Below are 72,089 nucleotides of genomic sequence, written 5' to 3' on the forward strand. Positions count from 1 at the left end.
GCCTGTTCTGTAGGCGAGGCAAAGGGTCAAGCAGTTTAGCGGCCCTGACAGCCAGGGAACAAAGTAAGCTGGTTCTTTTGATGGGGCAGCTGCGATTTCTTCGGGTAGCTTTCCAAAGGAACAGAATTGGGAATTTAGGTTGGCCTGGGTGAACTTGGATTGAAGCGGCTGCGTGATTGCCTCTTCATAAGCAAAACTCTCCAATTCTACTCTCTTCCTTTCGGTTATTTACTTATATTCCACTGCAATAGAATATAAAGCCAATACACCACAACAATACTGTCATTTTTTTAAATTTTATTTTATTTTTGGCTTTGTTTGAAGCTCTCTAGCTTGAAGATCTTCCCTCCCCCTTTCTATGTGGCTCAGCTACTCTGCAGCTTGTCATTGCCGCATTAGTAAGGCTCATATATAGCATCCCATTATTAATTGTCCAAGAAAAAAAGGGATAAGAGACGACTTGAGTTTGGGATGCAATTAAGTCATCACAAAGCTCGGGACACAGCTTCACCCACCTTCTCGTCAAGCCTGTTTGGCAGCATAGATTGTTTCTTATTGATGAAAAGGCAGCCGCGTTCCTTCAGCTGGGTCTGGGGAAGAGTAACCGGAAGTGCTGTCCCCGTGGAGCAGGTACTCCAGTATGTCTGCTTCAAGTTGTGATTGCTATCCTTGTGCTGATGCCTCTCTTGCTGCCTAGCTGAGTTGACTGTAGGACTCTGGGGGCAGCCATTGCACCCCACGTGGTATGTTCCTAACTCTCTCTGTGTCTCATGTAGCACATAAGGTGCCCTCTAGTTCAGTGCCTAGGAGGTGGTATAGTACCTCATGCCAATAAAATCTGGAATTTCACCCCCCCTGACATCCTGTCTCATTCAGTATCGGGTTATATCCTCATTCAATGTTGGATTAGACATTAGCACTAGTGTCTAATACTGTATTACAAGCTCTCTATTTTTATCATTATTAAATGCTCAACTGCATTCTCTAGACCGGAAGGGGACAATTTATGACCTTGAGACGGTGGATTGTAGCTCCATAACTGTTCAGATTGGCCTGCATTTTTGATTCATGCTCACCTTTATCCAAAAACCAGCCTATTCTCATCAAAAGATGAAACAATTTGTTAAAAATCTTAAGTGTTCAGATGAACATATGGATGTGATTGTAACGCTCTGGTCACAAACACAGGTTCGTGATCATCCACATTGTATAGCCATGCCTGTTTGGCAACATAGATTGTTTGGCAGCTGGAAAGCTGACAAGCTCAGTGTCTTTAAGTTGTATCTTGTATCTTTTATGTATACTGAGAGCATTTGCACCAAGACAAATTCCTTGTGTGTCCAATCACACTTGGCCAATAAAGAATTCTATTCTATTCTAAAAATTTCACCACTGAGCCATCCTGCCGATGGGGTATGCTCCCGTTACTTCCCTCAGTTCCTGCCCACCTACCAGTTCGAAAGCATGCAACCTGCGAGTAGATAAATAGGTACTACTTTGGAGGGAGGGTAACAGCGTTCCATGTGTCTCTGCATATAGTCATGGAAGCGTCTTCCGATAACGCTGCCTCTCTTGGCTAAGAAAGGGAGGTAAGCACGGCCCCTTGGAGTTGGGCATGACTGGACAAGGGAAACCTTTACCTTTTATGTACTTGTAAAGAACTAGAGAGAGAACACACTGAGAAGGGATCTGTGTACGTCTTCCATGTACACAGATCCCTTCTCAGTATGTTCTTTCTCTAATTCTGACTTTCGAGAGTTCAAGAAAGGTCAGAGGTGGGCCACAGTTACTGGAGGAGGATGTTCAAATGAAGTGATCTCCCATTCTAAAACCTCATATTTCCAAAAAAAAATGCAGAGAGGCTTCTAAACATATTGAAGTCATGGTACTCCCTAAAACTGAGATGGCCAGTCTTGAGTAAGCAGAAAACTACGGTTGTGAAATTTGCTATCCCTATTGCCAATACTAATCTTGCTTCTATTCCCAGCTGCTATATAACAGCGCCAAGTTAATTGCACTCTGTTGGCATTAAGCTGAGGTAATTTTGAGGCTGCCCTTAGAGGATGTAAGAATAAGACAACCTAAAGCTTTTTTTCATATAGAGGCTGGGAGTAAAATACAGTATCGCAGACACACAGTAGAAAAGAAATGTCATTGAGATATGTTTGTATTGTATCTAGGTCCAAGATGACAAAGGCCCTTAAAATCATACTGAAAGAGCTAAGATGCGCAGATATATAACAGCTTACTAGAACTGCATTTTAGGAAACCTATGATTGAGAATGAAAATGTGGCCAACCAGGAAGCTTTAGAGTCACTGCAACACTGAGATCGGTGTCTATGAAGAATCTCAGTCCTCTAGATCACGGTGAAATGATCTAGATCATCTAGATCAGCGGTCGCCAACAGGTGGGCCGTGGCCCACTGGTGGGCCGTGAGGAAATTTTGGTGGCCTGCAGAGAAATCTCACCCCCAGAGCAACCCCCCAAAGCAATTAATCCAGGCTACGCAGAAACACAAGGCTGCGCCATCCACATGGCCCGCAGGAACGTTCCCCGCCCACCCACTCCTTACCCGGCAAACTTGCCTGCTAAAATTGCTATTTTTCCTTTTTCCAACCATCATCTGTTCTGCTGCGCTGGGAGATTTAGATTAGCTAGGAATCAGGAAACGGTTGGATTTCTTGCTTTCTAGCTAGTCTTTAGATTTTTGGCTCTGCTTTTAAGCACAGACGAACTTCCCTTAGGACTGAAGGCTCTGTTATTCAGTGCAGACTCACGGCAAGCAAATTTGAGAGACTGAGCTACCCGATGGCAGATAGATAGATCACTGAATGATTCTGTGAGCAACTCAATGCCTGCCTGCTTTGCCTGATTTGGGGTAAAAGTTGCTCTTTTTTTAATAAAAAAATTCAATATTTACATACATGGTGTGTTGTGAGTTAATTTTGTGAGTTTGCTTGCTACAGGCATGATATTCTGCTCTGAAAAAAAAATCGGGGCCGGCCAAAAGAGACCCCCCGCCGCGCGCCCGGGGAGCGCCCGCTGCTTTCCCTCGCCAGGGCCGGGCGGCGGCGTGTTGCACGGAGGCTGGTCTGTGGCTGGCCCAGCTCCCTTTTCCTGCCGCTCAGCGGCCTCCGCTCGCACCGCCCGGGCTCCGCTCAGGTATCTGATTGGGGCTGTCAGGAGTTGCTACCGCCGGCGCAGCTCCACGCGGCTTCAGTCCCGCGTTGCCTCGGGAAGGGAAAGGCAAAACCAGGAGCCGCTGCTGCCGTTGCAAAGCGCCGCCGCGGCTCTTCCTTTTTGCCTTTCCCTTCCTGAGGCAACGTGGGACTGGAGCCGCGCGGAGCCGCGCCAGCAACTCCTGACTCGGGGCCTCCGAGGGGAGGGGAAGGAGAAGAAGAAGGGGTGGGGGGAAAGGGGGGGGTTCCCAAAAAAATCGGAATTCCGATTTTAATCGGAAGAATATCATGCCTGTTGCTAGCAAATTTTATGTGACAGACTGAGCTAGCCAATGGCAGATAGGTAGATTTCTGAATGAATCTGTGATTCTGTGAGCAACTCAATCTGCCTGCCTGCTTTACCTGATTTTGGGTAAAAGTTGCTCTTTTTTAATAAAAAATTCAATATTTATATAAATATTTATAATATTTACATACAAGCCATGCCCAGCCAGTCACATGACCACCAAGCCACACCCACAAATTAGGCCACATCCACAGAACCGGTTAGTGGTCCCTGGGATTTAAAATTATGAGTTTGGTGGTCCCTGAAGTCCAAAAGGTTGGCAACCCCTGATCTAGATCATCAGAAGCTAAATGTCTTCAAAGAAAAACCAGAAAGTTCAGCTACCTCTTTGAAAAAGCACCTTTGGGACTGAGATGGGGGCATATAATTTAACAAATAAATGAATTAGAAAGCAGGCTACCAAGGTCCATCTTAAGCTTGAAGCCAACCTTGAAACTAATGGCTACTCGTTTTGGTTTTCACTTCTTTAAGGATTTGGACCCCAAACACTACATTCAAAATACAGCACAATTTCGGCTATACACAATTCATACCCAATAGCATATGAACTTATTACCAGCAATCATTAGACCTTAAATATAATAATCGAACAGATTAGATCATATTGTATCACCTTAATAATACCTCATAATTGTGGGTCTTGGGATTGGGTATATTTCTGTCACGGCACAAGCATGGATTACAAGATTTTGCTATTAATATCTCCTTAATTTCCAATTTAAAATTATAATGTTAAGGAGAGAAAAATCCAATACCTCAAAATAATGGTGGCCTACAAAAGTGTAATGCATTCCAAAGGTTATGAATACGGGACATTTTCCAACCAAGAGTCGGCTGAGTTAAAATGCAGTTTAAAAAGTGTGATTATTATCCATCTATTCAGTTGTCATACGAAAAGTTAAAAGTCATTAATTATAGATCTAGAAGAAAGTCATTTTTGAAGTCACTAATGATAGTTATTAGAAGAAGTTTCTCTTTCCCAAACTTTGATTATCATGCTTCTTGACTGCTACCTTTCCTGAATGCTTTCCTTACCCAGTTCCCCTGCCCTAACATCTCTATTTCAATTGCTTGTTTAGAAATACAAGATGATGACATTATATGCTACAAATAAACTTCAACAAGCTGAACAAGCTTAATGGAAAGATTTTTTTTCAAAAAAACAGCAACAAAGCACACTTCCTTTGTTAGATAAATTATCCAAGGAAGTGTGCTTGAAAACATAATGCATAACACATAAAACTGACAGGACCCTTTCTGTTGACATTCATAGCAAATATTTTACCTTGGCAGAACTTGACCGTGAGCTACAAAATATTCTCCACTGTGGCAAAAACTCTGCAGTCCAGCAAGCTTGTATTTATTTTTCTCTCCCTTTTAGCATTTACAAAAGAGCATTTCATTTTCCTCAGTCAAATGAACAGAACCTATTGGATGTGCAATCAACAATTGTGCCAGTACAAACAGTCGGAAACTGTCAGTCGGGGTGGAAGAAGAAACGCAGAACGCTTAGAAACAGGTGCTGGAGTGACATCTTCTGCAGCCGTTGTGTTGTCTGTTGCCGTGACCTCGCTGGAGGCAGGAGCTGGAGGATCACTGGAGGCAGGAACAGTGGGCTCGGGATCTTTTGGTTTGGGATCCTTGGCCAATTGCTGCTCTTGGAGTATGCTTGGGTTAGGTTGAGGCAAACAGTAGCTGTGGTAGGTATGTTGGTAGGTGGTGCTGGGTGTGCGTTGTACAGGTTGCTTCTGAAAGTATTGTTCGGTTAAGAGCTGGGGAATCTTCCCTTTGGAGTGGAAATCGCACTGATAACTCGAGAGAAGGGGCCTGTCACGTTCTAATTCCTCTTTCAAGGGGACCCAGTCAATCAAGGACCGGGTATTGGGAAGACTCCCTTCTATTTTTCTTCTCCCTAAGCCCTGCCATAAAACAAGGAGAATCTGTTCAGACTTGCGTTGGTGAAACAAGTTGACCAATCCAAAAATAAAAAAGAAAGGATACCAGTTACCAAAGATGAAGATGGGTCAAGTTGTGGAGACCATGGAAAAGAGCCTCTACAACAGGGGTGGGCAACTACAGACTTCATAAGAGTTCATATAGTGACCAAAGTTACAAAGGCACCGAAAAAAATGGCTTCACACTTACAACAGCTGCAGCATGCTCATGGTCACGTGATCAGAATGGCAACTGTGTCAGTGTCCCCGGGGGTGTGTGTGTGTGTCACGTGATCACCTTTTGCGTCCTTCTCCCAGTGTCTGTGGAGATTCTCCGTCATCCAGGTCATGGTTGTCCCAAAGGCGCTTTTTCATGAGGCAAATGGACTTTCTGGTTTTCCATTGAAGATGTTTCACTTCCCATCCGAGAAGCTTCTCAGAGCAGCTCATCCTTGTGAGACGAAGACGTTTCTTGGATGAGAAGCGAAACGTCTTCAAAGAAAAACCAGAAAGTCTTGTGAAAAAGCACTTTTGGGGCAACCTGTCAAGCAAAGTCAAGGGAGAAGCCAGATTCACTTAACAACTGTGGCAAGAAAAGACGTAAAATGGGCAAAAACTGCTGCTTTTACAAGGACATCCAACTGGTGATAGCAGTTCCTGAGAGAATCCAAGAAGCTGCTGAAGAAAGGTTAGTGATGCAAGGATTTTTCAAGAAATAACCAAGCACTAAATTTACTGCTTTCTGTTTGCTACATAAGAAACATGAGATTTCCCCTTCTCCCTCCTTGTAAATATACTCACCTGCTCAAAACAGGTAGCTGATCCTGAGAAGGCATGTCGGTTGTCATGCTTGGAGAATATGTGCTTTGAAGGGGTTTCCTTAAAAAAAAAGAAAAGACATGATATTAGTCCCCTGCCAAATACACAGCCGACAATATTTGGTCGGGGATAGAATTCTACTGCAACCTGCAAAAATTAGACATTCAGGTTAGCAACCAAGATGTTGCCATGTATTCGCTTGGGCTGTGTGAGATACAGGTAGCCTTCTACGTTTCATGTCTCTGTTCGCTTCTCCATCTGTATAATACAGGTGGCCTTCGACTTTGAACAGTTCGTTTAGTGACCATTCAAAATGACAATGGCACTGAAAAGGGTGACATACAACTATTTTTCACAATTACGCCTTTGCAGCACTCCCATGATCATGTGATCAAAATCCAGACACTTGGCAACTGACTCCTTGTAAGGCATCCAGAAAGTATCCATGATATCAATCACTCCGAGATATTTTCTCTCCAATTGATTTATTTAGAAATAGATCTGGCATGTCAAAGGCAATTTCCCACAGTGAAATTATTTCCGCGCGTTACACAGAATCCACCTTCTCTCCTCCCACTTCTACACTTCATAAATCACGAGAACCAATTAACTGCAACTGGAATTTCTTAATACAACATACAGAATAACCTTGAACTTTTCAACTCCTCCACCCCCCCCTTCCATGAAATGTGACAGCTGAATTTTTTTAAAGCTGACAGGCGTCCCCCTTTGAAAACTCCTCCTCCTAAAAGGAAAAAAAAAACAGATACAGGGGTTAATAAATTGTCCTTAACCCCCTCTCCCCCCTCCACTAGGACCCTTCGGTTTGTGGGGAAAATCCTCATGGAATTGGTTAACCAATTGATCAGCATGAACATCCCAACTCTTTACCCAACTAGCATCTGAGAGAGGGTATTCTTTCCATAAGACCAAATATTGCAATCGGCCACGGTGTAATCTAGAATCGAGAATTTTTTGAATTTCATAATGTGTTTCCCCCTGTACCATTAACAGTTTAGGGGGAGCGATTGTCGGTGGTCTTATCATTGATGTAGTAGCTGGTTTTAGTAAACTACAATGGAATACTAGATGAATTTTCCCCAATAGTTGAGGAAGACGTAATTGGACAGTGACCGGATTGATTATCCTTGAAATTGGGAACGGACCCAAGAATTTTGGACCCAGCTTCTTACTGGGCAGTTTCAACCTAAGATACTTGGTCAACAAATATACTTTGTCCCCTACTTTAAAAGGCGGTTGAAGGGATCTATGTTTATCCGCCTGTTTTTTATAACTTTTTGCAGCTTCGGTCAAAGCATTTTTTGTATTTTCCCATCCTTTCTTTAATGAGTTCATCCATTCTCTCAGGGACATGGATGAGGGAGGTTGTCTAGGTAACTCTGGCATCAAGACAAAATCTATTCCAGTGTTGATTTGGAATGGAGTCAATCCCGTGCTGCTATGTACTGCATTATTGTAAGCAACCTCTGCAAAAGGTAATAACTCAGCCCAATTTTCTTGTTGATAATTTACATAGCATCTAATGTATTGTTCAATCATGGCATTAGCCCTCTCCGCTGCTCCGTTACAAGCAGGATGGAAAGCTGAGGATAACCCTTGAGAGGAACCAATGGATTTCAGAAATTCCCTCCAAAATTTTGCGGTAAATTGTACCCCTCTGTCTGATATTATTCTACGAGGTACTCCATGTAGTCTATAGATATGTTTCACGAACAGCTTTGCAAGTTTTTTCACAGATGGAAGTCCTTTGCAGGCTATAAAATGGGCCTGTTTAGAGAATAAGTCCATTATAGTCCAAATGATCGTATTCCCTTCAGTCTTAGGTAATTCAATAATAAAGTCCATTGCGATCTCTTCCCAAAGTTGGGTTAGTTCAGCAACTTGTTGCAGGAGGCCAGGGGTTTTTCCAGTTCTGTGTTTCATTGTGGCACAAATTGAGCAACTTTTTACATAGTCCTCGACATCAGGTTTCATTTTTGGCCACCAGAACTGTCTTCTGAGTAAATGTAGGGTTTTTAGGAATCCAAAGTGGCCTCCCAGCCGGGAGTCGTGGCTACACTTTAGTACCAGTAGTCTTAGGGTTGTGGGTACATAAAGCTTAGTCCCTTTCGAAGCAATTCAAAGGAGATAAAGTGAGGGAGTTCAATAACCAGTCATTTCAGTGTGCAAAGATGTCTGACTGCCTGGGCAGCATTTATTGCATTTTATAGGGTTTTTACAAGTAGACAAAGGCAACATAGATACAGCATTTGGATTGGTGAATCCCCTCAACCAATCCTTAAGAATAGTGGTGATGTTAATAGATCATTGTATAAGTCCGGGACTTACCAGCCTGAGTCAGGGAGTGAGATCATACAAAGAAGCCCATGTATATTAGGCACAGCAGTATGCTTCATGCGCCCTCTACAGGCTCTCTATTGCTACTACAATAAAGGTGAGTGCTTATCCTGAGGAACAGTTTGGGACGCATTACAGGCTGGGAATGAACGTAATTCCCAGCGTTGAAATAAAACAAGAGTTGTTTCAACTAAGCGTGTGCTTAATTACGGTCTCGGAAGCCTTGGTCAGAACACCTGGGGTCATGTGATTGCCTTTTGCAACCTTCTGGCACCAAGCAAAGTCAATGGGGGAAGCCAGATTCACTTAACAACCGAGTTACTGATTTATCAACTGCAGTGATTCAGTTAACAACTGTGGGAAGAAAGGTGGTAAAATGGGTCAAAACTCACTTAACAAATTTTTCACTTAGCAACATCAATTTTGGGCTCAATTGTGGTCGTAAGTTGAGGGCTACATGTACTGTGCAAGATTAAAACTTTCCTCAGAGTATAGTTCCTTTTGGAAAAACTACTAGATATTTACAATACTTTTATCCTATTTATTTTATAAGTGCTTAAGAGAAGCAGAAAACAAAAATGAGTTGACAAGTGCCACATGTGTTATTCCCTAAGCAACTGCAACACATTGGAATGCTTTAAACCAGCACCTTGCCTATTATACATGATACATATCTGTTGGTAACAAGGTCACACAAACACACTGAAATGAAATTCTGCTTAACAAGACAGCACATAGACACCATCAATGATTAATATTTGACCAATTCCTACACTTACATCAGACTGCAGGCACGACAGGCTAATAGAATTGAATTGATGGTCAAACTTTTGATTATCTAACTGTAAATCCATAGTGGTTTATTTTTTTCCCCCAAGTCCATTAACTTTTATGCTCCAAAATGTAAAAAAAAAGATGAAATTGTTTCCTTTTGGAGTATTTAAATAATTTAAGGAGAAGCTTTCAAGAATCAAATCAAATCATTTTTGCTCTGTCTGCAACCTTCCCTTTTTAAGAAGTTTGTTGAGAAGGCTGCTGGGCTACAATTTGAGAAAGCTCTGCAGGAAACAGATTATTTGAGCACTTTCAGTTGTACTTCACCCAATTAATAGTGCAGGTGGTCCTTGACTTATGACCACAATGGAGCCCACCATTTTTGTTGCTAAGCAAGACAGTTCTTAAATGAATTTTGCCCCATTTTACAACTTTTCTTGTCACAGTTCTTAAATGAATCACTGCAATTATTAAGTTAGTAACAGAGTTGTTAAGTGAACCTATCATCCATCCATCTATCATGGATGGATCTATCACCTACCTCTATTTATCTATCAGTCTATCATCTATCTCTAACAATCTCATCTATCTATGTCTATCTATCTCTATCATCTATCAGTAACAATCTCTCTCTCTCATCTATCTATCTATCTATCTATCTATCTATCTATCTATCTATCTATCTATCTATCTATCATCTCTAACTCACATTTTCTTTCTCTCCCCTGAGTGTTGTGTAATGTGATGCTGGCTGCTTATAGTAGTATGAATTGATTGGCTATATAAATTAAATATATAAACAAACATACTGGTGCACAAGATGTACAGTAGCTATGCAAAGGCCCTCTTGGCCCCAGCTGCCACCTGCTCTCCAAGCAGTAGCGGGGAGTCCAGGAGGACCCACAGGTTGCACAAAACACTGGAAATATCCCTGATCTGTGGGGCCAAACAGCCACAGCTACTCAATTGTGTCAGGGTTGAGCACAACCCATTCTTTCCCATCCAGACCTAAATAGCCTCCAGATACTACATCAGCAACTTGACAGCTTCATTTGTGCAGCCTGGATAGAGAGGTAAAGCTGGTATCATCAGCATAACTGATGCTATCAAATCCTGAACTGGGGGAGACCCCACCCTGCTGTTTCTGTAGATAAACAGGAAAGGGGAAAATATCAGACTTTGATATCCCAGTTATCTTTGAAAGATGATTGGCCCATCTAAAATTAGTTAAATCCAATTTGACACAAACATTTCCAAGTGCTTGGTTTGAAGACAGATACTGTATGGATACAAATTTTGGTTTCTTTCCTAACAATCATTACCACACAATGAAATGTTACAGTATTTTCTATTGAGTGACAGGCAGTATTAAACGATACAAACCAGATTATGGAGATTTAGATTTAGATCTAAAATCATTAGCAAGGTTGCTAGTTTTCAAACAACTATTAAATATCTTCCAGATTGGATTTGCACATTATGCTGCAAAATATTACAATATTTTTAAACCATGGTTTGCTGACTATTTCACAGTTGCCTAGGTTCACACATAACACTAATTCAAACTACATTATAGCTAAAGAGGATGTGTGAGTCAAAAATTGTGAATCTATGCTCTTCTGTAACCTCTGACAGGAGGGAAGTTCAGAAGTAATGTTAGAAAGTATTACTTCACAGAAAGAGTAGTGGAAGTTTGAAACTAACTTCTACGTGGGTCCTAATGAGTAGTAAGTTTGAGGTAAAAAAATTTTTTATCATCCAACAAAAAATAAAAAAAAAAAAAAAAAAAAAAACTAACTTAATTAGCTAAAGAGAAAAACAAACAAACAAACTCAATGCGCCACTAGATCTTTTTCAGCTCTCAATTTTCTATGTTTCTATCTTGGAGGGAGAGTAGGTAAATATATATGAAATAAAAGAAGCATTACAGTCTTGTGCCCTGAAATTGCTAATATTGTGACAAGACTGTAGAGTTACTTGTGACATGCGTTTTGTTTCAAATTTTGTTTTAAAATAATTTTTTAAAAATGCGGAATATATTGTGAATCATAATTCTGCAAAGGAACCAAATGTGCAGGTCTTTTCCCATGATTTCCTAGCACGTATCAAGAAAGGAACGTGGTTTAATTCATTACGATATGGATAAGTTATATTATAAATTGACTTATAAATCCAAATTCTCTTAAAAGTGTCAAGTGAACATATTTCATTCTAATTATGCACATAAATCTCATCGTGACATACAAAAAGCCTTTACTAATGGCTTTCCATTTCCCCCTTTTTAACATTAGTAATTTACTTGCAACGTTTGAGATAGCCTTAAAATAAAATTAATATAAAGAGGGAGAAATGAGAAAGTAAAAAAATAAATCTATCCTCAGTTAACATTGTCAGTGCATCCTGCTAATGCAGGGGTCCGCAACCTCTGGTCCATGGACCAGTATTGGGCTGTGGCATGCTAGAAACTGGACAAATAAGCGAAGCCCCATCCGTGAGATGCAGGCAGCATGCGAAAAATGCCCACTCCAGTCCACGGAAAAATCTCTCTCCATGGAACTGGTTCCTGGTGCCCAAATTGGTCCCTGGGGCCCAAGTGGTCCTTGGGGCCACTGTTCTAATGAATACTAGTTAGTCCTTGCTTAATGACCGATTCAAAGTTATGATGGACTCCCTCCCCCGAAGCTGCTTACAATCTGGTTCCCACCCTCACATGACCATACTTGGCAACTTGGTTCACCTTTATGATCTGTTATATAGCCTTCAACCACATGACTGCAATATTTACAATTTTTTTTGACAGTTTCCATCCTTTCCACCTGGTTCCCAGCAAAAAGTGCCATAGGAATAATAGATTCACTAAATGATCACCATTTGTTTATTAATGGACACTGCAAAAAAAAAGTCATAAACTTGGGTCGTTATGATGGAAATTCTATTATGGTCATAAATTGAGAACTACCTGTATTCTGCCAAGTACTAAGCTGAGACGCTTTCCTCTTCCAGTAATTGATCAGAGTTAATCAGCCCCTGTCACTTTCATGGGATGCTCTGTTAGCAGATGAATTTAATCAACCTGCTCCAGGAATGACTATTCAATGGCAGCATTTTTTTATGCCAGTGATTGATGCTGGAAAGCACTTGCCAACTGACAACTAAAAGTCAGATTTATATTCTACTGGAGTTGCTTTTTCTGTTACAAGGTGTACTCCCACATTAGGCAAAGGCTGCTGTCTGCAAACTTCAGTTTCTTCAGCACATCAGTCAGAGCTGAGGAGGCAGTAGATTCAACAAGGTGGAACATAAGTCGTAGCTTCTGTGTTGGTTTCAATTATGTAAATGGTTCGGTAGGGAGGTTTAGTTGTTAAAAGTGTCTGGGTAATGTCTTAAATTCTTCATGAATACTGTATACAAAATAATACTGTACACTAAAACTACTACTGTACTAAAATTAATAAAGAATGAAAGAAAAAGAGGGAAAGAAAAAAGATAGAACAACAAGAAATAGCTTCTGATTTCCCTTGCAGAAAATATAAGTGTAGAATACAGAATTGGAAGGGACCTTGGAGGTCTTCTAGTCCAGTGGTTGCCAACCAGTGGGCCGGGGACCACTGGTGGTCCGTGAGAAAATTTGGGTAGTCTGCAGAGAAATATCACCCCAAAGCACCCCCCAAAGAAATTAATCCAGGCTATGCGGGAACACAAGGCTGCGCCGCCCACATGAACTGCGGGAACACAAAGCTTGTATCGCTTGCATTGTGAACAACATGAGGTAGTGAGGGGAGGGAGAAAGGGTTGGGGGTAAACTTTTTTTTTTTTTTAAAACAAGTTTTATTAATTTTTAAAACACACAAATTATCATTATTCATTACATGTTTAAACCTTTTTCCATTGTAAATTTAACAAGTCAGATAAATTATGATTCTGTTTTAAACCATTTCCATATAATATACCAAAACCTCTTATTCAATTTCTCTTTACTTCTCTTTACTCTTATTCAATATCATTATTATTATTTCATCTGATTCTTTCTGACTTAGTTACCATTATTCTCATTCTATATTTCTACAAGTTTTTACCAATTCTCCCCCCAAAAAAGACATATACACACAACACACAAAACATAAAAAAAAATCTTTTTGGAAAGTAACTTGGGCCCAGGTATCTCTCTCTTCATGGACTTCAATTATATTCATGCTCATCTTACATATCATTACTTATTTTATTTACCATTCTAAACCTTCTATATTAACTTCTCCACATATTTCACACTTCTTAATTCTACCTTAATTAATCATCTTAGTTTAAATCATTATACTTGTATCTTTTGTCCATTTTTTATCATCCCTTTGTCTCATCCCTTATGAAAAAAAAGAAAATCAGTTTCTCCTGAAATCATTAATCAGAGTATGATGCCTTTCTATCTCCCCCCTAAGTTAATCAAATTAATCTTTAAAATAATATCTAATACCCAATCAGATTTTGCTTGGTACATTCTATCTAACTAATACATCCAACACAATTAAGTGCATAATTAGACAATAAATCCAAATATTAAAAAGAAATACTATAATAAAAATTTTATAATAACATCAATACCATAATTTTATTAAACTCTTTAATTAAAACAATATTCTAAACCTCTCCTATTATTAAGTTTTAAAGCCAATCATTTTTAAACATTTTAACATTTTAATCTCTTATCAACTCTTAAACCATTGCAATACTACCATCTCATCTTATGTACCTTGCAAAATCTTTTTTTTTTAAAAAAAATTATACTTTATCCATTATCCATAAAAAATTCCTTTTTCCATTTAATTTCAAAACATTGTAGCTTTTCTCCACCTTTTCCCTTTCTTTCTTTTCCCAACAAACCTTTCTACCCCCTTCTTCTAGCCTCTGCCTTACCGGCTTCCCTTCTCTGTCGTATTTCTTTTCCCCTTTGTTTACAATCATCATATTGGTTTTGCACTTTATTTTTCCCTTTCTTAAATGTTTTTTTGGATCTTAAGTCCTTAAATCCTTTAGTTTTCTTCTTTTCTCTTCTCTTCTTTTCTTTCTCTCTTCCTTTTTTCTGGATCAAATTCTGAGATTCATTAAAGATGGCTCCTTCCTTTCTTTCTTGTTCCTCTGCTGTCTTCATCTGTTGTAATTTTTGTTGATAATTAGTAAGCGCCATTTCTAAGAAAAGGAAAGCTTCTTCCACACCATCTTTACCATTTTTTTTTTGCTTGTTCATATTCTTTTCTTAGTTCCTCAACAGAAAGAGCCATTATAAATCTTTTCTTTTCTTTTCTCCTTCTTTCTTCTTACAACAACCAGAATATTCAAAAGAAAATAAAAAAGATAAAACAGTCCCAAAGTTATCAATCAGTCCAAACCAAGGCAGAGTTCTCACTTTCTCCTTCTGGGGTAATATCAATCAAAGAGAAAGAAAGTCCAAATCTGTTTAAAATCTTATTACAATATATTCTAGTCTTCAAATCCTTAAGGCATCTGCTCCAACAAATCTTAGCATACAAATATTTTCTTCTTAATCCTCTCTCTTCCCACTCATCGCTTAAAACCAATTTCCACCTAAAAAATAGGTTTCTTAATATCCAGTTATTTATTCCGTAGGAAAAGAGGGAAAGCTATCCTTTCAGCACCTTCAAGCAGCCGCTTTTTTTCCTCTTCTGGCAGGTATTATTCAGAGAATCATACTTTTCAGGAATTTTATTAAATATGTCTTAGAGTCCTAGGAGCCAAGAAAAACTTTCTCCTCTCAATCACTTTCTCCACTTCCTCCTGCGCATTCTTACCCGGCTGCCAGCTTCTTTGTGGCGGCCATTACAGACCGCCGCTGCACCGTCCTGGGAAAAGGGAGTTCTGCCGGCCAGGGAGGGAGTCTGCAGCACCCCCAAACCCTTCTCCGGATCCCCCCTACTTCAGCTGCCCCTGCAGGGCAGCCTAGCTCCGTACCCGGCTGGGTTGGAGCCCCAAAAACGGCTAGCGCGGCAGGGATCGCGCAGCTTCGCAAATCCCTGCCGCTCGCGAAGCCGACAAACCGGAAGTTCCAGGGTTGGGGGTAAACTTGCTGCATGCGCCTCACTTGGCCACTGGGCTGCTTCTTTCCTCTTCTTTCTTCATATGCTTTTGGCTGCACACAAGGAAAGTAGCAAAAGTCTTTCTTTCTCTCCCCCAAACTCCGCCAGAAATGAGTCTTTGGGACCCTGCAAGGCATCCTGCTCCAAGAGGCTGCGCCGGCACAACAAGTCTCACAAAGACTCAATTCTGGCAGAGTTTGCGGGAGAGAAAGAAAGACTTCTGCTGCTTCTGCTGCTTTCTTTGCATGAAGCCAAAAGTGTCTCTCTCTCCCCCTGAGAATGGATCTGGAGATGATATCCTGTGATCCCAAATAAAGAATGATCGATCGGTAGGAAAACGGGGTGGGGAATTTTCCTGCAGCTTTTTTGGGGGAATTTCCCAGGGATTTAAAATTATGAGTTTGGTGGTCCCTGAGGTCCAAAAGGTTGGTGACCCCTGTTCTAGTCCAACCCTCTGTAGGAGGTCCTACAGAATTTAAGACAAATGGCTGTCCGGTCTCTTCTTGAAAGCCTCCAGTGATGAAGCACCCACAACTACTAAAGGTAGGCTGTGTTCCACTGGTTAGATTGTCCTCACCATTAAGACATTTTTCCTTAGTTCTAGGTTGCTTCTATCCTTGATTACTTTTATCCATTGCTTCTGGTTCTGCATTCAGGTACTTTGGAAAATAGCATGACTCCCTCTTTGTGGCAGCCCTTCCAATATCAGAATACTGCTGTCATGTCACCCCAGTCCTTCTTTTTGCTAGATTTGACATACTGAATTCTTGCAACTGTTCTTCATGTTTTAGCCTCCAGTCCCCTAAGTATCTGTAGCTCTTCTCTCCACGCTTTCCATGGTCTCAACGTCTTTTTTATATTGTGGTGACCAAACATTAAAGTTATCGCTTACTATGATTACAAAAACTAATTCATTTATATTATCCAGGGTTGTTTTTTCTTATCATAAATCATAAATGTATTTTGTTCTGTTTTATGCAAAAAAAATCAGTAAAGGGTGTCCAGTCAGCCATAAATATAGATATTGTTTTTTCTCTAATGGAAGAAGTTCTCTGCATGTTCCATCATATTCAGCAACCATTCCTCCATAGTGGGTACCGTCTATTTTTGAGCAAAACTGTTTTTTTATTATGTCATGTATAGACATAATTCCAGTTAAATATGAGTTGTGGAATGAGCCATAGAAAGCCCAGGTGTGCAACTTTTGGATGATTGCAGGATATTTACAATTTACAATTTTGGGAAAGCTCAAAAAATACTAAGCCAACTTTAGAGATTATATTACAACTGGAAAAAAAATACTTTAAATGCAAAGCTACATGAAGCCCCAAAGCCTTCAAGATCTTCACCCCTTCCATCAGTCAACATTTACCCCTGGCTGGATTCACACCTGACACAGTAACAAAAGCCAAGTAAGCTATATTATGATTCAGGGTAAGAATTAGCAAAATAATACTTTTAAAAGGCACTGACAATACTGTTAACTTTCCTCCACCAAAACCTCTCAAGAAATATCAGCCATTAAAATGTTTTAAAATGAATTTTAGTGCCTTTATAATTATAATTATAATTATAATTATGCAAGTTCCTGGGGCCTGTTTGCCATCTGAAAAGGAGACCAACCTTGACTTAGCAGAAAAGGTGGTGGTAGGGCCATTGGAAATGTTTTTCTTTGCAAGTTTAGACTAAATTCCTCTCTTGTATGGTTTTATCTGCGTTTTGTTTTTATCAATCTCACTATGGTTCCAGCAATTCATACAATCCTTCATGTGTGACAGGGGATCTATTTTCAACCAATATGAATCATTCTATATACCAGAGGAAGGACAGTCTCTTGCTCAGGCCTTCTTTCCAAATGTAAATTTCCCTGTTTTTTTGTATTAGACACACATTATTATAGCAATAGGTTTGAGAGATAGAGTCTTGCTTTCTTTTGAAAAAAAAAAGTATTTGCAAAATTGGTAAACGCTCAAAATCAATACAGGGAAAATCTACAAAGCTTCTAAGTTTTATAGTATTGCAAAATATAGGCCTTTCTCTCTGTTCTCTTAAGTGAGAATTCTGGTACTTCTGGCAGTATCAGATTTGAATGATGTAAACTTCTAGATATTTTAGATATTATGGACTTCAAAATCCAGAGAGTCATAGAATATTTTCTTAAAGAGTTTTGAAATAAGAATGCTCTGTATGTTAATAAGCACTTTACAGTATTAAACAGCATTAATGTCTAACAGGATTGCTACCAAGTAATGTAATGCTTTAGGGATTACAAGTTAACAGTACATCTGTTCTTAAACTGTCATGTTATTTTTGTACAGAATGTGATTTTTAGAAAAGTTCCTGTCAAAGCAAGAATTGTGGATTTGGTTGTTTGGTTTGAGTTGGTTTGCTTGCAGAGATGCTTCATTTCCCAACTAGGGAACTTCATCATGGCTAAGGACTGTGGCCCTGTTTATATATATTCCCAGTTTATATATAGAAGACATAAGGCAGACAATCATACTGAAGACCAGAAGAACACAGAATTAGAACCAATTCAAAACAGAGGACAGAGCAGCCCTCAAAAACCTAAAGACAGAAAAAACAATCACTATTTTACCAGGAAATAAAGAACCACAGTTATCATAGAACACAATGCATTAAAAAAAAAAGCCAAATTACTGGAGGACAAAAAAAAACCCTACATCCCAGTAAACACCAACCTGATACAAAAACTAGATAAGAACCTTCAATTCCATAACTAACGAAGGTCAAATCACAAAAAAGAACAACAGCAGATGAAAAGCAGTGATCCCAACCTCCTGTGTGTCTAAGGACATCCAAAATACACAAGCCCATCATATCTTTCTCCAACTGTATCCCTCTCAGGGATCCCATTATACAACATACAAAAGGACATGTAAAAAAGCTTGGGCCTCTCACAGAGGGGAGTGAATATTCTATCAATTCCTCGCTACAGTGCCTGCAGAAAATCTAAAAATAGAAGATGAAATTATTGTTTTATTTGATATGACTGCACTTCTTACATCCATAGATGCAGAATTAGTAAAAGAATCAGTGGCAGCAGTATTACACAACATCCAGCATAGCCAAATACAGTAAGATCGAAATACCCACAGTCATGGACCTCATCAACCTCTGTTTCATCACCAACTTTCAGTTTGATGGACAAATATACCAACAAATCAGAGGAACACCAGAGAATCATCATTCTTGGGACTCATAGCAGAGACCATGAGGCAGCATCTAGAAACTATAGTACTCCCACACATACAATTTAAATTATGCATTCGGTATGTAGATAACACTGTTGTCATAATAAAAGAGGAACAAGTAGAGAAGACACATGAAACTATTAACAACATCCTCAGCACACTATATTTTTAATTAATCTATATTGCTGCCCATCTCACTAGCGGGAGAATATTATTCAGCTAAGTATAAGTGCACTGAAGCAATCTAGAACACCAGAAGAAGGAAACAGTCCACCTATATGACATCTTCCAACAAAATTGATACCCACATTTTTTATAAAAAATAGTACCTGACCCCTGAACCCATTGTAACACAACCAACACAGACAATGAAAAGGACAACAGTGCCATACATCAAAGACAGAAACAACCAACAAATGATTACAACACCACCACAGCACACAAATCAACTAAAGCCCTCCAAAGCGTCTTAAGTAAACCAAAAGACCCAGTAGCCCAAGAAGCAAAACCAGGAGTCAACTGCAGCATATAATGTAAAAGACTATAATGCCCACTATGTAGGACAGACAAGCAGAAAACTAGAGAGTGCATTCGTGAACATCAACTAATAGAAGATGTGATGAAAATCTTAACCTCACAACACATGGACAGACTGAACCATAGTTGCAGCTGGGAAACTATGAACATCTCAGACCAAGCTAAATCCAAAAGCACTAAAGAATTCCTGGAAGCTTGGCATTCAGACAAATCAGCTTTCATCAGATACATAGAGATAAATCACATATACACACTCAAAAGAGACAATGTAAAAGTTAGGAAGGAAACAAAAACACACCAGAATACTGCCTCTCCAACAACCTATGCTCAGATAAGCAGGGATTAACACACACAAACAATCAAACAGAAAACAATTGTTTATGAATACAAAGCAAACCCCACACTCACTAACACTGATAATGTTACCTAGTCAGGTAATAAAATGTCTGCAAGTAAACAGACAACCTCATCACCAAGGGCTCCACAGTTCAATCCTGAACTACAAATATTCTCTTCTATTAAAAGCAGGAATTTTCAGCAGGTGCAAATTGTCATGCTGAATTGCTGTAGGAATAAGAACAGAATCATCTACTTTAAACAAACACAAATACCAAGTGTCTGGAATTCCTATCTGTAGCATTTGACCTCAGCTCCAGAAATTACATTAGAACCCCCACTGGTACCTATCAGGCTTTAACATTTTTTTTGTATGAAATAAATAAGAGCTAACATTTTGATTAGAAATCAGCAGTGTGAGATTTCTCTAGCAAACTGAAAGGATCAGAGATTATCTACCCAAGGCAGATAGAGAATCGCATAAGCTAAATCTGCTATCACAATATGATGTTCAATTAAACTTACCGGGTCTGAACCACAAAAATCCAGACAACAACTGGGCTGGTTGCAAAGAGATACAGAAAACATTAATTATTTGCTGCTACCTAAGTTTATGCTGCCTAGTTGTGGTATACTGATGCTTTATTTCTGATTTCTGCAACAAGATGACAGAAATCCAGGCACGGGGAGAGAGATGCACCCAACAGATTTTACCTGTTGTCAAAATTTCTGTGGTTCTAAAAAGAGAATTAGGAGGCAGCTGCCATTATCTGCTACATGTAGTCCTCGACTTACAACAGTTCATTTAGAGACCATTCAAAGTTACAACATCACTGAAAAAAGCGACTTATGACTGTTTTCATACTCACAACCTTGCATAATCCCTTGGGTCACGTGATCAAAATTCAGATGCTTGGGAACTGACTCATATTTAAGTCAGTTGCAGTGTCCTGGGGTCATGTGATCATCTTTTGCACAAAGATGATCACAAAGATGACAAGCAAAGTCAATGGGGATGCCAGAAATACTTAAGAACCGTGTTATTAATTTAACAAGGGCAGTGATTCACTTAACAATGGTGGCAAGAAAGATCTTAAAATGGACAAAAGTCACTTTTCCACCATCTCACTTAGCAACAGACATTTTTGGCTCTATTGTGGTTGTAAGTGAAGGGCTACCTGTACTGGGGACAAATGCTATCATTGCCCAAATATGGTGGCAAGAATCTAACCTACAATATCCAAGGTAAGGCTATAGCCCAGGCAATTAAATACAGGTTAACTGCTACCTCAAATCCCAGCAGGCAGAATTCATATAAGCAATAAGATATTTCTTTTTATCAGGTCTTTCCTGAAGTTGAAATGAGTTGAAATGAAGTTGCCTGCAATTGATTCAATATCTTTCTCATAAGCAGATAGCAGCAAGAAGGAGAATTCCCATCGATCTTCACTTAATGCCTTTAGAATTTGACTTGTATAAAAGAGAATATTTGATAGAGGAATATTTGGCATTTGATAGAGGAAAAAATAGCACTGATGATGTTACCTAGTTTGGGTAATGAAAGATCTTCAAGAGAACTTATTTACATAATACATTTAAGGATATACAGTATTTAAACTCTTCTTTTCAGTATAGAATCCCTTCAACCAGCAACAATAGGAAAATAATTTTTAAAATGTTACTTTCTAATAAACTTTTTCTCATCAGAAACTTGCTTTAAATTTTAACATACGCTGCAGTATAATTCTTTCCGTTTATAGCAGACCTGGGCATTTTATAGCCCCTGGGCCACATCTGGTCCTTTGGCTGTCCCTGTCCAGCCCACTTAGATTGCTTTTATTTTGAAGGTGACTGCTTTTTGTTTCACTTTACATATGTGCATGTGTGCATGCCTGCATATCTTCACAGCCCTATTGGTTCAGCCTTCCACAATAATTCCAGTTTCTGATGTGGCCCCTTGGGAAAATTAACTGCTGACCCCTGGTTTATAGATTAGATTTTGACAAGTAATGAATTAAGTCTTATCCTGGAATATACAAATATAATTCCTCTCCCCCACCTCCCTTGCACTCAGGTAATGCATTCAAAAGTTGCCTTGCAGCAAAATGGGCAACAAATAAGTTTAATAAACAAATAAGATAAAGAAATAAAGAATAAAAAATTAAGTGCTTTCTTGCCAAACTTTGCATCCTTTCTGGATTTCTAAGGAGTGGAGGTGGGGAATAACACTTTACAAGTGTTGACAACATTGTGCAAATGATATAGCTTATGTACTGCATCATTTGTATCATAAAACAACTGATGCAAATTATTTGTTTCAGTTGCATGATGATCTTGTGATGTATGTAATGTCATTGTGATTTCCACCAGATGCCTCTGCTGTGGCAATCATAGTGCTGGCAGGGATCCAATTCTTTTAGTCAGTTATGCTGTCATTTATGAGGGAAGAATAGAATTAGAATCACAATAGAACTTTATAAAAATATATATTCCAATTAGTTTACAAGTTCCAGCATTGATTGCAAAGGGCTAAGATTGGTAAGGGCATAGAACCCCCTGTTTTTTTCCAAACCATAGATGGCCTACATTTATATTTTTGAATGTCTTTTTACAGTCTTCAGCATCATGGAAAATTGTGTTGCTGAAATTGCAAGTCAAATTGCCAAATGGCAGAAGTGCAGTTTTCTCAGTTTATACACACACATTGTTTGGTAGGTAGGTAGGTAGGTGGATGGATGGATAGAAACAAGAGAGAGAGGGATGGAGGGAGGGACAGAATAGACAGAAAGATAGATAAACCTAATACAAAAAGTACAAGAATATATATAAAGCATATATATTTCCTTGAAATTCTTGCAGACTGTAAAAATCACCTGGTTCATCCTCATGTCTTGCTAACCATGGCATAAGGATCTGTTACTAACTCTTGTTATAGAAGGGCATAGTCTGATGACATCATCTTTATCTTATTCCCAGCTTCCCTCAAATGCAGTTTAAATCCTACCGTTTGTTGTTTTAAAGGAGCCTGCCTTCCTTCCCCTGACACCCTGGCATTGTCAGGGGCTGGTATTTGTCCATCTCCTACCTGCTATTTGTGGTGCTACAGGTATGTGGGCCACGGTGGCACAGTGGTTAGAGTGCGGTACTGCAGGCTACTTCCGATTGCCTGACTGCCAGCTGCCTGGAATTTGGCAGTTCAAATCTTCCCAGGCTCAAGAAGCCTGAAGACTAAAACATGAAGTATGTTTGCAGGATTTGGGTTTGGCTAGTCTAGAGAAAAGAAGGACTAGGGCAGACATGATAGCAGTATTCCAGTATTTGAGAGGCTGCCACAAAGAGGACCGGGGGGTCAGTTTATTTTCCAAAGCAACTGAGGGCAGAGCGCAGGACAAGAAACAATGGATGGAAACTAATCAAGGAGGGAAGCAATCTGGAACTGAGGAAAACCATCCTAACAGTGAGAACAATTAATCCGTGGAATAGTTTGCCATCAGAAGTTGTGGATGCTTCATCACTGGAGGTTTTTAAGAAGAGGCTGGACAGCCACTTGTCTGAAATGGTATAGGGTCTCCTGCTTGAGCAGGGGGTTGGACTAGAAGACCTCCAAGGTCCCTTCCAGCTCTATTCTGATTCTGATTCTCTTTGAACTCCTCTGCCACACCTGGGACCTATCAATTGGGCTACCTTTCAACCTATGTTTTCCGCTCTTCCTGAAAAGCACTAAACCTATATCTAACAAGGGGTGGGCGGGATAACCAGCTGCATGCTATGTGGCAACCTGTCAGTTAGGCTACTTTTAGATATAGTTTACCACTATTCATGATCACACCCATATTTGAATACACAACTCCAGCATATTCTATCAGGACATTTACCATTTTCTTTAGGCTTTGAACTTTAGCTAAGAGCAAAGAAGGGTTGGAAAGGGAAAGAAAAAAATAACCAGGAGAGAAAAAACAGTTTGTGCAGTACCACATTTAAAAAGTAGTTTTTTTTACAGCAGGAGTTGGAGACGGGTGTCAGATTTTAATAACTGCTCTAATCAAGTAAAGTTCTGAAGCCCAGAACTCTAGGTTTTTCTATCTGCTCAGAGTTTACAGAGGGGCAAACTACCAGTGTATGCATGTTTTGTCTCTGAGCAAAACCAAGCTGTTACCAGAGATCAGAAAATCCTTTATTCTATTACAGGGAGTCCTCAACTTAGGGCCACAATTGAGCCCAAATTTATGTTGTTAAGTGAGAATTTTTTTCAGTGAGTTTTGTTCCATTTTACGGCTTTTCTTGCCACATGTGTTAAGTGAATCACTGAAGTTGTTAAACGAATAGCACGGTCGTTAAGTGAATCTGGCTTCCCCATTACCTTGGCTTGTCAGAAGGTTGCAAAAGTGGATCACACGACCCCGGGAGACGGCAACCATCACAAATACGAACCAGTTGTCAGGGCATCTGAATGTAAATCACGTGATCATGGGGATGCTGCCATGGTCACAAAGTGTGAAAAATGGTAGTGCCGTGGTCACTTCGAACGGTCACTAAATGGACTGTTGTAGGTCGATGGGCTACCTGTACCTGTTAAATGACAGAAAGGCATGCTGGCAAGGGTGAAGCCTTTTGTGCCACCTTCCCTCACCTTCTCTGGCAGCTCTATGAGAGAGAGCAACAAGACAGACTGCCGCTCACTCACCTTCATCCTCTTCAAAAAGATGTCAGGAGGCTGCGGACGGGCTGCTTTTCGATACTCCTGGTTGAAGTCACTCCTGCATCTGCTTCTGTGGTTGCCATAGAAACCACTGGCGTGCTAAAGAAAGATAAGCAAGAGGGAGTCCCTAATTAGTAACTGGGCAATAGGATCGCACGGATGCTCCAAACTTTCTGGTTAGCTTGATACTATAAAACCAGGGGAAGTCATGTTTTTGTCTTTGACAATTGAGAGAAAGAATTTAAAAGGATTTGTTATGACTCTTAACGTTTGGTCAAAAGAGTTGCTCTTCAGAGAGGGACAAAGAATCAGGTGAAGAAATGTTACAGCTAGTCCTCAACTTACGACTGGTGACTTAGTGACTGTTTGATCCATCTGCGGGATACTTACTCAGATTCAAAGTTCCAATGATCTCTCTCACCCGCCCACCCCATGGTCATGTGACTGCATTTCAGGTGCTTGGCAGCCAGGTGCATTCATGGCTGTTTGCAAGCATCCCACGATCCTATTAAGCTATACTTAATGACCACAGTGTTCAATTAATGACCGTTACAAAAACAGTCGTAAAAGAGGGTCAATCACATGACTGATACATTTTTGCCACCATCGCGTGGTAATGGGCAGTTATGACATGACGGGCAGGCTTCATTATGATTATACCTCAAGGATTACCTGTATTTGGAGAAATCCAGGCAGCTTCCCAAGTCAACCATTAAACCATTAAAATTCAACCTGAATGTAATCTCCCTGTTTCAGGATTCTCTCATTAATATTAGCTATTCTCCACTGGTGGCTGCTTGGTTCACAATAATGTCTTGGTTGAAAGGTTTTAACAAAGGTTGGTTACAGCATATGCTACAAAGAGACATGGTACTGAATCTCTTAATACATTTTAACGCAGCTATTTCATAGTGGAGTTCATCTTTGTAATTTCTTTGCTCAAGGGTCAGCACTTTAATTGGGGATACCAAATTTGAAAGATTTACTACTTAGAATAACAGGCCATGTCCCTGTATTACAATGCAGGAACCAAGTTTGGCAGCAGACCCGAATACCTCTATATCTACCCTTCCTCTGTTATAAAAACTTAGTACCATGTCCCACAACACTGTGGAATCATGCAACTGCAAGCTTTTGAATGTGGCATGTCCAATCTTCTGTTAGCATTACACTAGATTGGACAAATTGGCTAATCCTTACATAAAAGAACAGAGACAAAATGCAATGCCACAAGATTATATATCCAAAAATCAGTTCCTAGGAAAATCCATCACAGACCTCAAGCAGGAAATTATTGAGCAAAGAATTTACAAAAATCAATTTCATAATGGGGCTACTGAGCCAGAACTTTTAATTTTTTAAATCACACTATAAATATTAATTGATCAAGGCAAGATATTACGCCTAACAATTCTTTTGTGAACAGCCATTGTCTAAACACAATATTCAGGGACTGCACTTCTTCCATTTAATTCTCCTACTTTCTCTCCACTCTAAACATGTCTGTACTTCTCTGTCTCAGAATAATACTCTGTGCATCTGATCAAGTGTCTCAGAGGTGCTTTTTCAAAAGGCAACTGGACTGTTTTTTTCCTTGAGGAGGTGTTTCTTCAGATGTAATTATCTATATTGTGGATAAGTGATATCCATCCACATAGAAGTTTAACTTGCCTCTACTCTAATAATAATAATAATAACAACAACAACAACAACAACTCTAATAACTCAAGCTCTTAGCAATACCATTCCCTGAACAAAAGCCAGGACAACAATTTACTGTTGATCAGAATTAGAAAATAGAAGCTATTTCTGGTAAAGAGGAGAGCTGAGATCCTTGTAATTATGGATGATAGGCCCAAAAAGGATCTTGGATTATCAGACATGACATTAAATCCCAAAGCAAAATTTAGATTCTTGCCCTTTGATTTTCCAACTTATTTTTATTGACCTTACTGGATAAAAAAAATGTTTTTAAAAAGTGAATGCCATGATATGTTGAGTTCTACACCTCTTTTGTGGGCAAGATTTTACAATAGTCACAAAGCAAAATCTGGTGATTCAGTATTTGTGCTGTTGGAAAAGAATGGAATGGAATGGAAGATGGAGACAAAGATTTAGTTTTCTCTGCACCATTTTCTCTGAGTCTCATTTTTGACATTTGTAGACAGCTCTCGGGGCTACAGCTAATACACAATTCCATATTTCATCTAATATGGCAGTATATATCATAGAAAATGCCACCCAGGGTATATTGTGATTAGAACACGTCCTTCAGCTTTTCTTAATTTATTAGTTTACCGAAGGAAGGGTTGAAAGAGAATAATCTGAACGCTTCCTTAAGCTGTATTTCTAAATCAGGCAGAAGAAATATTGTTTATAATATTTACAGTAGGACATTTTCAGAAAAACATTAGGAAAATTCTCTACAGATGAACAGAATTTGAAAATGAGTTGCTTTCATTGAAGGTTTGCTAGAAAAGACCAAACTATCACAGTACGGGTTTTTTTAAGCATGCTGCTTCACGGCAGAATCTGGGCCCAATGTAAAATATTAAAATATTAAAAAATATTTTCTGGAATTCAGAAATAACAATGACAACAACAATAACAATAACAATAACAACAATAATAATAATAATAATAATAATAATAATAATAATAATAATAATAATAATAATAATAATAATAATAATAATAATAGCACAGCATCTGTCTATCCCAGATCCCTAGGAAGGACTTGATAGATGGATAAAAATGTCAAATCCAGTCTAAGCATCTGGCTGAATATGCAATGAACCACAATAATAATACGTGGCAAAAGAAAACAAAGATAGTTCTAATTGTTTCAGGTGCCTTGGGTGCAATTCCAAAACATCTGGAGTACCACTTGAACACCGTCAGCCTTAACAAAATCACCATCAGCCAATTGCAAAAGGCAGCTTTATTTGAAACAGCTACATCCTGTGATGATACATCAACACCATCAAACAACAACATCTGTTTATACCAGCTCCTTAGAAAGGATCTAATATGTGGATATAAATGCTAAATCCAATCTAAACATCTGACTGATTGCAACTAATTAGTAAACTTACATGCTGCTCAACTCCCAACAACACAATGGAGGAAAAGTTAATACTTATTTGAGCACTATTGTATATTTGAGCCTAGATAGTTTTGCTGGCTGAGGAACTCTGGAAGTTGAAGTCTACAAGTCTTAAAGTTGCCAAGGTTGGAGACCCCTGATTTAAAATGCTATCAAATTCCAAATCTTAGCATTTTACTTTATGGTTCATTTTCTTTCTAGCAACTAGTCACCTTGTCGTATAGTTAAAAATGTACATTTGGAACACAAATATAATATAATCTATATACTACCAGAACTCTCGTGTCTGTAAACCTTAACTGGACAAATGGTGCATCGTTATGCAACACATTTTCAACCAAGACAGCTCAAATGGACTAAGGTACAGAATGCAGGACCTATGACTCTTGAGGGATTGAAATTTGGGAAAGTTGTGGCTGCTTTAGTCCTGTCAAGCTACTGCTGCTTCAGCAATAGTAAGCTGCAGTCTGGCAGGGCAGGGCAGGAAGGAGGGAGGGAGAGGAGGGAAGGGAAGGGGGACAGGTGATGGAGGGAAGGAAAAAGAAGGAAGAGGAAGGAAAAAGAAATATTTCTGATGCTCATTGGCAGCGTCCCACAAGGAAACTCAATGAGGAAGCTAACAAGAAGTCAAAAATTATTCCCATTAAATTTTTTGCCCACCGGCGATCATGCTATTTCTCTGTTTAGAAAAGAAAATAGCTCTGAAATTATGACCCAATGGGTCACTGGTTGTCCAGTTGTTTCTATGCAACCAGTTGTTGCATAGTCTGAAATATTACATCTTTCTTGCTCAAACTATGATTGGCATTGGTCACTAGGTTCACATACCTTTTTAATCACTTGAAAATTGCTTGTCAATTAGTGTTCAGTTTTAGAAACCTTTGAACTGACAAGTTTCACAATATTAGGTAAGTTTCTCTCAAACCTTAGCAAAATAATACAAGGTTAAGGACTACAAAACATTATTTTCAAAGAATAGAATAGAATAGAATAGAATAGAATAGAATAGAATAGAATAGAATAGAATAGAATAGAATAGAATAGAATAGAATAGAATAGAATTCTTTATTGGCCAAGTGTGATTGGACACACAAGGAATTTGTCTTGGTGTAAATACTCTCAGTGCACATAAAGAAAAGGTACATTCATTAAGAATCAAGAATCATAACGTACAACACTTAATGATAGTCATAGGGTACAATCAACAATCAAATCATATTAGGAAGCAGTCAATATAAATCGTACGGATACAAGCGACAAAGTTACAGTCCTACAATCACAAGTGGGGGGGCAAAAGGCAAAAGGGTGATTAGAACTTTGATTTTGGAGAGTTACAAACAGATTAAGAGTTCAGGTGGATTTGAAATAAGATTTTGGAATTAGTTATAAGAATCCTTCCCATGGGAAACCATTTTTTAAAATTCTCTTTTAAAAATATGATAGGATGAGACTTTGAAGATTGGACACTAGAGAGAACCAGAGGAACTAAAGATTACAATTAAAGGAGAAAGTTGACTTATAGGTACTTCTTTTTTAACAACTGGTTGTTTAGCATCTATTGAAGTTACAATGGACCCCCAAATGCCACTTAGAATCCAGGTCCTGAGTTCTAAGTGCAGCAACGCCCCCACACCCCAGTCACATGGATGCATTGTGGACACTTGGCAACTGGCTCACTGTTATAGCCGATTGCATGTTGCACAGTAATGTGACCCAATTTATTACGTTTTTGGCAAGTTTCTAGTCTTTTAGTAAGTTTCTGACAATAAAGACCATAGGAATTAATGGCTTCGCTTAATGATCACTGTGTTCACTTAACTACTGCTGTGTTGCTTTAACAAATACTGAATTCACTTAATGACCATTTTATTCACTTAATGATCACCACAAAAAGTTGTAAATCAGCTCACACGGGTGCTTTGACTTTCGACCATCATGACTGACAATGGAAATTCCAGGCTCCAATGATCTTAAGTCAAGGATTCTTTACTAATACAGAATGAACAATGGACGCACTAAAGTATATTTTTCAACAATGGACCTGGAAGTTAATTTTAAGGGCATTTGTCTTTATAGAGTGTGTACAGTCTATAGAGTGTATTCTAAAGACTGTGTTTGAAGACTGTATTTAAAAGATGTTATGAAAGTTTTATATAAGACTGAGGCTGATCTCAAAGTAGATGTAAAAATAACAGGCTACAAGAATGACATGGAAAAAGACTGAAAAAGATTGAGCATGCAAAAGAAACAAGTTGATGTCTTAATAATTAAAATGGACATACTGTACAAATAACAAATGAAGAGAGTGACCTGGATAATTTTCCTACATTATATTTCCAAAATAGTCTTGCTGAAACAGTGAAGAATTTTGTGAGAAGAAATAAAGAAAAAAATTAAAAGAAATAAAGTTCTAGGACATTATTTGAAGGGACTTGTGACCAAGATTGTTAAAAGTAAGGAATATAAAGTTAGTTTATCTGATCAAGCTTAAAATAGGTATATTTCAATAGATATATGCGGTTATGTCTGGTAACAATGGTCTTTTGCTGATCAGGACTGAATGATGAAGCTTTAAGGATCTGTTTATAGCTAAGAGTTGGGATAAGGGAAGAAGAAATCATTTGTTGTATATTAAAAGGTGATAAGTTACTAAAATTATTTGTAATTACAAAGAATGGGTAAATAATTTCTTTATGTATTTCTTTTCTACAATCTTTTTTCAATATTTTCTATTTTTATGTCTATTTTTTCAGTAGTTTCTGTTTTTTTCTTTTTTTTCTTTTTTGGTTTGCATTAGTTCTTATTTTGTAATTATAATTTTTTAAAATAAAATTAATTAAAATGAAACATACCCTCCTTAAGTAGTACCCCAAAAATTAAAAGTTAAGGGCTCAGTTGCTAGAATGGTAAAATAAATATGTAAAATCCATATTTGCCTGTTCTGTAACTCATCTTTCACTTCTTCCTTGGAACACACTACAGTAGAAATCTTCCTGCACGGCACTTAGTTGGTGTGGTATTCAGTTGCTCAAAATCTTAAGAGGGAAAAGAATGGCAGCTCTAATGGAAAATAAAGGCTAAGAAATCAGAATCAAGAAAAAGAAACATCTAGTAGCCTTCTAAATGGTCAGATGAGAATTCCTAGCTGTCTGCTCAACTGTTAACAGCCTGGAGAATTGTTATAAAGAATGGAGGGGTGAGGTTTGGTGGAAGTTTGCAATACAGTAATACACTGTATATTAGTGAAGACAAGTAGACCATGTACGGTTATGGGGGAGGCAGGAAGGCAATTGTCATTTTTATCATTGGCCTAAGTCGGCTCCTGTTTTCTGCCTGAGATGAACATGCTGTGGTTGCCAGGCAACAACAGGGCTTATTCCCTAATCATTTTCTTTTGAGGAAAGCGGAGAGGGGCCCAGCGGTGAGACTGTGGGGAGAGAGGTAGCAACAGAAATAGGAAAAAAGAGGTGTGAATGCATAGGATGCTAGCTCAAGACTGACCCAGTACAGAGATAATTGTAAGGATTTGGATCAAATCGACCCTCGTCATTTCTGTCCTCTTCTGCAGTGAAACACCAGCCTAAAATCATCCCTTACCGTCCCACAATATAAACAAGGCTACCATTTAATTATCAGGGGAGAGAGAAGTGAAAGTGGGTCACCTAGCTGCCCTCATCCCTGCCATTTGGAACTGGGTTGATTTGTTGCAAGACCAAATTAACCTCAACAGCTGAGTCGTGTCATCCCTTAGGCACTTTCGTGCCCTGGTTCAGTGACACTAATGTGCAAAGCTTTATTTGTGATACAGCAGGCCAAGATTCAATTCTCAAATGAAGAAACAATAACAAGTATGAAATATTCTCTTTAGCAACTTTTTCCCCACTAAGGTTTCTTGAGGGGGGAGCATCGATCGCCATGGCAGGCAGGGCAAAGTTTGTAATTTTAAGGGTTTTTTAAAAAATATACCAAATCAGTGAATCAAGTCCCTCTGAAGCTTAATACAGTTACTGATCTACCTTCTCTATGAGCACAAAAAGAAAGCCTCATCCATTGGCTGTTGAATTTTGGACCCTGCAATTCTCTTAAGGACTGGAAACTTGAGGCTGGTCAGATCCGGTCACAGCCTTTCTGTGCCTCAGGTTTTTAAGGCAAAGAGTTTCCAGATCAAAGGGGGATATTTGCAGGTGCTTCTTTGCTCTTTGAAAGTAGAAAGCAATTGCTGATGGGGCCCTACGTATAGCCACAAACCACACTCATCACAATGGTTGAGCTTACCCATGTCCCTACAATAGGACTTGGCATCCCCTCACAGTTGGAGGGGAGCCTCCTAAAAGCAGCCAGTCCCTTCTGCTTTTACAGCAGTCACCTGAAGCTGGCTGTGACAGGGACTAGAACCCTCCATGTTTATGTAGTTGCTAAGCAACCATTTTGTGAGGAAAGCAGTTAGATTGTTCGAACAAGGCCAAGACATTCAGTGGCGCCTGGGAGTCCTTTCATCTTGGAAGAACCTTATCTAAGAATGTAAACACTTGTTGGTTACTAGTCCTTTGCCACAGGTGTGTGTGTGTGTGTGTGTGTGTCCACACACAGGTGTGTGAGTGTGATGGTAGAACATATGTGGGGTCTATAGTTTAGTTATAGTGATGATATTTTCTCGGAAATCACAGAGAAATCTGAAAAGGGGACAAATCTGAAAAAGCATCATAAGGATAAATTTCAATTGTTTATAATTATAGTTTGGTTTGCAGTGGAAAATTCAAGAGCAAAACCGGGAAATACTTTACACAAATACATATTCTAATAAATATATCCAAAATCAAACAGCAGGTGTAAAGGTTTTTTTTTTTTTTTTAAAAAAAAAAATCCATTTCCATATTTTTCCATGAATGTGAAAGATTGGGCATGAAGTAGTACCATTTGTATAATAAGCATTGCAGGATCAGAAAAGTTAAACCAGGTTTTGAAAAATTAATAAATCTAAAAGAGAGTTTTCTTACCAGAAAGGACTGTCTTTTATAATAAAGGACATGGGGTCACTATATCTGTAATGCAAACAAAATTTTAAAAAATGGCTTTGAGTTGGAAGAATACAAAATAGTCTAGGAAAATCAGAAATGTTTACAAGTTGCCAATCCCAGTTAACTAGAATAAAGTAGTCTAACAGTAGTTTAACTGTTTCTTAAAGTGTGGTCTCAAAGACCCTCTCAGGGGTTGCCAAAATTTTTAAAAGTGGGAAGTGGTTCGGCCCAAAAATTTTAGAAACACTGATCTAATCTAATCCTACAGATTTAACAGAGGTTTTATTTAATAAAAGTTTTATTCCGTAAATTTATTATGATGACATGAAGTCTTTAGCAATGACTGCATCTACCTTCTGTAGATAAAATTACTGTTTTAAAAAAGAGCAACTAGGACCATTTCTACAGTAAAATTTGCTGTTGACAAAAAATATGGAAAGCTAAACTTTAACAGATGATACTCCATTTTTGGAATATTAAAAGGGAGCAGGGTGCATCTGTCATTAAATTGTTAGTTATTAAGGGTAGCAAGTTTGAAAGATGAACACATTCACAGGCATATATAGATATGGCTACATATTACATGTTCATAAATTTAGATTTGTGCTTTGATCTATTACTGAGATGTGAAGTTCAGTGGCATTATACATAATAAAATGTTCTGAAATCTCAAGGGCTGACAAAGTCACAATCTTGCTGAAGGACAAAAATGAAGAATGTTAAACAAGTACAAGAAACCATATTCAGGACAAGTCTAGACTAGACTAGACTAGACTAGAATATTTGGAGGGGAGTCCAACCCCTGCTCAGGCAGGAAACCCTATACCATTCAGACAAATAGTTGTCCAATCTCTTCTTAAAAACTTCCAGTGTTGGAGCATTCACAACTTCTGGAGGCAAGTGATTAATTATTCTGTCAGGAAATTTCTCCTTGGTTGTCCTGCTCTCAGATGCTTTGGAGAATAGGTTGACTCCCTCTTCTTTGTGGCAACCTCTGAGATATTGGAACAGTTCTTGCTCGAAGAATCATGCTGAGTGAGCCATGCAAGTCTTTTGAGATGGACTGGCTTTGTGATTTTTCTCATTGTTTTATATGCAATTAATTTAACTAAAATAAATTGATTTTACATCTTTATAACTTCCTGCAGCACCTTAGTTTTAGAAATACATCTTGTATCCCACAGCTATGCTCATTATGGTGATCCCTGAGGGGAATCAATTCAGAGGGAAATAGCCTCTAATGAAATTTTTATATCTTCAAGAACTTCACAGCCAGTGTCTGACAGTAGCCCTAAGCTCTGAATTTTGGAGGAGAAAGAAAGGAGTCTGTGATGATGCATTAACAATCATAAATGTCAATAGAGACTTTTTTCTTCTTCAATATTTTTAATGTTAGTATATAATTCCTTTAAACCAAATTTTTACAGCATTCCACAGAAACAATTTACAATCTTAAGAAAGTTCAAGCTGGATATTTTCTGTATAATAGCAGAAAATGACAATACAGACCAATGCCAAATTTAATTGAAACTGTTAAGCACAATGTACTTTGTAGGATTTTGTTGAAATTATGACAACAAAAAAGAAAATTTCCATGGAAATAGAGAAGTTAGTGGAAAAAAAGCATTTATGCAGTGTAGGTTGGATGCACACACAGCAGATTATGATTCATTAAATAAGTTACAATGCCTAATTTACACAGAATGTTCTATCACAGTGCCTGAGTTTACATGCTCAATTTTGTATATAAAGCCACTGCTACATTATAGCATTATGCATTGCATAATATTGTAAGCTATGTACTTTACAATTAGTTGTAAACTATGTACTTACACACTACAAAGTAGTATGATTCAAACCTCTTGTGCAGATTTTAAACATTGAGAATCTAAATCCTATAAAATATATTAATTTCAGGCTTTCTTGGTTGCAAATACAAAATTAATTATGTGCAAGCAAAAAACCCCAAAACAGTTTTTGTAACATTGTTATTATTGATTTGGGGCAAATGTGTTTCTTACATAGCTTGTGTCTGAATGTGTTTGGGTATATTTTAGGATTCATACATTTTAATGTACAAACCATAATGTTTGACTTCTTTATTAGAATAAGCCATAATATTTTCATTTGATTTTGGTCTAGGAAGTACCGTGTTTCTCACATAATAAGGCCGGGCCTTATTTTTTTTTTGAGCCCGAAAAAACGGCTGAGCCGTCTTTTCGGGGGTGACTTAATTCCCCCTTGCATCCTCGCCAACAGCCGCTCTAGCGGGCGATCATGGCCAAGCACAGAGAGCTCCCTACTCCCACCTTTGCTGCAGACACCTTTGGCACCGCCGCTGTTGCTTTCCTTTCTGCCCATTCCGCTGCCACGTTTGGAGCTGCCGCTTCCGTGTTTGAGTGCCGCCGCCATTTGGAGCTCCAAAGCGGAAGTGGCAGCTCCAAACTATGCACGGCGATCTTTTATTTTGGTCCAGCGAAGTTCAGAGCGAACAAGAGAGGAGACTGCGATGCCTCCATCCGAGATGGCAACCTCACTAGTGGATCACAACGTGGCTGGAAGCCCGAATCGGCGGGATACGATCGTGATCTTTTGGAGCGAGAGGAAAGGGAGAGAAGAGTTGCGGCGTAATTTGCAGGAGAAAGTGGGTGTACCCCCACGGCAGGGAGCCCAAGGAAGAAGGGCTGGTAGGCAACGGAGGAGCGTCCCGTAGCTCTGGAAGCAGCCTAGAGGCAGCGCCCGGGACAAGAGCCAGATGCTGCCTTGTAGTCCCCAAGCCAACTGCGTGCGCCGCCTTTGAGTTATGTGCGCTCCAGCGCTTTGGGCATCTCCGTGTGATCGCGACCCTGTCCTTTCCACCTGGCGCCCTTGCTGCTTTCTGGCTCTTTAGCAAGGCATCGCGGTCTCCTCTCATGCTCGCTCTGAACCGCGCTGGGACCAAAATAAAAAGATGGGTCACAGATGCATGTTTTAATTTTTAATACAGTAAATTTCTATAAATATCTAATACAACAAAAACGTTGGGGAGCCTCTGTAATTTTTAAAAGTGGGAAGTGGTTCGGTCCTAAAAGTTTAAGAAACACTGATCTAATCTAATCCTACAGATTTAACAGAGATTTTATTTAATAAAAGTTTTATTCCGTAAATTTATTTATTATGATGACATGAAGTCTTTAGCAATGACTGCATCTACCTTCTTTAGATAAAATTACTGTTTTAAAAGAGCAACTAGGACCATTTCTACAGTAAAATTTGCTGTTGACAAAAATATGGAAAGCTAAACTTTAACAGATGATACTATATTTTTGGAATATTAAAAGGGAGCAGGTGCATCTGTCATTAAATTGTTAGTTATTAAGGGTAGCAAGTTTGAAAGATGAACACATTCACAGGCATATATAGATATGGCTACATATTACATGTTCATAAATTTAGATTTGTGCTTTGATCTATTACTGAGATGTGAGTTCAGTGGCATTATACATAATAAAATGTTCTGAAATCTCAAGGGCTGACAAAGTCACAATCTTGCTGAAGGACAAAAATGAAGAATGTTAAACAAGTACAAGAAACCATATTCAGGACAAGACTAGACTAGACTAGACTAGACTAGAATATTTGGAAGGAGTCCAACCCCTGCTCAGGCAGGAAACCCTATACCATTCAGACAAATAGTTGTCCAATCTCTTCTTAAAAACTTCCAGTGTTGGAGCATTCACAACTTCTGGAGGCAAGTGATTAATTATTCTGTCAGGAAATTTCTCCTTGGTTGTCCTGCTCTCAGATGCTTTGGAGAATAGGTTGACTCCTCTTCTTTGTGGCAACCTCTGAGATATTGGAACACTTCTTGCTCGAAGAATCATGCTGAGTGAGCCATGCAAGTCTTTTTGAGATGGACTGGCTTTGTGATTTTTCTCATTGTTTTATAAGCAATTAATTTAACTAAAATAAATTGATTTTACATCTTTATAACTTCCTGCAGCACCTTAGTTTTAGAAATACATCTTGTATCCCACAGCTATGCTCATTATGGTGATCCCTGAGGGGAATCAATTCAGAGGGAAATAGCCTCTAATGAAATTTTTATATCTTCAAGAACTTCACAGCCAGTGTCTGATAGTAGCTCTAAGCTCTGAATTTTGGAGGAGAAAGAAAGGAGACTGTGATGATGCATTAACAATCATAAATGTCAATAGAGACTTTTTCTTCTTCAATATTTTTAATGTTAGTATATAATTCCTTTAAACCAAATTTTTACAGCATTCCACAGAAACAATTTATAATCTTAAGAAAGTTCAAGCTGGATATTTTCTGTATAATAGCAGAAAATGACAATACAGACCAATGCCAAATTTAATTGAAACTGTTAAGCACAATGTACTTTGTAGGATTTTGTTGAAATTATGACAACAAAAAGAAAATTTCCATGGAAATAGAGAAGTTAGTGGAAAAAAGCATTTATGCAGTGTAGGTTGGATGCACACACAGCAGATTATGATTCATTAAATAAGTTACAGTGCCTAATTTACATAGAATGTTATACCACAGTGCCTGAGTTTACATGCTCAATTTTGTATATAAAGCCACTGCTACATTATAGCATTATGCATTGCATAATATTGTAAGCTATGTACTTTACAATTAGTTGTAAACTATGTACTTACACACTACAAAGTAGTATGATTCAAACTTCTTGTGCAGATTTTAAACATTGAGAATTTAAATCCTATAAAATATATTCATTTCAGGCTTTCTTGGTTGCAAATACAAAATTAATTACGTGCAAGCAAAAACCCCCAAAACAGTTTTTGTAACATTGTTATTATTGATTTGGGGCAAATGTGTTTCTTACATAGCTTGTGTCTGAATGTGTTTGGGTATATTTTAGGATTCATACATTTTAATGTACAAACCATAATGTTTGACTTCTTTATTAGAATAAGCCATAATATTTTCATTTGATTTTGGTCTAGGAAGTATGTGAATCTATAATTTTTCTTACTATGTAGACCATTTCTTGCTAGTTTGGTGTAGTGTTTAAGGCACTAGGCTAGAGCCTGGGAGACCATGAGTTCTAGTCTTACCTTAGCACAAAGGCTTGTACAAAGCCAGCTGGGTGATCTTAGGCCAGTCACTTTCTCTGAACCGGAGGAAGGAGGCATAGCAAACCACTTCTGAAACACTTTGCTAAGAAAATTGCAAGGATTTGTCCAAGCAGTCTCTAGGAATGAGACATGATTAAATAGAAGTAAAAATACAATTTCCTTGTTTGAACCGAGTTTTCTTTCACTTTCAGGAATATATTTTCTAATATTTGGGAGGAGAGATTGAAATAATTATTAGTTCTTTCTAATATCAGTTGCCACAAAACTAAATTCTGCAAGTCATATTATTTGTGAACAAGATTTATATAACAGAATGAACATTCTGATTTTTTGTTCTTAAATATTTCAATACTTAGGTTTTTACACTTAAGACATGGAAATGAACTTCTAGGTGCAGACTGACTAATCCCAAATCTGAAGCAAAATCAGGAAAGGTAACATTAGGTCTCACGTTAATTAATATCTCCTCTTTTGAACTATACTTTCAGTTTCTTTTTAACTCTACCATATACAGGGCATCCATACAAAACAGCCCTCATATTATATTTTTCACATGTGAATAATATATTAATTTGTATTTAGATTACTTAAAATGGAACACTGTATAAAACTTTTTGTATGGAGAAAGTGTAGTACATTGAAATGGTACAGTCAGTTTTCTTTTGTGCCTAATTAGTATAAGAAATATGTTTTTGTGTAATATTATTAAACCACTAAAGAATAAAGGGAATGCATGCTGTTCAGGTTATGCTATAAATAGTATTCATGAAATTATATGCAAAAAGTATAGTGTTGAGCAATGTTAGTTACAAAGTTTTAAAGATGACATATAAAATTTATAATTGTGAAGAAAAAAAGGAAATATTACTCCCTCTATCTGCTTTTTCAGTTCTTCAGCAGAATATTGAACAATTAATTGTTAATACGTCATTACATCTGTATAACCAAGGCTTCCCTTGTGAATAGTCTGTTTATGGATTATTTACCTATTAGTTATGATGGGGAAAATCATCACCCATAACTGCTCCATTAGTAAAATCCCCATGGTATTTATACATTATAAATACTAACATTTCTGATAGGAGATAAATACAAAATGTCATAGTATCATAAGATAAACAAAATAGCCAATAAGTTATAAACTACAGATGGCAAGTGATTGTAATCAAACATCCTAAAATTGCAATTCTAAACGTACCAATAAGCCATGGAAATTGAATTGCTATTATATGTTTGAATCAAGCTGTAAAGCATCACACGTTCATAAAATGTAGGTACTACATATCATAACTTTTAACTGACTTTGAAAATTATCTTCTTCTTTTTTTTTTTTTTTGCTAAGTGAAAAGAAATTATATGAGAACTAAGAACTCCCTATAGTATGTATCTGAATGCCTGGATATTGTTTGGGAAAAGTCCACAGGGGAATTTCAGTGAAAATGAATGACATTAACCTTCTCTGATACATTATGGGAAAAGATTGTTTCCTCTATTTTATAACATGTATAGAAAACAAGTTTGTAATATCTGCTTTAATGAATGTTACAATATTGTACATCAATATAGGAACTATTTTCCTTTTTTAATCCTTTAAACTCTTGAATGAATTGTGATTTTTTTGTCTTTATTTTGTTCTTTGTGGAATGAATTGAGGTTATTAAATAGCAAGTATAAAATTCTTTAATAGAAAGTCTTCAGGATCAAAATTCAGCTCAAAGCTTCTGCCCTTCTAAAGTATCAGGGGCTGTCTGCTGCCTAAATTAAATGTCTTTGTTCAGCCATTGTTAAAAGATCTGCTGCAAAGCACTTTATACAGCATTATGCAAAAAGTATGAGGGCTAGGACTGATGTCATGACTCCTTAGGAACCCAGTCAAGCAATCCTATCCCCAATTTATTCCCCCAAACAGAAAATCCCTACATTTTAATGAAGGTTAATAAAGGGTTTGTTAACACACAGATCCTGTTTTCAACCAATCCCCCAAAAGTAGGATGGTTCGCCAATACTGGCTTAGAATTTAGAATAACAGAGCTGGGAAGGGACCTTAGAGGTTTTCTAGTCCAACCCCAAGCTCAGGCAGGAGACCATATACCATTCTGAGCAAATGGCTGCCCAATCTCGTTTTGAAAACTTCCAGCAATGGAGCATCCACAACTCCTGGAAGCAAGCTGTCCCACTGACTAATTGTTGGTGTAACTGATTAATTCACTGGGAGTGCCCACACTACAGCAGGTTTTTCCCTTTCTGATTCTTAGAGTATATTACCGTATATTGTGAATGGAAGAAAAACCATGGAGTGAAGTCTGAATGGAACTAGAAATGAAGATTTTATGCTCCATTAAGAGTCCCATGCGCACACCCCCTTCTACTTTTAAAATGTGGCATACATTAAAAACACTGTTGCTGAAGTGAATAGAAAATGCCAAATGGCACTCTGACTACCACTCTTTCAGACAAATCAGATATAACTTTGTACCCTATCCTATCACAATTCCAGCACATTTAAAACCCAAGCAGGGACCACATTCAACATACCTCTGCCAAGATAAGAGATGAATCTTGCAGGATGGTCTAATGAAGGAAAGTGCAATGATTTATTTATATAAGCAGCTGATGCATTTTGAGTGCAACAAAAGCAAGAGTCTCTTCTTATCTCCTAATACACTTTGTCCTTTGTCTCAGTCCTTCCCGATACAGTTCAGTTCAACTGAATCCAATCCAATCCAATGTTATGGTCACCCAGTCCATTAGACAACTTACAAAATAAAAGAAACTATTAAAAGAGTTTTAAAAAACACAAACAGGCAACCAGAATAAAACAATCAGGACAAATAAGCAGTACAATTATGACAGGGACCTCACAAATATATTTGTTTGCTAATATATATATTACCAAAGACAGTAGTCCCAGGCTTGGGACACTGTTCAGTCTTAAGTGCCTTTTGAGATCCCAGGAAAGTGGGATACTGTTTTGGAAAGCAGAGGCAGCAAGACAAAAGACACACTTCCTTGGTCTCACAAGATGACAACAACATAACTGAAGGGATACGGAGTGGACTCACTCTGTCTGAACATGCTGGGCAGGCAGAATAATGGCTTCCTAAGTGACAGCATGTGGAATGGACACAATGCCAAGAAGGCACTTTGCGCAAATACCCGATAGCATGGGACAAATAAAATATAAATGAATGATATTTAGCATACGTGAGATAAAGATCAAGGAGCCCGGGCTGATTATGCCACCGAAGTTCACGGGATACCTTTGGGCTAGTCACTCTGCCTCAACCCAACCTACCTCACAAGGTTGTGATGCAGAAAAAATGGGAGAGTATTATGTGCACTGACCTGAACTGCTGAAGGTATGGTGCTATTTCAGAAAAAAAAACAATCACATTTGATTTTCAGCGCTTTAAAAAAAAACACAGTATGTTGACTTTAAAACAAATGCTGGAAATAAAAATATACATGTATAAATTTCATCAAAGTATACAAGCATTGAAGTGAATAAAAATTCACCTCAGGGATGGAATTTTTAAAATAGAATCTTATTGCGATGTCCTGCAAATGTGTAGGATTGCTGGACCACCTTTCCTGGCTTGATATTTGAGGATAAGTTGGCTGAAGGGAGAGGGAATTGCAGTCCAACTCTGGGCCATCTGATTGTGAAACAAATAATATTTTATATTAGTTAATGTTATACAATTCTTTGTCATTTTTTAATACAAATAACAGGTAGACTTTAATGAGTTTTTATTATATAGTGTATGGGGATTATTGCTTTTTTATATGTATTTTTCTATACTGTGTTGTTATTATTTGTAAGCCACTTAAGAGTTGCTCTGAGCTAGTGGACGGCTATATAAAATTTCTAAATAAACAAATAGTGGATTTTTAAAAAAGTTTTAACCTTCCTCCTCCAGTTACCTATGTTTGAGTTGGGCCGCTATAATAATTTGTTTAATAAATGATAATACATAATATTTTCCCTTTTACCCTACACTTTTTCCTCTTCCCCTTCCCCTCTCCTACTTTCCCATTGTTTTCTTTTTTCTATGCATTATTGTATTTTATATTTTGATCAACTAATTAAAAAAATGAAAACCAACAAGAAATAATAACAGAATGGCGGAAAGAGAGAGAGAAAAAAAAAGCTTCTGAGGCAGGAGAAATGGGAGGGGGAAACGCCAGCTCATCCCTGAATGCCCTTTCTCACCTCTGCGAAAGATAACAATAAAAAGTCTGCCATTTCCTGGGTGGAAGAAAGTATTAAATTTCTATTTCACCCACAAGATTTTCTTTCTGAGAAAGTGTCATGAAGGAAGGAAGGAAGGAAGGAAGGAAGGAAGGAAGGAGGAAGGAAGAGAAAGAGAGAAAAGAGAGAGAGAAAAAGAGAGAGAAAAAAGAAAGAAAGAAAGAAAGAAAGAAAGAAAGAAAGAAAGAAAGAAAGAAAGAAAGAAAGAAAGAAAGAAACTCCCGGAAGGGGTAGGTTTGACGCGTGGGATTCCTACAAAGCGCCACACTATAGGTCTCGGCGCGCGCGGCTCCTATGGATGTTCTTGCGAAGGGAAAAGAGGCGAGCATGCGAGTTCCCGCGCCTGGCCGGGGGACACGTGATTGCCTTCAGACGGCCTCCGTATCAGTGTTGTCTCTAAGATATCGCGTTAAGTTCTCTTTTGCTCAAGAAATAGAGCTGAATTGCCACACTCCTACAGTAGAACCAGTAAGAGCAATGAAAGATAGGAAGCCATTTCCTCAGTGGTTGCAAAAGTAACTTCTCGTGTGTTCCTCGCTTGTCTCCTTTCTCCTCCAGGTCCTGTATAGAGAAAAATATGTACGAGACTGCACACGTTTATGAAACGAGTGTGCCGTAAGCTGTTTGCTGCAACGTTATTATTATTATTTTATTAATAGGGATATTCTTTTGAAAACTTTTTTTTAGTTATTGCTTCTGTGTTTCGTTTAATTCAGAGTAAGATACTATTACTCTGGTTGGCGGGATTGGACTATATGACCTCCAGGGTTCCTTCCAACTCTGTTATTCTATTCTATTCCCACATTCTTTATTTATTTTATTTTATTTATTTATTTGATTTGCCAATTGTTTACAAGATAATAAGTATAAGTGTATACATAGTTGTGAATACATGAAATGGTACATATAAGAAAAATAAAAGAAGAATAAGAGAAACAATAGGACAGGGACGGTAGGCACGTTGGTGCGCTTATGCACGCCCCCTACAGACCTCTTAGGAAAGGGGTGAGGTCAATAGTAGACAGTCTAAGGTTAAAGTTTTTGGGGTTTGGGGAAGAAACTACAGAGTTGGGTAGAGTATTCCAGACATTGACCACTCTATTGCTGAAGTCGTATTTCCTGCAATCAAGTTTGGTGCGGTTAACTTTGAGTTTGTATCTATTGTGTGCTCTTGTGTTGTTATGGTTGAAGCTGAAGTATTCATTGACAGGTAGGACATTGCAATGTATGATTTTATATACCATGCTTAAATCAGACCGAAGACGGCGTAATTCAAGGTTTTCTAGTTCTAGAATTTCAAGTCTGGTGGCATAAGGTATTCTACAACAGTAGAGGAGTGGAGAACTCTTCTTGTGAAATATTTCTGGACTTTCTCAATTGTGCTAATATCAGATACGTAATGTGGGTTCCAGACTGATGAACTGTATTCGAGTATTGGTCTAGCAAATGTTTTGTATGCTCTGGTTAGTAGTGTGATATTACCAGAGAAAAGCTACGTAGGATTAGGTTAACAACTCTTAATGCCTTTTTGGCTATGTAGTTGCAGTGGGCTCTAGCACTTAGATCATTAGAGGTGAGTATTCCAAGGTCCTTTACAGAGCTTGGGTCATCAACAAGATCTTGACTATTCAGCTTGTATTTTATTTTCAGATTTTTTTGCCAATATGTAAGACAGAGCATTTATTTGTTGAGATTTGAAGTTGCCATTTGTTTGACAATTCTGATACATAGTCAAGATCTTTTTGTAGGGTAGCAGTATTGTCTGTGGTATTGAACAGCTTTACATCATCAGCGAAGAGAACGCAATTGCTCTTAATATGATCACAGAGGTCATTTATGTAGAGTATGAAGAGAGTTGGTCCTAGAACACTGCCTTGGGGGACACCACTATTGACAGGTACTGAATTTGATAGGACGCTCCCAATTTTGACCATTTGTTGTCTGTTTGACAGGAATGCTTCTATCCAGTTATTCAGTTGTCCAGAGATACGCTTTTAACAGATGCCATTGGTTAGATACAAATTATCAGTGCATTATTAGACAGTAAAATTGTGGGCATTACTGTATATCGATTTTGATTTAAAAGTGAAAAAGATATTCAAGGTTCGGGATTTATTCTAAGCACTTTGAATTAAGATCCTAGGTGTGACAAGCATAGCCTGAAATTTCTCTGCTTTATGATTTTTTTTTAAGTTTCAGAAATAACTCGGTTACTGAATATGTGATTGACTTTTCACACATTTAAAATGCTTGATAAAGCTTCGAAAAGTTTTTTTTTATCCATCCTTTTGTTACTAATCTTAAAACAATAGATTTGAGAAAGCATCTGTGACAGCTTATAGTTCATTGTGGAATTGAGAGTAACTGGAAACCTGTCCATAGTGCCAAGTGCACAATATTTTTATGCAGTCTATGTGTCATTTGTCATTTATTCTAGGGACAGGCAGACTTCAATGCTTTATAGAATTTCTCTTCCTCTCTTATTTTTTGCTACACTGCCAAGATCCAGTAATTAAAACCAAATGCAAATGAAAATATAAATTAGAGTATGAATTGAGAATATGAATAAAAATAAGACTATGAATAGAAGAATTATGTCTAGCCTAGGAATTTTTTAAAGGTGTATTTGTACCATTGTACATGAAAGTTGCAATCACTGCATGCAATTTTCCACTCCAAAAATATAAAGCTGCTTAATGTAACTATAATTTGCTATACATTCACTATGAGAAATCTTGATAACTTTCCATGTAGCATTCTTTTTTTCTTTAGTGCATTTTTTTGGCTACTTTTCTTTTCATATTTCCAGCTGAACTTGCTAATGGAATGATAGGAAGCAAGTGTGTCAGTTCTTGTGCTGATTTTCAGTGCTGAGTGCCATTACGACAATCCTTTTTTGCATTATTTTTACTTCTAAGAGGCTGTCAGGCTACAGAACTGTTCCCATTCAATCAACTAGAATGACCTTGTGGAAACATATCAAAACGTATAAAAAAGGAATGAGATGAGACAATTCATGTAGGGGTTAAAAGCAGCGTCTAATGTCTCAGGCATACCGGGATAGATAAAGGAGTTTAGAACCCCTCCCCTTCTCTCAATGTGTATTTTGTGAAACAAAAGCCAGTATATTTATTCCACCCCTACCCCTTCTGAAGGAACAATCTTTTTCACAGTTTCCCAAGCATACATCTCACTGGAATTTTTATGGTCTTCTCATCTCCTGGCTGTGTCACTCAGAGGTGTTAGGTTCCGGCCATCTGGGATTCATCTCTCCATTGTATCATGTGTGGGTTATACAAATTCGATATAAGATTGAATGTATTCAAGTTACATCAAGGAATGATTTCTTTATCAGTCTCCCCCCACTTTTCTTCTTCCACTGAAGAAATGACAGATACACGGATCTGACAGAGGCAATATGGCAGACTGTTGCTGTTACAGATATTCTAAAAGAGCTCGATTTGACAAGAAAGTGTGGATATTGGTCTAAGTGTGGATATTGTTCTAAGGGGGCGTGCATAAGCGCACCAACGTGCCTACCGTCCCTGTCCTATTGTTTCTCTTATTCTTTTATTTTTCTTATATGTACCCATTTCATGTATTCACAACTATGTATACGCTTATACTTATTATCTTGTAAACAATTGGCAAATCAAATAAATAAAAATAAATAAAATAAATAAATAGAATTCAAGATTTAAAAAAACAGTATTTAGGGATGCTGTTACTGAGTGCATGCTATTGCAATCTGTAGCAATTTTTTCCCTGAACTTCTGTGAATCAGAAATGCTATCTTGCGTGTAATCTTCTTTGGGCAAGTGATCATCCCTCAGCATCATCTCCCTTGGATCATTTTAAATATAATTTACTTTCTACTGATGCTCTGATACAAATGTAAATAATAACTTGTATGACAATCCCTGGCAGCATTTTATATAAAATAGCTAGCAGCTATCACTGTTAAGGAGAATTTAATGAGTTTCAATCTCCAGGGCCAGATTAACTACATACTGTGATACAGTAGAAACTTAAAAATCTCGCTAAAACTTTATTTTTTTCCTTTCAAGAAATTTTTGAGAAGTGGAGGAAGTCAAATATTTTCTCTGTATTTAAAAAGGGAGGAACGAACAATCTGGGGATTTGCAAACTAATCAATCTGACATGTCTGAAAAAATTACAGTACAGACTCAAAGAGAGATCTATACGCACCTTGAAAACAGTGCAATAATTGTCTGCAACCTGAATATGGATAAAACTCTGAATATTAGGAAATTTCACAGAATAGGAAATGTATGTTGTCTTGGACAACATAAAGAAGTATCTTGCCATGATATACTTGTAAAATTTACATATTTCAAGACAAAACAGGCAATACTGGAATTTCTTTAAAACCTGGAAATATAATTATTTTTTTATCAAATGTACTCCCAGGCATATTCAAGAAAAGGAAAAATATAAGCTTTACTATTTAGTGGTTAAGCTACTGGTCTATAAACCAGGATACTGTGAAATTCCTTAGGCCTGAAAGCCATCAAGATGACTGGGCAAGTCACTCTCTCTCACCCCAGCTTACGTGACAGGGTTTTTGTGGGGAAAATAGGAGAAATAAAAGTTAATTATGTCCGCCACCTTGAGTTATTTATAAAAATAATAATGGGGGAGGATATAAATATCTTCTGCTACTAGTTAGACTACTTCATTTTATACAGAGTCTTTTCTGTATGGATCCTGGCAAAATGTTTGTGAACTGCACTAAATATGTCACAATTCTCTCCCTTATTTATATTATGGAAATAAAAACATCCTAGGAAGAGAGAGTTTATTTATTATTCTTCAATTCATAAAATGTACCCAGTAATAGATATGAGTAGGATATGAGTTTTTAATTCATTGTTAACTAACATAGATGTAAAATTGGAAGCTCCTACCATCCAGGTTATAATCCAATAACTTTAAGACTAAATACAGAAACTTGCAAATTGAAAAAAAGGAGATTAATGAACTTTTATTATCACAAGAGGATATTAGATTGAAGTATCATCAGGAACTGAAGAGTTTTTATGAGTTTAAACCTTCAGTGTTAGAATACCATACTGGATAGAATATGAACAAATAAATAAACAAATAAGAAACAGAATAGGGTATATTGCTGAACAAACAGAAACAATTAGAAAACCAATTTTAGATTTAGTACAAAGGATAAAAGCAATCAATAAAATTGATTGCTTGTTAATGCAAGTAAACAAGACTTACAAGAAACTGAATTTATTAAACTGAAATATTTTGAGAAAAGCAACCTGAAATAATTTGTTGGCCTAGTAAATGCATAAGGAAAAAAACAAATGAACTATTATTTCTATTTGGGATAGAACCAAATATGTCTCTACAATCAAAGCAATCATGAAGCAATTTATTAATTATTATTCCAGATTTGATAATAAACAGACATTTGATCTAGACTTATTGAAGAATATTAAATCAAACCTTACCAAATGTACAGGTCAACAAAAATAAGTCCTCGTTCATTCATTTAATTTCCTTAATGTATAAGTAAAAAGAAAACTAAAGCAATAAATATCAACTAAAGAAATAGAAATTAATGGAGAGCTATAGGATGATACTTAGGTTGGTAATAATACTTGTAAAAAATACTGGAATAATCATTGGTTTTCAACTGAATAACAGACAGCAAAGTTTTTACACAGACACAGACACACACACACACACACAAACACAAAGACATATGGCTACAAACAATACACATTCAGTTTTGCCTGTACAGAAGTTATTTATTCTATATTGCTCTAAAATACAAGCCCTAGAATAATGGATTCAGATTACAAATTGGTGGATTCTGATTGAATGTTAGAAGAAATTTCCTAATACTGTAATGACAGGATAACTAATTATCCAGAGAAGTGCTGGACACCCCTTAACTGAATGTATGGATGTTGGACTTTGAAATCATTAACTGAGATTTCTGCACAGGCTTGGACTCATTAGGCTAAGAACCTCCTTTTAAACATATGCTTTTATGATATACATAGAAAGATGAATATAGCATTTATAACCAGCCTCACATATTTCTCTATCTTTCTTCTAACAGACTAGCCTAAAAGATGAATCTGAATCTTTGGAATACCAAAGATATATTTATGACTCCAACAAAAATGGGGTAAGAAGATTATTGCTGCCATTGTTATTGATTTGTATTACTTTGTAATGTTCAACATCGTGACTTTCAAACCATGTTTTTTTAAGTTGAAAACAAGATGTGGTCAGTAATACTCACAATTTGTTCAGTGTGGACCTTATGTCAAATTCTTGTTAAAAGTAATCTTAAATGGAGAACAGGACTGGATAGACCAGGGGTCACCAACCTTTTGGACCTCAGGGACCACCAAACTCATAATTTTAGATCTCAGGGACCACTAACTGGTTCTGTGGGTGTGGCCTAATTTGTGGGTGTGGCTTAGTGGTCATGTGACTGGCTGGGCATGGCTTGTATGTAAATATTATAAATATTTATATAAATATTGATTTTTTTTATAAAAAAGAGCAACTTTTACCCAAAATCAGGCAAAGCAGGCAGGCAGATTGAGTTGCTCACAGAATCACAGATTCATTCAGAGATCTATCTATCTGCCATCGGCTAGCTCAGTCTGTCACATAAAATTTGCTTGCAAGCAAACTCACAAAATTAACTCACAACACATGCACGTAAGTATTGAATTTTTTTTTAAAAAAGAGCAACTTTTACCCAATATCAGGCAAAGTAGGCAGATTGAGTTGCTCACAGAATCATTCAGTAATCTATCTATCTATCTATCTATCTATCTGCCATCGGCTAGCTCAGTCTCTCAAATTTGCTTGCCGTGAGTCTGCACTGAATTTGCTTGCAAGCAACCCTTCAGTCCTAAGAGTTTGGCTGTACTTAAAAGCAGAGCCGAAGATCTAAAGACTAGCTGGAAAACAAGAAATCCAACCATTTTCTGTTTCCTAGCTAATCTAAATCTCCTGGTACAGAAAACAGATGATGGTCGGAAAAAGGAAAAATAAAAATTTAGCAGACAAGTTTACCAGGTAAGGAGTGAGTGGGTGGGGAGGGTTCCTGCGGGCCATGTGGGCGGCTCAGCCTTGTGTTTCTGCACAGCCTGGATTAATTGCTTTGGGGGGATGCTCTTGGGGTGAGATTTCTCTGCAGCCCACCAAAATTTTCTCACGGCCCACCAGTGGGCTTCAGCCCACCGGTTGTCGACCGCTGGGATAGACTACAGGGATGTCAAACTGGCGGCCCACTGGCCGGATGTGTCACATGAACCCCACGTAGGAAAAATCGTGAAACATCACGTGACGACAACATTACGACACAAGTTTGACACCCATGGGATAGAAAGTTTATACATATAGAACATTTCTACAATTTAAATTGTGATTTCACTGTAATGTCCTGATTGAATCTTTGAGACAGCGCATGCAAACATTGTAGTTTAAGATTTGGACAAATTGTTGCTCTCTTTAAGTAGTACACTCACTTGACCAATATAGTGACTAAGGTTCACTCAAACAATTAAACTTGGTTTAAAAGATCATCCTAAAGTCTATCTAATCTAACTTCCTGTTTCTTTTTTCTTTTTATTGGTTTTTAAAACAAACATAAACAACAAAACATAAAAACATCAAGCCATCTTCCATGTATATACATACAGTGTGCCGGTTGGTTTACAAATTGTTTTGTGCTTCCATTTCGTAGTCTTCAATTACAATTACATTGTATATATTCTCATATTTTCAATCAAGTATTAAATAGATTAATATACCGTATATACTCGAGTATAAGTCGCCCGAATATAAGCCGAGGCACCTAATTTTACACAAAAAACTGGGAAAACTTATTGACTCGAGTATAGCCGGTGGGAAATGCAGCAGCTACTGGTAAATTTCAAAAATAAAAATAATTAATTTGGAAACGATCTCACTATCATGAAAGGTTTAATTGATTCACTAACCCAAAGAAGAAGATGATGATGACAGCGGGAGGCAGGAGTCACTCTCTTCCCTCCTCGGAGGCCCCTGAGTCGGAGTCACTACGCCGGCGCGCCCCAGTCCGCTCGGGAAGGAAAGGCAAGCGCTTTTGCCTTTCCCTTCCCGGCTGGGACTGTTGGGAGTCGCTGCCGCCGGGCGCCCCAGTCCCGCCGCCTCGGGAAGGGAAAGGCAAACGCTTTTGCCTTTCCCTTCCCGGCTGTTGGAGATCGCTGCGCCGAGGCGCCTCACACCATTTTTTCAGAGGGATCTGACTCGAGTATAAGCGAGGGGGATTTTTCAGCACAAAAATGGGCTGAAAAACTAGGCTTATACTCAAGTATATACAGTAATTATTAATCAATCATTTGACTATATTTTTATTCATTCATATTTTACGAAATAATCATATTTTACTTAATTTGTTTTATGACAGTTCATATTATCATCTCAAATCTATCCTAGAATCATTTTGTAGATATAATAAGAAAAGAATACATCTTTATATATTTATTATTTTCTAAGAATCTACATAATTCATTACTATATTTTATTGTCTAACCATTGATAGAATAGATCCCAAATTTTATAAAATTGTTTATTATCTTGTTCTCTGATTTCAAATATCAATCTACTCATTTCAGCACATTCCAATATTTTCTTAATGATTTCCCCCTGTGATGGTATTTTCTCATTTTTCCAGTTTTTAGCAAATACAATCCTAGCTGCTGTTAATACATTTACAATCAGATATTTCAAGTCTTTACTATATATTTCAGGTAAAATTCCCAATAAAAATATCTCTGGTTTCAAATCTATATGCTTTTTTGTCATTTTTTCCAACCAATGTGGATTTTAGTCCAATATTTTTTAGCGTCCGTACATGTCCACCACATATGGTAATATGAGCCAGGTGTCTGATGACATTTCCAACATTTTTCAGATTTATTCTTGAACATTCTTGCTATTCTTGTCGGGGGAGTAACTTCCTGTTTCTGACAAAAGGTAGTTGGATGCAGAGTAGTCATAAGCAGAGAACTGAAATAATAGGCATTTTTATCTTCCATAGTTCATATTGATAGGAATCTGGTACAGTACTCTTTATTTGGCAGTTCTGTTTAGGTGCTTGCAATGACTAGTATTTTCAAAAAATATACATGTATCTATTTGGGAGTAAAGGAATTTTAAATCAGGAAAGTTACCGCTTAGTCATCCATGAATATGTCAGCAGAGTTGCTTAAGTGCTATTTTATAAATATGTTATATATTTTAAACATTCTTAAATGCATATTTAATTGCTTTGCTATTTTTGTTTTGTTCTGTTAACTGCCTTGGGCACTACTTTTGACTAGAAAGGCACAGTGGAGAATTAAATAGTAGATACATAAGTTTGTCTCTGATATTACACTCAAGAGAACAGTAGTTTGTTCATGTTCTGTAACTTTTTTCATGAGATCTGAATAATTCTCAGTGATCAAAACAACATACTATCCTTGCTTTTGGAATAGGAAATCATAGTTGCCTCAGTGAATTTACATCAAAAGCATTTCTTTGGCTTATTTTCAAATTTAAAAGCAAAGGATTCAACACATGATGATGTATTTTGAAGCCAATAGGTTATAAACTAATGAAATCTGTAATATGAACTTATAGAGTTGATGCTGCTAGTATTTCTTGTGATGTACAGATATATCCACTACATTTGAGAGAAAATATAGTTTGCTATTTTTTTCTGCAAGTATCAGCCTTCTTCAGATTGGAACATTGGTCTGATATTTAGTGGAGGAGGAATATTAAAATATGCATAAGTTATTGTTTGACTGCCAGATTAAATTACTGGAGGCTTTGTTAGCATTTTATTGCTGTGATTTCTCTTGTGCTTTTTTATAGTACAGAATTTATTATGTGAAAGGCCTCTTCAGTGTTGATGGAGACCACACTGAAATGAATAATGATGCTCAAAATATAATTTACTCATTATACAACAGTATAGGATATTTTACACGCATATGAGCTTGGGTATGAGTTTCTGATTAGACTTTATTTCTTTATCAAATCACATTGAAATAGATCTTCCATCTAACTAGTAGCAAGAACAAACATGTTTTTCTCAGTAGATTAACCAGAACAAAAAATGCAAAGGATTTTTAAAAAAAGCATGACAGACAAGGAGAGAAAGAAAATAGAACATCCTATAATCAGAATAATCAGTATGCTAATTGCAATGCAGTTAAGTGAAGAATGGGTATCATATTAGCAAAACTCTGAAAATCTATCAATGTAGGTACCAAATTCCCTGCCCTCTTGCTTTTCTGTGATGATGGTAGAAGAAGAAAATTAAAACAAGAAAATAATTATAAACAATGCAAAAAAGGTAAATGAATAGAACTTGTAAAGCAGAAGCATTTAACATGGAAATAGTGCAATTAATATTTCTGACATGATTACCATTTAAATCACATGCTGCTTGATGTGTTATGATTTAGGATTAGAGTTTGGATTTTTTAAATAAAACTCTGGTGGTGTTAAGCTTATTAGATTCATATCCAAATCACTTCCAGTTTTTTTTTTTCTAAGTGCACATGAGCACATTAGCTCAAGAAAACTCATAAAGAAAATCTCAAAGGGAGGAAGGGATTATCCTTTTTGAAGATAGCACTGAAGTTCTCTTTAGGAATGTGAGATGCATTTGATTTTCCAACTAATGATCCAGAGTCATTTTCAAACCCTGGGGGGGAAAAAGGTCTAGAATGGCTACTCTTTTTGGTGTTGATCATCTCGTGCCAGCTTAATTTTGATGCCTTTATGTAGTTTGCATATTTTCCAGAAAGTTACAGTGAACTGTAGCAGTTGACTTAAAATATCTGAATTGTTGTGCTTGTTGAACCAGGCAGCAGTGAGACACAGTATATTCAGTTTAGATGTACAGTTCAGATTTTGTCGCAGTGTGTGTGCCATGGATAAATCTATCTGATGGCAAAGATTAATCTCTCACAGACATGCTGACACAATCCATTTCAGAGCTGGGAAACTGTCCAGAGGATGCAAATGTTAAAAAAAAATGGGCAGAGATTATAATGTTTGAGCTGTTGCTGAAGCCAGGCCAAGCATATGTCTTCTCTACAAGCAAATTTCCCCTATCCTTCCACCCAAGGAAAAACCTTCTTTTTTAAAAAAAAAATTATTGAGACTAATTAGGTAAATCATATATTTTAATATTTGGATAGGTTTTTTTTTTACAATGAGAGAATTTGGTGCTAGTTATGAGCTAAATGCATAATCTGAGGCATCAGATTGCCTCTACATATTCTGAATGCTAAATACTTTATTTATTTAGGCAGCTTACATCTAGGCAGCTTACACGTATTAAAATACATACATAAAAACAATAATAAATACTGTTGAAAGGTGGGAAGTAGGGGAACACGAAGCACATAGGAAAAGGTGGGGTCTTTCCTAATCCAATAACCACCTCCAGAATGGTGGTGCCCCAGGCCAGCTGGCAGAGCCAGGTCTTCAGACCCTTACAGAAGGTCAGAAGGGCAGGTGTGGATCTCACCTTTATGGGTACAGTGTTCCAAAGGGCAGGAGTCTTGGTAGACTAGACTCTTCTCCTGGACCCCATCAGCCAAAAATCCTTGACTGACAGGGTCCACAACATGTCTTCTCTGCCAGGATGGATGGTGTGAGCCAATCCTATTGGGATAAGACAGTAACTAAACATCAAGTCTTGGTACAGCAAAGTAACCCCAAATCATAACATTTCCATTACCATGCTTTACAGTAGACATCAGGTTCTTGAGGTTGACATCATTCTGAATATCTGTAGTTTTCACCAAATGTGTCTTCTGGTCCTGTGGCCAAATAACCCTCTCTTTGCCTCATCTGTCCAGAACACATTGTTCTAAAATACTGTTCTTTGCCTAGATGTTCATGAGAAAACTATTTGAAACCTTCTCCACTTGTAGATAATCTTCCGCACAGTAGAATGATTGATGTTCATTTATTTGGCAATCTTTTAAGTCCCTTTTAGGCATCTCTGATCTTTTTTTCCCCCTGAAGGCCTCAGATAACTTTTTCAATCTAGGCATGATGATAGCACACACTTCAACAACAAAGAGCAAATCAAAATAAATCTCTGAGGTTTCAGTAAGGCAGGTTCCAACCAGATCCTCTCTAATGATATTCTAATCATTTGCCCCTGATAGGATGCACCTGATTCTAATTTTAGGTATTTGAGGTAATGGTAGGGGCGTACTTATTTTTTCCACATGCAAAATTTGCTTTTATGTTTATTTAAATTACACAATGCACTACACAGAGCATGATATTTTATCCCTTTTATCAATCGGTATTGTTGACACACAAATCAAATATCTGTATGTATCATACCGCTTTGAGTTTATATGACCCATGTTATAAATCAAAGCAGTACTAGGAAACATTTTGATGTGAAATTATTGCAGATGTTTCTCTGCATGGTTTGCTGTTTTAAAATACCAAGCTCCATTATTAGTATAAGACAGGAAAAGTACATTCTGTTAGGTGGTATTCATTTGCTGTTTAGAGATGTAATTTGCGCGCAGCATAAGGCTTTGCATATATCTGGAATATGGCTGAATTCATACTTTGATTTTATTATATTTATAGAAACATTTGCATATTTATTACATTTCCATAATCATTTGCTTCTCAATCATTTTTCTGATATGCTAGTATTTCTAATCCAATATGCTCAAGTCTCCTATAAATAGCAATGAAAAAAGAGAAAGGTATGTCTTGTTGGAATAGAGCTGCTGACATCAAATAAACATGGCAGTGTTTGACTTGTACCCATGCACTACCTGAAAGATTCTGAAAAATAAAAACAATTGGCATATAAGATGGCAGACAGCAGATGTTGACATAAAGAAATGTCTTAAACATTACATGAATTGTGAGGTCAAATCAGAATTTCATCCCTGCAAACTCTGTGGGATTTCCAATGAGGAAGAATACCAGTCCAAACTGAGATTTTTAGGTGACAGATAGTGGAAAACACGAAAGAGTTTACGGAGTGAACATATTGGCTGTAGGCCAATTATTTCTTATTAGTTCGATATTTTAGATGACAAGGCATGAAGATTGCCTCACAATTTCAGTTCCTTAGTGAAAGTAATGTTAGAATAGCTAAACATTAAATGCATTTTTATTGATGAATTTGGAGTAAATTTAGGAATCACAATATAGGTAATCCTCATTTTACGGCAAACCCACTTAGGATTAGGTTTAGGTCCCCTTGAATTTGGAGAGCAAACTGGACGTTGCCAATGGATTTGTAGCCCCTCGGTATGGTTAGGAGGGCGCTGATTTTTCGAGCCCCCCATCTACACTTCCTGGTGAAATACATGGGGAAATCCCATTGGTGGGGGCAAACCCACTTAGGGTTAGGGTTAGTCCTCTTGAATTCGGAGAGGAAAACAGACGTCACCAACAGATTCGTAGCCCATTGGTATGGTTTGGAGGGGGATGATTTTTTGAGCCCCCCCCCCAATCAATGCTTCCTGGTGAAATACATGGGGAAATCCCATTGTTACAACAATTGAAACCAACATTTCTGTTGCTATGTAAAACATTTGTTAAGTGAATTTTGTCCCATTTTATGATCTTTCTTGCCACAGTTGTCAAATAAATCACTGCAGTTGTTAAGTTAGTAACACAGTTGTTAAGTGATTCTGGCTTCCACCCATTGACTTGGCTTGTCAGAAGGTTGCAAAAGGTGATCACATGACTTAAGGACACGGCAACTGTTATAAATATGAGTTAGTTGCCAAATGTCCGAATTTTGATCACATGACCATGGGGGAATGCTGCAGTGGTTGTGCCATAAGTCACTTTTTTTCAGTGCTGTTGTAACTTTGAACAGTCAGTAAGCAGTTATTAACTGTTGTAAGTTGAGGACAACCCATAGCCAAAAAAATAAATAAATGTAATTATTTGTTTACTAAGAGGGAACTTTTTTCTTATTTCTCTGTTTAGCTAGCTATGGATTACCACAGTAACTTATAAATATATGATTTGTTCATGTCCCTTGTTTTCCTTTTTCAGGCCCTATAAATCATCTGGCTGGACCAGTGCTCCCAACGAACATAACAGTATGAGTGATTCTCAGTTCCTTTTTGGCTCTCAGTTTTGCTCAGAGAATTCACAGAGTGCATCAGCCTCAGCTGAATTTAGTATCCCACAAAGGCAGGACAAAGGTTCACAACAGAATTCTCAGGACGTGAGTCCATTGTGTAGCTTATGATATTACACAGCCTCAGTAATCAAAATTAGAATAGAATAGAATAGAATTCTTTTATTGGCCAAGTGTGATTGGACACACAAGGAATTTGTCTTGGTGCAAATGCTCTCAGTGTACATAAAAGAAAAGATATATTCCCCAAGAGTCAAGAATCATAAGGTACAACACTTAATAATAGTCTCATAGGGTACAATAAGCAATCAAATCATACTAGGAAACAGTCAATATAAATTGTAAGGATACAAGTGACAAAGTTACAGTCATACAGTTGCAAGTGGACTGGATGTGATGAGAGGGTTAACAGTAATAGTAATGCAGACTTTGTAAATAGTTGGACAGTGTTGAGGGAATTATTTGTTTAGCAGAGTGATGGTGTTCAGGGAAACTCTGTCCTTGTGTCCAGTTGTTCTGGTGTGCAGTGCTCTATAGTGTTGTTTTGAGGGTCGGAGTTGAAACAGTTTATGTCCAGGATGTGAGGGGTGTGTAAATATTTTCACAGCCCTCTTTTTGACTCATGCAGTATACAGGTCCTCTATCGAAGGCAGGTTGGTAGTAATTGTTTTTTCACATAGTGATATTCTTTCTGCAAAAGCTGGATGTTAAATATGAGACTCACAAAAATTCCAATAAAGCAACATAGGATAAGAGTTATAATTTACCCAAGATTCTAGCCAAAATGTTACTGATCAATGGGGTATTAGGTTTTTTTTTTAATTGTGTAGTGCAAATATTATTGGATAGTTCTAGATTTTTTAAAATGAAAATGTTTGTGATCATCAGTAAAAAAAATCATCTTATTTTCTCACATAAGAAATATTGTTATCTATTTTTTTATTTTCTTAGAAATATCTTAAGTGGCCATTGTAATCCATAGTAGCAAATCAGAACTTTTGAGAGGCTGCATTTACATCACAGTTTAGCACCAGAGTTGAGTAGGAAGAAGTTGCAGAGAGTCCCATGCTGTTTTCTTTCCTTTGTGCAATTAGGAGAAAAATGGGAGCTTCTATTTCTATTTTTTATTAACTTTCATGCAGTTTGTAATGGAAGCAACAAGATTCCTCTGTTTTTCATTACAAATCAACCTTTAAATAGGCAGTGAGGGGATTTGGCATTGTGCTATTTTCTGGAACTTTACCAGTTCACCAGAATATCTTAAAGAAAATACAAAAGATGCCAGCAGGCTGCCTGCTGGCTCCTTTAGTATTTAGTGTACATTAAATTTAGCCTTGGATATTCATTACCATAAGATCCTTGAAGTTGTAAATATTTTTGAAAAAAATACAATTCTATCTAGTGCACCCAATCATAAAAGTATATTTAGTGGTGACTGAATGCCACTGATTTGTCCTTTTCTTAATTTATGTTAAACACTCACATCTTTCATTTTTCCTGATAAAAACAGAACGATATCAGTATTTTTGCCAAATACCAGTCTAAACCACAGCTCTTTGGAAAAGAGGAAAAGGAAAATGTCTCCTTTAATAATTTTTCTGGAAGATTCAAAGGAGTCATGGAGCAATTTGAAGAAAATAAGAAAAAGATCAAGGAAAAATATGATAAGTATGCAAACATTTCTGCAAGCTGGGAAATAAATGTTTCCTCCTATTAAAGATAATACTGTACAACTATATATGCTCTACAAAAAATAGTTAATGTTTCTTAAAGTATTGTGTGTATGCTTGTTCTTATATTTGATATCATCCCTCCCTTTCTATTCAGGTGTGTACCATGGTCCACTAACAACATTTTAAAAACAACAAAAGACAGGAGTCTAAAAATAAACTAATACACCTTTTGTCCCAAAGGTGCTTTTCCAAAAGGAAAATGGACTTTCTTGATTTTTTTTCCTTGAAGACATTTCACTTCTCATTCATGGAAGGATTTATATTCTTTGCAGTCATCTGGCCATTGGGACTCTGAGAGTGGTTGAGGCCACTTGGGGGTTAATTTGTATTCTCGAGTCACCTGAGTCAGAGTGCAAATGGGTGTGGGACCTTTTTGGGACTGCTGAAAGGACAGTGTTATATAAACAGGAGACAGGTGGTGGGTCATATCCCTTCCCCTCTATTGAGAGAGGACTGCTCAATAGAACAGTTAGAACTGAGGAAGCTCCTTGGATGAGAAGCAAAAAAAAAATTAAGGAAAATTTTTGAAAAGCACCTTTGGGACAATCGTGACCTGGATGACTGAGAATCTCCATAGACTTTAATCCACCTGTTGGAAGAGATATTCAGGTAGCCTTAACTTATCCACCACAATAGGCATTGGCAATTCCATCGTTAAGCAATGTGGTTGTTAAGCTTGATATCACTTGCCCGTACTGACTTATGACATCGGTTGCGGCTGCAGTTGTTAAGTGAAACACTGCAGGTAGTTAAGTGCAATTTGTGACCTGCTTTCAGGAACTGACTGTGAAGATTGCAAATGGCAATCATGTGATCACAGGAACACTGCGATGGCTGCCACTTTGAGGAGCAGTCATAAGCCTTGTGTTTCATCAGCACAGTAACTTTGAACAGTCACTAAGCAAGTGTTTGGTAAGCAAGGACCATCTGTACAGTTTTCAAGTGCAGAGTGAGGGGGCCAAGCTCAGCTCTCAGATTCCAGGGAATGTATTGCAGTGTGGAAGAAGACACCCTTCTGCATGCCAAATTCTATGATATAGGGTGCATATTCAACAGGTCACCTGAATTTGGATGGGAAATTGTCTAATAGGAAACTCCACACTGAAGTAGCCTTTATAGTTACAAAGAATGATAGCATCTTGCAACAATGGCTTAAATTATTTGAAGAAGGACTTGCATCCTGTACTTTTATCCTTACTGTCTGCAAAAAAAAATTAATGGGAGAGGAATGGTGTCTTTGCAACCAGGAAGCTTCCATTCTGTTTACTGGTGTATGTATGTATGTATGTATGTACGTACGTATGTGTGTATAACAAATACGTATGCATGCATTGAAAATAAGTTCTAGGATTGGTAGTAGGTTGGGAGGGGGGCACATATTGAATGATGTCTGTGTACTTTCTTATTGCTTGTTTCATTGTATTCCCTGCATGTTTTCAAAGTTTTCAGATCTATAGACATTAGAAAGACTGAGGGTCAAATTTAAACTGCTTTCTGAGGAATTGGAGATGGGAAATGCGTATGTGAAAATGCACGTAAATATCAGTATATGCAAAATATAGAGATGTATATAAGCTCACTGGTTCCATTTATCTCTTCTTGTTAAATTCTGCATTTAATTAATTTGGCTGGTTAAAGTAATAATTTATACAACTGCTGACATTTCTGCTTTAGTGCTAGCCATCTGCCAGCATTTTAGAAAGACCCATCAGCTTGGGATTCTTACTAATGGAATTTATTTGGCTGTAAAAAAAGAATGTTTCATAAATATTTTAATATGGAATTAAGGCATTTCCAAGCCACATATTATTGTTTATTGCACAATCTCGTGAGATTCTCCTAATCTTTCCTATTCATTTTCTTCTGATTAATGTACATATGAAGTTTGTAATTTTCCAATATGTCTCTTTCAGTGACCTTTTAAATGCTTTTATTTTGAACACCAAAGAGAGTCTTCAAAAGGTAAGAGAAAGTTTGATTGTCAAAAGGTGAACGTAGGGGGGGAAAGTTGCACTACATTTTGATGTTTTGTCTTTCTTACTACTGTGTGATCAAAATGCAATTGCAATTTCTCCATTGATTCAGCTGAAAACATTGAATGCTCAGAACACATAATAAAATAAGTGAATACCCATCAGCCAACAACATTATTAATTTATTTTCCAGTTGCAGTCTTCCTTCAGTATGTTAGAAGAAACTCTGAAATCTGTTTTGAATGATTTGGGAAATATTTCTAAGACTAGTAAGTATGTGGAATATTTCTGTATCCAACAGAAAATAAAATCAAATGAGTTGCTGTACTGACCCATTCCATTGTGGGAATATTTCCTGATGGTATGGTTTCCCTGCATAATCTGTATCTATCTATAGCTACAGTATATCTATATATCTAGGTCTGTCTGTCTGTTTATCTATCTATCTATCTATCTATCTATCTATCTATCTATCTATCTATCTATCTATCTATCTATCTATCCATCCTTACTGCCTTTATTATTTTTATAAACAACTCAAGGCAGCAAATATACATAATATTCCTCCTCCTATTTTCCCCACAATAAGAAACCTGTGAGGTTGGGAGACAGTGACTGGCCCATATTACCCAGCTGGCTTTTATGCCTAAGACGGAACTGGAACTCATAGTTTGTAGGATGGTGCCTTCACTAGACCAAGGAAGATTGCTGAAAAATTCCTGAAAGACTGGGCAAGCAATACCCATCAGTCTTGATGCCTGTATATGATATCCCAAATAATATCTTAAATAATAGCTGTTTGGAGAAGCATTGAAAAAGAACTATTTTGATACTTGCTTGTTTTTCTCACCTTCCCAAACATATTTTGCTGGTCATTGTGTGATACAGAATGCTGGACTTCTTACCTGATCTAGCAAGGCTGTACTTGTGGTTTTACCAGATGACTGCTATGTAGCTATAAAAAAGAAGGTTTTATGAGCTGTGATTTTCCATTCGAGGAGTGAGTGAAATCTTATTTTCTATGAGAGGTTGTTTGTTTTCCTATGTTTAGGCCATATGAATAATTTAATAAATGTTTTATTCTGCCCTGTTTTGATTGCTACCTCACTTATTGGTAATATTAATATTATATTTTAACACTTATTTGAATAGTTATTATGATGAAGGCCAATATTACAGAAACAATACAAGATACTAAGAAGTAGAACAAGTACAGTATTTCAAAGAAAATCAAAGTAGGATGTGCAAGGACCATGAAAATATCTAAAATACTAGGAAGGAGAATTTGGAGATATATCATAGCTTTCTATATAGCTATATTTACTCATCAGGTATTACCTTGAAACTGCAGTTCTTTGTTTTCTCCAGAACATTCACACAGCTATAAACCACTTGGCAAAGAAAACATTCTATTTAGATAGTAAATATACTAAAAGTGATTCACTGTAAAACTCCTGCATCCTTCACTTGGCCATCTGGAATTCTTCCTACGCTTCCTCCTCGTTTTTTTTTTTTTTTCAGTAGTTATCTTGGAACAAATCCCAGGACTAATCTTTTTAGTCCTCCCAAGTTCTGGAAAAGCACACTTGACATTTACCACAAGCACAAATCACAGCAGAACATTATATGCATAATGAAAATGAATCTACTACTTTCAATATATTGCACTCTCCAGTCACATTGATTCATCTCTGCAAGACTGCTAATAAATATGTTTTTTGACTTGGTAAAGGTTAAATATTTTCCTACCATCCAGTGGTTGGGATTCTACTGATTTAACAACCGGTTTGTGTGCTTATGTGTGCTTTGCACACACAGTGTTTAGAAACTGCCAATTTACAGCCCTAAAACTTACTTTCTACTGAAGCACTGGTGAGTAAAACAGCTGAGAAGCAGCAATCCGCTGTGCCGCACCTCAGCTGAGCTGCAAAACATAGAAATATAGGACAGACTAGGGCAGGGGCGGGTGAGCAGGGCCAATTGACCGTCGTTCATACTGGTTCGCCTGAACCGGTAGCAGCCCACTCCTGCTATCATCCAAATAACAAAGATGGAGACGTGGAAAGATACTGCGTTCTCTTTTAAAGCCCACTGTCTTGGCCTTCTGATTGTAGTTCATGTTTTCCTTCAAAATATTTAAGAATGCAATTGTCCCTTCAAAAAAAATGTGGAAGAAACTCTTTATATTCATTTATATTGGTCAGTAGGAAAGCAGCAATGAATAAACTGGTGCGTTAGATTTCACAGATGCCATCAGATAGCCAGAGTCCCTAAATGCTATGAATAGAACTTTACTGTTTTGAGATTATGACCTCCAATAAAGGAGGCAACGATTTAGCTTCCGCTGAATATGCATTCCCAGCTAAACAAGTTCTGCTATCTATTTTTGGCTCTGTGTTTGTGCAGTTCTTCAGCGATTGAATCATTGCATAGACATGCACCATTGATGAGCACAGTAGGAACAGTGTTATAATAAAGGCTTCAGAAGACATTTAAGCACTCCGTGTTGCTGTGCAAAGATGTCTCTTCACTGCCAGAGCTTATAATAAAATGTTATAGATAGCTTAATCTTTAAAAAAAAAAAAAACTGATTTTTTTTCACAGCCATAAAAACATCATAAACATATAGATCTACTTAGTTATTTAAACTAATTGTAGCAGGGTAAAAGAATGGAGGTCTCATACATTTTCTCACAGAAGTCTTATGGATCTTCAGATCCTGGCCCACCCTCCCTGGGTTAATACTTCTTATTGTCATCACTTCTTGTCCAAGGTGTCTATGGAGATTCTCAGTCATCCAGGTCATGAGTGTCCCAAAGGTGCTTTTTTCATGAGGCAATTGGACTTTCTGGTTTCTCATCCAAGAAGCTTCCTCAGCTCTGACTGGGTGGTGGGAAATGGAAGGATTTATACTCTTTGCAGGCAGCTGGTCATTTGCATTTTCCAGTCTACAACACAGTTTTTTCAATAGTTCCAAGAAGGCTCCATACCCATTTGCACTACTCAGGCAGCCCTGACAACATAGAAAAACCTCCAGGTGGCCTCAACAACTTGCTGAAAGAATGTAAGTGACCAGCTGTCTGTAAGGAGTATAAATCCTTCCATTCCCCACCACCCAGTCAGAGCTGAAGAAGCTTCTTGGATGAGAAGTGAAATGTCTTCAAAGAAAAACCAGAAAGTCCAGTTGCCTCTTGAAAAAAGCACCTTTGGGGCATTATTGTCCAAGGGTTACCTCATGTAGAGTGCATTGGAACTGGGTGGCTTACTAATTCAAATAAATACATAAATAAGTACTTCTTATGAGACAGGGTTGCCACAAACTATGTTGTTTTTTTCTGGCAAATTATGAGAGAGACATAAATAAATAAATACTCTATAGTCCCACCTGGCCTTTTGACTCTGAAGCATATAGCTATGGAAATCAGCCCTACTTTCCCCTCTTTGGGAGACAGATCAATCTCACAAGAAATAAATAAGAATCTAACTACATTTTTAAAAAGTATATAAAACTCCCTTTTTAGCCGTAAGTATTCATATCAAAAAATATTCACTGGCAAAAGGAGATAAAAAATGCAGAGCTGTGCTGTACTTGATCTTGCAGCTGCCCAGGGCCAGCCCATAATATTTGGAAAAAACTCATTTCTGCCTTCTTTCTCTTCTACTGTTCTCATGACACAGCTTTGTTTCCTGCCTGAATAAAATAACAGTAAAACGTGTATTTTAAAAAATTAACATATGTAGCTAAGTTCAGTATGGAGAAACAGAAGGATTGCTAGTTAATCAGCTCAGATTCCCACCATGTATATAATAATATAAGTCTTATGATACTATAAGACACTAGTGCTGGCCACCTGTAGATTTAGATTTAGATTTATTTGATTTGTCAATCGCTTAGGTATAAGTATAAACATAATTATGAATACATGAAATGGATACATACAAGAAAAATAAAAGAAACAATAGGCTAGGGATGGTAGGCCCATTGGTGCGCTTATGCACGCCCCCTACAGTCCTCTTAGGAAAGGGGTGAGGTCAACAGTAGACAGTCTAAGGTTAAAGTTTTTGGGGTTTGGGGAACAAACCACAGAGTCAGAGTATTCCAGACATTGACCACTCTGTTGCTGAAGTTGTATTTCCTGCAATCAGGTTTGGTGCAGTTAACCTTGAGTTTGTATCTATTGTGTGCTCTTGTATTGTTATGGTTGAAGCTGAAGTATTTATTGACAGGTAGGACATTGCAATGTATGATTTTATGTACTATACTTAGATTGGACAGAAGGCGGCGTAGTTCTAGGTTTTCTAGGTCTAGAATTTCAAGTCTGGTGGCATAAGGTATTCTTCAACGAGTAGAAGAGTGTAGAACTCTTCTTGTGAAATATTTCTGGAATTTCTCAACTGTGTTAATATCAGATATGTAATGTGGGTTCCAGACTGATGAGCTGTATTCGAATATTGGTATGCTCTAGTTAGTATGAAATTACCAGAGAAAAAGCTACATAGGATTAGGTTAACAACTCTTAATGCCTTTTTGGCTATGTAGTTACAGTGGGCTTTAGCACTTAGATCATTAGAGATGAGTACTCCAAGGTCCTTGACAGAGTTTGGATCATCAACAAGGTCTTGACTATTCAGCTTGTATTTTATTTTCTGATTTTTTTTGCCAATGTGTAAGACAGAGCATTTATTTGTTGAGATTTGAAGTTGCCATTTGTTTGACCATTCTGATACATAGTCGAGGTCTTTTTGAAGGGTAACAGTATTGTCTATGGTGTTGAATAGCTTTACATCATCAGCGAAGAGAACATAGTTGTTCTTAATATGATCACAGAGGTCATTTATGTAGAGTAATAAGAGAGTTGGTCCTAGAACACTTCCTTGGGGGACACCACTATTGACAGGTACAGAATTTGATAGAATGCTTCCAATTTTTGACCATTTGTTGTCTGTTTGACAGGAATGCTTCTATCCAGTTATGCAGTTGTCCAGAGATACCATAAGATTTTAGTAGTAGTTTGTCGTGTACCACAACCAAAGGTTTAAAAAAAAATTTATAGATAGATTTTCCCCCAAAAATTAAAAACACAATTTTTTAAAAAAAAAAAAAAAAAAAAAAAAAAAAATTCAAAAAAAATAAAAAAAAAAAAAAAAAAAAAAACAAACAAACAAAATTCCCTTAAACCCCCCATACAATTTAAAAAAACAAAAAAAAAACAAAAAAACCCCCAACCCCCCCCCCACCCCTTACCAAAACCCCCAAAACCCCCTCTAAAAACACTTTCTAAAAATGAAAAAAAAAAAAAAAAAAAAAAAAAAAAAAAAAAAAAAAAAAAAAAAAAAAAAATTATTTTTTTAAAAAAAAAAAAAAAAAAAAAAAAAAAAAAAAAAAAAAAAAAAAAAAAATTTTTAAAAATTATAAAAATTCCCAAAACCAAAAAAAACAAAAAAAAACAAATTTTCTTAAACTGATTTCCTACTGGATTACTGTACATTATATGAAAATTTTCCTAGAATTTCAACTGAAAAAAAAAAAATCAAGATTCTCATTAAAGGAAAAAAATAAAAAATGAGACCTCATATTCAGATACAATAATTTCAGAAAATGGATGGATTTTGTATAAATAGTATTAGAAGCCAGACTAAAAGCATCAGTGCTTCCCCTGCTGCTTAAACTAATAAGCTCAAAACAAATTGTATGAGCTATTAGTAAAGGATCAGTTACTCAGCAGTAGTCATTTTAGGGTAGAAAGAAAAAAATAATCTTGTTTTCAGTTGTAGTCTTGTGCAATAATGTAATATCCATTATTAACTGTAGATGAAAAAAATTATTCAAGGAAATATTAGATATAATAGCTAGCCGTTTATTTTAATGAGACTCCTGCTTTTTCTGTAGCTTTTGAACAAAGTTAAATAAGATCAGGTAATATGCTCAGTAGCAGTTACAACATCATTGATAGATCTATGCTTCAATGTAAGATCTACAAAACTAATAATGAAAAATGTTAGCTTTGTAATAATTTAAAAGGCAGTTTTATTTATCTGTTCACATTCCTCGAGAGCAGTAACTGTCGTGTCCGTCGAGAAAGGAAGCTCGGAGTCAGTGACTTGGTTTCAGCTCTTTATTGGCTCCTGATACAGCTTAAACTTGAAGGGAAAAACTGCGGCTTTTTATTCTCGAGCCGCGGCGGTCGCCGTTAATGACACCGCTGAATCTCCCCGCGATTAGTTCCCACTAATCGCGGGGATTCGCAGCGACCAATCAGTGCGGCTCGCTCGACCAATCCGGTCGCCGCGCGCCTTAACCAATCGCGACGCGGGCTACGAGTATGTAAATTGACTTGTACAGAACACCCCTCCCCTCTTGGTTCGGTCCTACGAACGTAGTCCCGTAGGTAGGCGGGGCTTCGTACTTGTCTACTTGACTTGCGCAGCTTAGTTGTTGTTTGGTTCCCGGCCGGTTCGGTCGGGACTTCTGTTTCTCTTGGCCCTGTCGATGGAACCCCTGGAAGGTGTCGCTGGGCCTCTTGTTGCAGCTCCTCCCGGTCTACCCGGGTTGGTCGAGCTGCGACTTTCGCCGCTCCTGCCTGGTCTTTCCGGGCTGGTTGAGCTGGCCTGGCTGTTCCTTCCTGGTGAGACTTCGGGCTGGCTGTTGACTGGTGAGTATTGCTGGTTATTTCCTATTTGATCCTCTGTGTCTTCCCTCCCCTCTTGGTTTGTGTTATCGGTGTCGCCTGTGTTTGGTTGCGTGTCGGTTGTGTTTTTTGTTCTTGATCTTATTTGATCGATGTGGCGTTTCCATGTTTGTCCGTCGGTTGTCTGTAGCCGGTAGGAGTGGGGTCCTGTCAGTTGGGTTATAGTTGCCGGTACCCATAATGGGTCTCCGGTAAGGTTTTTTGCATAGACTGCGTCGCCTGGTGCAAAAACCCGGTGCTTGCTAGATGAGTCCGGGGTTTTTCCGGGTTGTATGTGGGGTGTAGTCTGTCGAGTGGTGACCTTAGTTTTCTCCCCATTAGTAATTCTGCCGGGCTTTTGTTAGTCGTTGTGTTAGGGGTGATATGTTGTATTAGGAGCATTTTATTTATTTTTTCTTGTATGTCCCCGTGTTCGATCTTTTGGAGGGTTCTTTTTGTAAATTGAACCATCCGTTCTGCCCTACCATTGGCCGCCGGATGCGCCGCCGCTGTCAGTGCGTGTCGTATGCCTCGCTCCGCTAGGAATCTTTCGAATTCCAGCGAGGTGAACTGGGGTCCGTTGTCTGACACGATGACATCCGGGAGACCGTGGGTTGCGAAGAGTTTGTTTAAGACCTTGGTTACTGCATCTGTTGTGGTGGTCTTCATGTTGCTTACCTCCAGCCAGTTGGAGTAAGCATCCACCGTGATGAGGAATGTGTTCCCTTTTGTGGGCCCGGCAAAGTCTATATGGAGTCTCGACCATGGTCCCCTGGGCGTTTCCCATTCTAAAATTGGTGCTGCGGGGGATTTGGTCTGGTTTCTTGGCAGCGCGAGCACTTGGTTACCCAGGCCTCGATCTCCTTGTCCATACCTGGCCACCAAGCATAGCTTCTGGCTAAAGCTTTAGTCCTCACAATCCCGGGTGCCCTTCGTGTAATAATTGTAATACCTTCCCTTGCAGTTTTTCCGGTATGACCACCCTGTCCCCCATAACAAACAACCTTTCTGTAGTGACAGTTCTGTTTGCCGGTTTCGAATGTCCTGAATGCATCATCGCTGTCTTTCTCTGGCCATCCCTTTGCTACCCAATGTAATACCGCGCCAGACGCTTGTCTTTATTAGTCTCTCGGGCAATGTCTGACGCGGTTATGGGTAGGTCCGGCAATGTCTCTATGCTGAGGGTGGTCGCCGTGGGAGCTGGATCGTCGCCAGGTCGGGAAGCGGTGAGCGGCTCAACGCGTCTGCATGGGAGATCGTCTTACCCGGTCTGTGTGTGAGCCGGTAGTCGAGGCGGCGAGGAACTCAGACCACCTTGTCATCCTGGGGGATAGGATGTTCGGGGTGGCCTTGTTCCCCGCCAGGATGCCTAGCAGCGGCTTGTGGTCCGTGATGAGGGTGAATCGGCGGCCGTAGAGGTACTCGTGGAACTTCTTTACTGCTGCGACGATGGCCAGTGCCTCCTTATCTAATTGGCTGTAGTTTCTTTCGGGTTTGCTGAGTGTTCTTGAAAAGAAAGCGATGGGTGCTTCTTTTCCGTCTGGGAGTGTATGGCTGAGGACAGCGCCGACGCCAAATGGTGAGGCGTCGCATGTGACGGCGATGGGTAGGGTCTCATTATACTGAATGAGAACGGCATCCGAGGTGAGCAGGTCTTTGGTATTCTTGAATGCGGTGTCCTCCCGTTTCCCCAGGTCCATTTGGCCGTCCTGTCCAGGAGCCTATGCAAAGGCTCCGCCTGTCGCCTTTTGGGGCAAGAACACATTGTAAAAATTTAGCAGTCCCAGAAATGCCTGCAGCTCTGTTTTGTTCTTGGGTGTGGGGGCTTCCTTTATGGCTTTGACCTTGCTTCCGGTTGGGTGGATGCCATGTCGGTCTAGGAGGTACCCCAGAAACTCGACTTGCTCTGTGTATAGCTGGCATTTCTCTTTCTTCACCTTTAGCCCGGCCCCTTTGAATTTTTCTAGTACCTCCCTTAGGCGACCCTCTAGTTCCTCCTGGTTGGCTGCTGACACCAATACATCGTCAAAATAGGGAACCACCCCTTGATTCCTCGCAGCAGTCTCTCCATGAGGCTCTGAAAATTCCTGGGGCTACGCTGACTCCAAACTGGAGTCGGTTACAACGAAAGCTCCCGGTGGGTGACTATTGTTTGCGCCTCGGCGGTTTCTTCATCGACCGGCAGTTGCTGATAGGCTTGCGCCAGGTCGAGCTTTGAAGACCTTGCCCCCCAGCGAGTGTAATAGGTGTTGCACTACTGGGACGGGTAGGCGCTTTGTTGCAGGGCGCAATTGAGGGTGGCCTTATAGTCCCCGCAGATCCTTACTGACCCATCTGGTTTGACTGGGGTGACTATAGGGGTCTCCCACCGGGCGTGGTCGATTGGCTGCAAACCCCCTGTTTGACGAGTTTGTCAATCTGCTCGTCTATTTTCTTCCGGAGTGCAAAAGGCACCGTCTGGGTTTTAGGCGTATGGGGGCGACATTTGGGTCTAGGCTAAAAGAGATAGGGGGCCCTTTGTACTTGCCTAGGTGCCGTCGAATACTTCTTGGAAGTCCTCGCCAGCTGCTGCTCCCAGTCGGCCTCTGTGGTGTGGTTTACTCCCGTGACCTCGATCCCGAGTGGCGCGAACCATTGGAGTCCTAAAAGGCTGGGTCGGTTCCGGTCCACGATAGTCAGGGGAAGTTTTCGGTGCGGTTTTTGAAAGTCACCACGAACTGTCCGGTCCCAATGACGGGATGCGGTTCCCTGATAGTCCTTGATGATCAGTTTCTGGTTCTCCAGTCCTCTTTTCTGGATGTTGGGCACCAGGCGCTTGAGTTCTTTCCAGGCGACCATGGAGAGGTAGGATCCGGAGTCTACCTCCATCCGGCATGGTTCGCCTCGATGCTCACCTCCACGTAGACCTTCCGGGCATCCGTGGTTTCGGCATGCCGATGGTGACCGTCTGGTGGGTTTCTTCTCTCTGTCGGCCTTCCCGCTCCGTCGCCCTCGGTTGTCTCGGTTCCAGCGATAGTCGGCTTGGCGCTCTCTGGTTCTCGGGGGTGTCGTCTCGCCCCGGTTGCTTGGTTCTCGCCGGCGGGGGCTGTGTGTCTTTTGAGTCGGCAGACTCGGGCGATGTGGCCCTTCTTGTTGCACTGCCGGCAGATCGCGCCGATAAAACGGCACTCGGATCGAAAGTGGTTTCCCCCGCACCCGGCGCACTGGTTCCCCCGACTTACGACCCGTTGATCTCGCCGGTCCCATCCTGTTTGTAGTCGGTGGACGTCTTCCTCCTCGTCCGTGGTATCGGAGGCGGAGTCCAGGTCCCCGTGGTGTGTGGTGGTTTCTCGTCGGCTTGTCTCGGGGTTTCAGTGTGGTCCCGTTGTCTGCCCTCCGAAGTCTGGCTGCTGACTTCCGGGTGGCTTCGGCTGCGGAAGCTTCGGCCAGGGCGTCCCGAGGTCGATGTTGCCTTTCGCCATCAGTCGACTTTTTAGTGCCTGATCCCTGAGGCCTAGGACCACGCGGTCTCGGAGGACATCGTCCAGGTCCCTGAACTCGCACATCCCCTAGGTCTCGCAAGGCGGCTATAAAGTCGCTAATGCTCTCGCCCTGCCGCTGGTTTCGCGATAGAACTCATCCCGCCGGATGAGGATGGGCACAGCGGGGGCGTAGTGGTTCCGAAGGAGTGGCTCGAGATCGGCCCAGTCCATCGCCTTCACGTCCTCTGGCTTCGCGAGGGCTTTGGCCATCTTAAATACTGCGGGCCCGCAGTGTGTGAGGAAGACGGCCCTTTTCTTCTGCCCGTTCGCATCCTTCAAATTGCTACTTTGAGGAACATCAGGAATCTATCCGTACGATTCCCAGTCCTCGGTAGCGGGTTGAAGGGTGCTGGTGGGGTCATGCTGGCCATCTCGTCGGTCCTTTGTCTTCCTCGGGACACGTGCTCGGTGGTTATTCTCTGCATCCCACCTTCGTCGCCAGTGTCGTGTCCGTCGAGAAAGGAAGCTCGGAGTCAGTGACTTGGTTTCAGCTCTTTATTGGCTCCTGATACAGCTTAAACTTGAAGGGAAAAACTGCGGCTTTTTATTCTCGAGCCGCGGCGGTCGCGCCAACGACACCGCTGAATCTCCCGCGATTAGTTCCCACTAATCGCGGGGATTCGCAGCGGACCAATCAGTGCGGCTCGCCGACCAATCCGTCGCCGCGCGCCTTAACCAATCGCGACGCGGGCTCACAGTATGTAAATTGACTTGTACAGAACAGTAACCTTTTGAGAAATGGTAATAAATTCAGCTCAATTCATTGGATGAATTGTGCAATACTCTTAAGAGATACTTGGTGGCTATCTTGAAGGAATAAGTGTTGTTGTGTAAATACAAGATTGGGAAGAGATGCCTAGACATTTTGCAAAATACTGGAAAAATTCAGCAGCCCCATGAGTACAAATGAATCAAATGACTAGAAAAGGTATAGATAGATAAAAATGTAAAATGGATAATATAATGGAAAGAACGGATCATCCCAAAATTATCAACTCCATGACAGAGCTTTTAGTCCTAGATGTGTGTGTGTGTGTGTGTATGTATCTGTCTCAAGTGACTTCAAACCACTCTTAACCCAAAGCTCAAGGTAATATTAATTGGTTCTCCTTCTATTCTCAGATAAGCTTATTGTGTTAGGAAGGTTAGAAATAGTGATGACTCAATTTAACCTACAACTGACTAGTAGCCTCATCCTAGATTTTCTTCTTCTACCAAGTCCTTATTGGTTTTATCTGGATTAAACTTCACAGGGTTAGTCTACCTTCAGTTATTCTTACTGCATATTTTTATCTCAACTGTTACCAAAATAATCAGAGATAGCAATACCTAAGCTGAAGTTCTTGTAAATATGCCTGACGTATTTCATTATTTGAAACTAGAGGAGAAATAATTTAAAACCATTGTGGAAGGTTTTTTTTTTTCTTCCAGGGGTTTATTTATTTATTTTTATTTATTTGATTTGTCAATTGCTTACAAGATAATAGGTATAAGTATAAACATGAGTAAGAATACAGGAAATAGATACGAATAAGGGACAATAGGAGAGGGACGGGAGGCACGGTGGTGCACTTATGCACGCCCCTTAATTCTCTAATAAGAGATAATTATGATTAGATTGCCACCAATCAAACTTCACTTTTTGATAAATTTGATAAATAAATAAATGAAACTCCTGACATACCCTACCCTAGGCCAGTGTTTCTCAACATTACCAAATTTTGGGTTTGTGGACTTCAACTTCCCAAATTCCCCAGCCATCATGCTGTTCTTAGTGATTTTACCCAGGACTTCCAAATTCACCCAAAGTTAGGAAAATAGAAGGCAAACTATTTTTGATCTTCCTGCCCCAAGCCCAGAATTATAGAACTTAGCAAACCATACACTAATCCTGTAATGAGAAATTATTTTATAAAGCCAATGAAGCCAAATTTCTAGTTATGAAGAATTGTTTGGGGAAAAATGGGATATAAGGTGAAAATAAGGGAAGGCAACAATCACACACAGAATTCGAAATACAATCTTTATACTCAGCCAACTAAAATAAACTCTTGGGTTTCAGCAGATTTGTAAGGATAATTCACCTACTATACAGGTTGAATTCACAGGCAAGTCCTTACTTTTCTTTTTTCTCATTGTTTTATCTTGCCTGTTCTCTGAGCAATTCTCCCTAGTTTTGTAACATGTGTGAAAGGACCACTTTTTGGAGAGACTGACTGCTACTTTGTACA

The 72,089-nt window shown here is 38.4% G+C and overlaps 3 protein-coding genes across 7 annotated transcripts in view; 2 read left to right on the forward strand and 1 right to left on the reverse strand.

Moving 5' to 3' along the window:
• The window catches only part of KLHDC8B (kelch domain containing 8B), a 60,454-nt gene extending 59,595 nt beyond the window's left edge, over positions 1–859 (forward strand). For all 5 annotated transcript variants that reach the window (XM_026682647.2, XM_026682646.2, XM_087954440.1 and 2 more), the window contains one exon: positions 1–859. This exon is cut by the window's left edge and continues 418 nt beyond it. The gene's annotated coding sequence lies outside the window, so the exon portion shown is untranslated.
• A 4,110-nt stretch (positions 860–4,969) lies between these two features.
• On the reverse strand, positions 4,970–24,998 carry CIMIP7 (ciliary microtubule inner protein 7). Its single transcript, XM_087954154.1, is given in 4 exon segments — positions 4,970–5,446; positions 6,263–6,340; positions 24,271–24,412; positions 24,958–24,998. Coding segments are annotated over 4 exon segments (738 nt in total).
• Positions 24,999–47,870: 22,872 nt separating this feature from the next.
• The window catches only part of IHO1 (interactor of HORMAD1 1), a 32,302-nt gene continuing 8,083 nt past the window's right edge, over positions 47,871–72,089 (forward strand). The window contains exons 1-5 of the mRNA XM_026682678.2: positions 47,871–47,941; positions 55,876–56,050; positions 57,474–57,631; positions 59,610–59,658; positions 59,863–59,938. Of these exons, the coding sequence (XP_026538463.2) occupies positions 47,886–47,941; positions 55,876–56,050; positions 57,474–57,631; positions 59,610–59,658; positions 59,863–59,938 (514 nt within the window). The 5' untranslated portion in view covers positions 47,871–47,885. The remainder of the gene's footprint in view (positions 47,942–55,875; positions 56,051–57,473; positions 57,632–59,609; positions 59,659–59,862; positions 59,939–72,089) is intronic.

This window comes from Notechis scutatus, chromosome 2 (assembly GCF_049901735.1).
Source record: "Notechis scutatus isolate UNSWTSFEM ecotype Mainland chromosome 2, rNotScu1.2, whole genome shotgun sequence".
Lineage (NCBI taxonomy): Eukaryota > Metazoa > Chordata > Lepidosauria > Squamata > Elapidae > Notechis > Notechis scutatus.